At 31.2% G+C, this 72,089-nt stretch overlaps 4 protein-coding genes and 2 pseudogenes across 7 annotated transcripts in view; 3 read left to right on the top strand and 3 right to left on the bottom strand.

The window, feature by feature from the left end:
- LOC114390692 (geranylgeranyl pyrophosphate synthase, chloroplastic-like) overlaps window positions 1-1,447 on the bottom strand; it is a 1,646-nt gene extending 199 nt beyond the window's left edge. The window contains exon 1 of the mRNA XM_028351529.1: window positions 1-1,447. This exon is cut by the window's left edge and continues 199 nt beyond it. Within this exon, the coding sequence (XP_028207330.1) occupies window positions 9-1,112 (1,104 nt within the window). The 5' untranslated portion in view covers window positions 1,113-1,447 and the 3' untranslated portion in view covers window positions 1-8.
- Window positions 1,448-13,504: 12,057 nt separating this feature from the next.
- On the bottom strand, window positions 13,505-13,963 carry LOC114390757 (annotated as a pseudogene).
- Window positions 13,964-28,442: 14,479 nt separating this feature from the next.
- On the top strand, window positions 28,443-36,385 carry LOC114390113 (serine/threonine/tyrosine-protein kinase HT1-like). The gene is made up of 6 exons (XM_028350795.1): window positions 28,443-28,691; window positions 32,556-32,688; window positions 32,992-33,187; window positions 34,888-35,009; window positions 35,127-35,282; window positions 35,953-36,385. The coding sequence occupies exons 1-6, from the start codon at window positions 28,456-28,458 to the stop codon at window positions 36,343-36,345; spliced, it is 1,236 nt and encodes a 411-aa protein (XP_028206596.1). The 5' UTR covers window positions 28,443-28,455; the 3' UTR covers window positions 36,346-36,385.
- Window positions 36,386-40,134: 3,749 nt separating this feature from the next.
- Window positions 40,135-46,541, top strand: LOC114390562 (G-box-binding factor 1-like). 4 transcript variants are annotated; one of them, XM_028351328.1, is made up of 12 exons: window positions 40,135-40,528; window positions 43,101-43,228; window positions 43,312-43,362; window positions 43,469-43,558; window positions 43,648-43,737; window positions 43,910-44,076; window positions 44,182-44,239; window positions 44,452-44,500; window positions 44,584-44,783; window positions 45,604-45,681; window positions 45,866-45,991; window positions 46,124-46,541. In XM_028351328.1, the coding sequence occupies exons 2-12, from the start codon at window positions 43,172-43,174 to the stop codon at window positions 46,172-46,174; spliced, it is 1,017 nt and encodes a 338-aa protein (XP_028207129.1). In that variant the 5' UTR covers window positions 40,135-40,528; window positions 43,101-43,171; the 3' UTR covers window positions 46,175-46,541. The 4 variants fall into 4 exon arrangements, with proteins under 4 accessions (XP_028207129.1, XP_028207132.1, XP_028207131.1 ...); XM_028351331.1 differs by having other exon boundaries at window positions 40,136-40,528; window positions 43,050-43,228; window positions 43,315-43,362; XM_028351330.1 differs by having other exon boundaries at window positions 40,137-40,528; window positions 43,315-43,362.
- Window positions 46,542-62,655: 16,114 nt separating this feature from the next.
- LOC114389060 lies at window positions 62,656-63,566 on the top strand (annotated as a pseudogene).
- A 4,503-nt stretch (window positions 63,567-68,069) lies between these two features.
- On the bottom strand, window positions 68,070-70,241 carry LOC114388978 (scarecrow-like protein 15). The gene has a single exon (XM_028349532.1). It carries the CDS (start codon window positions 70,045-70,047, stop codon window positions 68,425-68,427), a length of 1,623 nt encoding a protein of 540 aa, XP_028205333.1. The 5' UTR covers window positions 70,048-70,241; the 3' UTR covers window positions 68,070-68,424.
- Between the last annotated feature and the right edge of the window lie 1,848 nt (window positions 70,242-72,089).

Here is a 72,089-nt window from a genome sequence, read left to right as displayed (position 1 = left end):
CAAACAATCTAGTTCTGCCTATAAGCAATGTAATTGGCTAAAGCAATCAAAGGAGCAGCCTTAACAGGGTCAAACCCAACAAGCTGATCCTGAGCATCTTTGTTCAACTTCGCAGCAAACACCTTAGATTTCTCAATACCCAAAAGTTTGGGGTAAGTAACCTTATCTGCCACAAGGTCTTTTCCTGCGGTTTTCCCCAATTCCTGAGATGACTTGGTAACATCGAGAATGTCATCAACAACCTGAAAGAGCAGACCAATGTAGCGAGCGAATTTTCTCAATTTCTCGACCTCGTCGTCGGTGCCGCCGCCGAGGATGGCGCCGAGCACCACCGCACCCTCGAGGAGCGCGGCAGTCTTGTGGACGTGGATGAACTCGAGGCGCTCGAGGTCCACGTCGGCCAGGCCCTCGGAGTTGATGTCGACGACCTGGCCGGCGACAAGTCCCTCGGAGCCGATCGACCGCGCAAGCTCGCCGATCGCGCGGACGATCCGCCCCGGGGAGGCGCCCCGGGTGGAGGCGGCGATGTGCTCGAAGGCGAAGGCGAGGAGCGCGTCGCCGGCGAGGACGGCGACGTCCTCGCCGAAGACCTTGTGGTTGGTGGGCTTACCGCGGCGGAGGTCGTCGTTGTCCATGCAGGGGAGGTCATCGTGGATGAGCGACATGGTGTGGATCATCTCGATGGCGCAGGCGGCGGGCATCGCCGTGGCCTCCTCGCCGCCGACGAGCTCGCAGGCCGCCACGCACAAAACCGGCCTCACGCGCTTGCCGCCGGCGAGGAGCGAGTACCGCATCGCCTCGTGGATCTTCTGCGGCTCGCGGAGCGAAACGGCGTCGTCGAGGGCCTTGTTCACCGCGCTCGCTTTGGAAACCATGTAGTTCTTGAAGTCGAAAATCGGTGGCTTCTCTTCCGTCTCCACGGTGTCCTCTTTCGTCAGCACCGCCGAGAGCGTAAATGAGCGTTTGGCAACGGTGAGGGAGGAAATGGGTGACGGTAACTTATTGACGCCGTGAAAGAAATGAGAGGTTGGGGAGGATCTGGATCTTCTTGTGGCGGTTTGGTTCAAAATGAAGCTGGGGCGTGGCCATGTGTTCAAATTCACGGCACTCATGATGATGGTGGGGGGGTTTAGGGCTGTGTTTGGATTGGGTGGGAAAGGTTCTGTTTGGGGGATTATTATTAGGGGTTGATGCGTGAGAAATGAGACATTACCGAGCGTAAGTGGGAAGTGATGATGAGAAATGAGAGTTGTTGATGATGGATAAGCAAATGAGTAGTAGGATAGGATCTTAGTATTTGGGGTTAGATGAGATTCAACTAGCACAGGACACAACACAACGCATCGATTATCACGTTCCCGCACTTTGCTCTCCCATTTGGTGTCGTTTGTACTTTTTATGTTGTGCTGCTTTGTGTCATTCCCTTTGAGTGGCTCGTGTACTACTGTCCGATAACGATAAGATAATTCAATTACATTAATTTTTGGTAACTCACCACCAAAGTTTTTTTTTTTATTTTATCAACAAAATGTTAGTTTTGTCCCAAAGTAATGATTAATTTTTGTTTGTTAAAAATTATGAGATTTATACGAAAATATTTTTTTAACTTGATTTATTTTATATTTAAAGTCAAATTTAAATCCTATGTTACTTAATTAAGAAATACAAATTATGTTATTATTAACTTAAACTTTATATGATTTTAATTTACAGTAAGAATTATGTTTGAGATGCAAAATTAATTTTAAGAAAAATAAAGTATATAGTTTATTTTATTAATTAATTAAAAAAATATTATGTAGGATAATTTTATTGATTTGTATCCTAAACTAATTTAAAAATATGGCTAACATATTCTTGTGACCGGTTAATGTTGTAATGGAAACGTTTTTTCGCGTTTGAAACTGTACCGTCTGGACTGTGGATTGATGTCAACTTGTTGTTGAGGGTCAGCTGTACTCCGACTTTAATACGAGTTAATTACTTCATCAAAGATCAAACTTGATGGCTCGTTCTAAATACAAAAGAAAATCATTCTTGATGGCTCCTTGTTTGAGAGGTAATGTAGAAAGTGATAACTAATTTTAAAAAAATCTAGAAAGTGATCCCTTGCCCTTGGCAATTCAACCGCATGAAGTGTTGTTCTAGATATGATTTTTAAAAGAGATTTTCGTGATTTAATTTTAAAAAAACTTAAATATAAATTAATTCACTTAAGTTTGTATTTTTTTAAATCTTGATCATCATAATTTTTTTGTTTATTTTCAAATTCTATAAATTTATATTTTTCATTTTTAATCTTTTGTCAAAAAATCAATAAAAAAATTATAATGATGATATCATGATTATGTTATCATGTATTATGTTAACAAAAGATGATATCATCATAAATCACATCAACATTATAATGTTACATGAGCAAAAATCATACACCATGGGACACAATGTATAAATTTAATTAAAATTAAAAAATAATTTAATATTAAAATGAAAAATGAAAAAAACAACTTAAGGTGTCAATTTTTTTTGAAAAAAAATACAAATTTATATGGACCAATTTCATATTTAAGCTTTAAAAATATAACTTGTAAGAATATCAATCCAGGTTATGTGTTGATTAGGTTATGCATTGTTTAGACTTTAGTTTAGACCAAGTTTAGTTATAACATGATCTTTTGATCGTTAAAGGGAGGATTTCCCGGTTTACTAATGAAATTAGATTAAGTTTACAATAAATTATTAAAATGAAGTTATTTTATCACTTATGTTATTTGAAAATTACTAATGTAATGTGATTTTTTTTTTAATTCGAATGACATCGCAGCATGTGACATCTCAAGTGAGAATCATTCGTTCATTTGTTTTTGTTACCAACGTCTGTTAAAAAAATTAAAATAAAATAAATAAATAAATAAGAAGAAAATATTAAATCTTAAACTAAACAACAAAATAACAATAACAAATCAATAATGCAATATAACATATAATAAGCACAAAGAAGAATAATTTAAGGGAGAAATTTTTAATTAATTTGGGTTGAAGTGCACAAACATTATCCTTAAAGAGAAAATGTTCTCAATTATATGCAACGAAAGGATCCTCAAACCATTGGGAAATCAATGTACATATCAAAACAAACTTAACAAATAGTAATAAACAAACAAACTGCATTGATCCACTAAAAGCTAAATCTTAGAAAAGATAGGAAATCTAATTTTAAGTAACCGATTCTAAAATAAATAGTTTATTTTATAAAAATAGAATTAATATGAGTAACATATTTTTATAAATTTTAAATTATAAAACAAATATTTACTAACATTCTCCCACATAATTTAAAAATTTTAAAAAAATAATTTGTATAAAAACGTAAAAGAAAGAGTATGTGATATTGTATTTTGATATAAGGAACCTTTCAGATTTGAGTCTAATACCTAGTGTTTATGAACTTCCACCCAAGAAAAATACAGTAACTTAATTGTCTTGAACTACACCTTCTTTAACCAGACTTTAGTACACAATCCCTACAATATTAGTGTTCATCTAGGTTCTAATGAGGCATTGCACATGTATCTTATTTTGTGAGTGTCACTTAGAGATTAACTCATATCTCACAGTGACAGCCCCACCACAACATTCACTAAGTGAATCCTCGTGATTTGTGATCTCATCCCTACAATAATTATCATCGGATTCGTTAAGAGATATTTTTTTAATACTAAAATACACATATATAAATACCTCAACCTTAATATTGTCACAACTTATAATACACCTCGTCATAGAAATGAGAAACAGAACAACTCCGTAAAATTTTATTTTGGTGTACTTTAGTCAACAAGCAATTTCATTGTTATCCATTGAATTTCATTCATGGGATCACTAATCACACATAGACGGTGTCCATTGTTGTAACTAAATAATGGGCTCTAGTCTCATTCCCCTCAACGACTCCTTGTTGGCGTGTCAATCCTTTTGTAAGCGGATCTGCAGTATTGTTTTTTGACCTGACAAAGTCAAGAGAAATGACACTATGAGAAATTAAATTTCTAATAGACTTATGTCTCACTCTTAAATGTCTTCTTTAAAATTTTTGTTAGTAACTTTAGATATAACAACTTGACTATCACAATGCGTTGAAATAGGAGGTATAGACTTATTCAATAATGATAAATCACATAACAAATTTTTAAGAAACTCAGCTTCACTAGTAGCAATATCTAAAACAATAATTTCTGCTTCCATGGTGAAACGTGATATAATAGTTTGTTTAGCAGATTTCCATGATACTGTACCACCAGCTAAAGTAAAGACATAATCACTTGTCGATTTTGTTTCATCAGAATCAGACATACAATTTTTATTAATTTTAAGAGAACTCATTTCATCATTAATAGTTTCTTTCCAAAAAGATGCATCAATTGACCTCATGACCTCACCATAAGTTTTAGGATCATCTTCAAGTAGAAATGAGCAAAATTCAAAACCAAAATCATTAACCTTTTTAGATCTTTTACTTCTCTTAGGTTCAAAAACAATGTCCGTATTAGCATCACTGCAAGATGATAAATTAGAGCAAAAAGTATCACAAACATATTTAGACAATTTATTTTTCAAAGGAAAAATATTTTCAAAGAAAGTGACATCTCTAGATTTCATAATAGTACCATTAGAAATTTTGGATACTTTTGAATTAACAATCAAGAATCTATAAGTAGTACTATACAAAGAATATATAACAAAAACATAATCAACAGTTTTGGTCCAATTTTTCTTTTCTTATTAATAGGGATGTTAACCTTTTCTAGACACCCTCACACTTTAAGATATTTCAAATTTGGTTCTCTTTTTCTCCATAGCTCATAAGGGGTTTTTTCAAAAATTTTATAAGGTACCATATTAAAAATACAACATGCAGAATATAAAGTTTTATCCAAGTGTTCATTTTATTACTTTGTGTGTTGTATTTTCACATGTTTATTTTTTAAAACAAGGAGCTGCATATATAAAGGCAACTAGTCACTAGCGTGTAGCAACAAAATACTGCAATAACATTATGAAACAGAAAATAAAAATCGAACAATCTTTCTACCATTAAATACTTGTAACGTTTACAAAAGAAATTGACCAAGTAAAAGATAACTTCTTAACATATAGGAATGGAAGTAGTGAGATGCTTTTAGTTTTTCACGAAAACTAATTCTAAAAGCATTTAATCTTTAAAAAACATAATTGATAAAGAAAATATATTTTAATTTTAAATTTCAAATTATAAGAAAATATTTTCCAGCAATCACCCACTAATTTAAAATTTAAAGAAATGAAATAATATAATAAAAACATTTTTAATGGAGCATAATACATTGTGTTTTCATCCATTGATTTTTCAGACTTATTAGACAGAGACTCACTTATATCCATGATAGATGTTTTGGTTTGGTAAAACAGAACTGCAGAAAAGACTATGCAAGAAGAAAATAATTTTTCTCTCTAAGACGATTAGAAAGTTAAAATAAAATAAATAAATGAGAAAAAAATACAAAGTCATAAATTAAATAATAACAAAACAACAAACGTAATAACAAATAGTTTTTACAGAGAGGAAGAAAAAGATATATACAAACATATACCTCCTTATGCAACATCTCAAAATAAAATTAGGTAATCATTGAAAATCAACGTGCAAATTAAAATAAACTTAACAATAACAAATAACAAATACATAACAAATTGTATTGATTGACTAAAAGTAAAATCTTAAAAAAGATCGAAAATCTAATTTTAAAAAACAGATTCTAAAACAAACAAATAATTTATTTTATAAAAATAGAATTAATATAAATAACATATCTTTTTTTATAAATTTTAAATTATAAAATAAATATTTACTATCAATGTCCATAGCGAGGGTTGTTGGGGATTCACATTCTGAGGCAGAGCCTATGCTATCTCTGATTCCAATGGATGCACTTTAGAAAGAAAGAGAATTTGTTTTTTGTTTTTTTTTTATTGAAGAACGTTTTTGTTCTTAATAATAATAGTTAAAAAAAATATAAAATTATATAAATGACATTACTTGATCAACCAGTAAACCAATTACTGCTTTAAAAAAGAAGATGACGTGATCCAATAAATAGCGAGTCTAAAAAAAGTGTTTGAGATTGTGACCTTAATATTCCTCTTGACGCATTTTAATTAAGTTATTTCACATATCACTTGACAGACATTCCTCTTGTTTATTAGAATTTCTTTGTCTTTATTAATTGAAATTGAATATTTTTTTTAAAAGAAACTATTAATAACTTAAATTTTTATATAAATTATTTATTATAGAACTAAAATATAATTTATTTGTTAAAAAATTATATATATATATATATATATATATATATATATATATATATATATATATATATATATATATATACACACACACACACAAAATTAGTTTATTATAAATGTTAGTTATATGAAATAAAATTCAACAAAAAAATTCAACATAATAGAATATCTACGGCTTGTATCATCTCTTAGTTGTATGACTATGGTTTTAGCCATTTTTGGATATTATCTTTGGAATTTCCAGACTATAATCTCTAAATCATTGTGCAGGAACCAAATTATGAGGATCCACTGAATAATGAAGCTGCTGCAGTGTTGAGAGATAACCCGAACGAAGTGTGAGTCTAATGTGAAGAGGGCTATGGCTGGAGGGTATGTGGGGCAAATATATGAACATGATGCTTAGTGACAATTATATTCATTTATTAGAAATCTTTCCATTGTATATATGTGTGTGTTTGTGCGTGCTACATGTGAGTGTTGTGTGGGCTCTTTGTACAAATATCAACAATATTTGCAAGCACAATTTTTTCCATAAACCTTATGCAAGTTTCTTCGTAAGCTCAATACCAACTGTACTTGCACAACTCTTTATATCAAAATCAAAATCTGATACATAATTCTAAAGCATAAAAAGGTTTTGCCAAAGATGGAGATGGAGATCATATCAATGGATTCACCAAAGAATGAGATCTGATCAACGAATGTGAGATGCCTACCTGTTATTCTAGAATATTTCAACAACTAGAAGCATAGCAAAAGCGACAACTTTGCGCAACAGTAGGGAGACACTTCTCACAACAGCTAAAGGCTTAAGTTGCTTCGTCAAACGTTGTATGAAGGGTTTGTTTGAAAAGATTTTTGAAAATAAAGGAGAATTTCATATGCCTAAGGTTGGGCAGAAAATAATTCTAAGTGTTGAAGCGTTATAATATGTCAAGTAACTTGAAGACAAAAGCATGTGAAGAAATTACACGTCACTTTGACAGACAATTTCAAGCAATTATCAAAGATATGCACACAAATTGAGATGGGAGGCAACATCTTAGAAAGTTGATCCTAGGCAGTTGTAGACATGTATATATCGTTTATTGACCGCTAGGGAAAAAATTATAAATAGGGAATCAGGGTATCCATTTTTTCTTAGTTGAAACACTACACAAAATTTCTTTAACACCTACACTATGATCAACTATGACTACTGGTTCAACGAGTAACATGTATGTTCTCACCCAATTTGAATACATTGTTTTATATTCTTGCCAATTTTCTGTCTTTCAATTAACTACTTCAATTTATAGTTCCTTGCATTCCAATAACTTTTCATTTACATTATTGCGCCGTCTTTAAATTAATTTGATTTATTTAATTTCATGCATTTCCAATGAAGGTATTCACAAGGTAGGTGCTGACATCAACAATGATGACATACCAAATATCTTTGTCAACTAGTTGACACGGGCTAGAGGGAAGGAGGAATATGGTGAAGACAAGAGAAAGTGCAAAAGTTTTAAGAGAAACAGGAAACTAAGTGAAAACAATAAATAAATAAAAAAGAAAATTTTAAGTTACTTGATATAAAAGAAAATGAAAGAGGAAAAAAAAAGAAGAAATTATCTTTTCACCTTTTTGGTTATACAAAAATTGAAAAATAATAAATAAACAATTATATTCCTTAAAAGAATACAAAATTTATATTATGATATTATCATTATTAATTATTTCATTCTTATTTTTTAGTATATTTTATTAATTATAAAAAACAACAACCTTAGTTTTATCACGTTTTGGCACTGGTACTACTCTACCACATTGTCCATGTTGCCTTTTATGAAAAAAAAAAAAAAACAAGTTCACTGCTCTGCTTTGTTTTCAAATGTGTTGAGAATACAATTTGCATGGGATCCACTATATCTCTCTCTTTTTATCTTGTTTACTTCTTTGTTAACTAGCTTGTCATCTTCTTTTCATGTTTCTTGTCTCCAATTATTTCTTTATTTTTCCAAGGCAAAACATAGATACAATCAAAATTATTCTATTTTTATAATATATTTTTATATTTAATTGATATGTTATTTATCTCCATATATAAAATCACTTATCTTATTTTATGCTTCTTTCTATTTCTTTTCCTATTTCTTTTTTTAGGGTTTCCTATCTCCTTTTATTGAAAAAAATATAAAATATGAGTAAAATAAACATAATTTCTCAAACTTTTTCTCCAATATTTTCCAAACATGAATCTAAAATTATGTTCACTCTTCTCAAGCCATGCACAAAGTAGGCATAGATATAAGCTGTATGAGGTTGGCTTAGCTGCACCATATGAATTTCTTTTAGGGGATCAAACATATAAAAGTGAAGAGAAATTGTATCTGTATAAAAAGAAGATTATACAACGAAGGAAAATAGACAGAAAAAAGAGAGACGTATGAAATAAGAGGGTTAATTTATAATAAAATATATAGAGAGAAAATATAGTTATATATAAAAATAGCCAAGTATATATATATTATTATATATATAAATAATATAACTCAAAAGTGAATACTGTCTCATGGAACAATAAAAGTTATTTAAAAATAGAGTCATTTTTATATCATATTTATGTATAATATATTTTACAACACTTTTTTTTTCTTCATCGCAACAATAATTCACAACACACTTAATCTTTTTTTCTTGTGTTGTACATTATTTTGTCATATAAAGAAATTATATAAATACAAATTCCCAAATATATATTTTTAAAAATATAATATATGGCTAATTGTAACTCATTGTTTATTAAGGTCTATGTCAGCTTGGGGATCCCAACCCCATTGTCCATCAATTTCTACAAAAGAAGGAAATATATCTATATAGTATATGGCTAATCTTCTTTTCGCCATGTTATAATCTCTTTCTTTTTGAATTGTTTATTCGAGGAAGCCTTTTAACACAGGGATGGCTACCACTTATACACAAACACCACAACATTATCCACTATCATATCTTGCAATATTAATCCATTTCTTTCTATTTTTATTTTACTTGTACAAGAAATTGTATAAATAAAAATTCTCATAATTAATTAAAGAAAGAAAAAAAAAACTACAATGCCACTAACTTGCAATTTGAACTCAACTTGGGGGCATTGTTTTTCTTCAACTTCAACACAAACTGATTAGGTGGATACTCCTATCATTTTCCTTGTAAGTATATGGTAGTGTACATGTTGTGTGTTGTCTCTCAAAATACATTTCACTCCTTCAAGTAGAACATCTCACTCATCTTGAGAGAGAGAGAGAGAGAGAGAGTTATACATAATACATATACTCACACCACGAATAATCAACTTTCGAAGACCATATGATGCTCTTCCCTCGGCTATACCCTAGTGCATTTATTGAAGTAACTCCTCAACAAGGTCTCCATCCATATACTTTTGGAAAGTTTTAACATTTTTTAGTGTATATTGATTCAATTCATTTGTATCTTTGATATGAAATTGAAACCCTTCTTTAACGTATTAATTTGTTCATGTCTATGCTATAGGGGAAAATAATTAATAAGCCAAGGCGCAAGCGAAATAGAAAGAATAGAGGAGGAGACCATCACCAAGAAAAGAAAGCTCACTATAGAGCAAATTAGTCTTCTTGAGCAAAGATAAATTTAGAATGCAAATGTCTTGGGGTCTATCTTGTAAAAAATTAATTCTGATGTAATATTAATAGGACTTCTTCGTGTTAAGCTTCATTCAATCTTTAACTTTTTTTTACGATTTTTTCTTCAGATTTTTATATTAATTTTTCTTTGACAACACTTGTCATTTTCTTCTTTTAAATCCTGTTGGTAAAAAATTAAAATGATATTAAAATCCTAATTATTTCATTAAAAATAACAATAAAATAAAAAAATTTAATTATTCTTAATCAAAATTAACTATCAATTAAATTCAAATTTTAACATTATCAATTATTCTAACCTAAATGGAAAAGTTTTTCCGAACAAGTCATTGGCAAATGATTTGACATGAAACACACAAAAAAAGAAAGAAAAAAAAACTATCCGTAGTGTATGTACTATGTACTACTAAAGTCATTGTCTTTCGGCCTTAGATAAAGTCCGTACTATATTTTGTGAGTTGACATTGGACATTCATTGCTTAATGCACACTTCTTAGAATGCACATTACGTGTTCACATACGTTGCATCTTAATGAACCCAAAAAAAGTAAACAAAACAAATTTACCTTTATATTAGGTGTATAAGAAATTAATACTACTAAAAAAATATTTTTAAGAAGCTTTTTTTATAACGATTTTTAACCGTTTTAAAATGTTTTTTTAAATTAAAATAATAAATTATCATATCATGAAAAACAAATAATATTTAAATACGAATTAAAGTGTAGAATAACCTCACTTAGAAAACCAAAATCTTAAATTATAGTATTTTATAAAGTGAATAATAAAAATATTATTAATAAAAAATTATATAGATATAATAAAAATATTAAAAAATTGTACAGAAATTTAGTGAACATCACCACAAGTCATCCATCAATATTAACTACAATTCCCTAATATTTTCTCTGCCCATTAGGCTGTGAATAGTTATCAAGTTTGGTAAATTCAATGTTTATCAAAGTATACATACCTTGGTTCAGCCACACAAACAAGACCACAATGGAAACGGAAGTTTTCCGTTTCTAGCCTGCAGTAAAAAGATGATAAATCGACCATTTAGAGGAAATAGTAATTTAGTATAAGACCAAACACATCTTAAATAGAGAAAACAATATAAAACATGGTAAACATATATTCAAGACATTTCTCTTCATTTGAGCAGGCACCTGCTTCGGCCTTTCAAGCTGCAGCAAGCCAAATCATATTCAACTAAGTGTTCTTTAGAGAAGACAATATACAATACAGTAAACATTCCATTTCTGAGTTCAGTATATATATATATATATATATATATATATATATATATATATATATATATATATATATATATATATATATATATATATATATTAATTATAGTGCCATATTGACAGGTTACTTTCATAAAGTTTTTGATAGTAAAATGCTAAAGATCAACAGTATGAAGAGAGACGAATACATTTTGTTGGCCAATTGCTTGTAATTGTCACACCCCTTTATTTTCCATAAAATGCAAAATATCACTTTTTCTTTTTAAATTTATACGTGTATTTTCATATATGATTCATGCAAATCACACTTTGTAACAAATATCAGATGTGTTTTCAATATTAAATCAGGATTAGTTAGGAAATAATATTGCGAGTCTTCTTTAGTGACTATATATCTTTAACAGAAACTAATTCTATATAGAAAGGATGATGTAAAATATTGAATATAGTATTTGATCGATATATACACCCTTTAAAAAATGTCAACAATTATTGTTTGGAACCGGGACGTTGATTTTCTAATTTGTAAATAGTTCATATAAGTAATGTCCATATAAAGTTGTTCTTTAGTTCAAACTATTAATTATTTCATCCTTATTTTTCATCCAAATAATGAATTGGCTTGGTTTTAGTTAACCATAATATACAATAGACAGTTGTTCATAGACTAAGGATATTTAGAGTATAGTTGGTAAATGATGATTTGATTTAACTGATGATTTGATTTAACGGACGAGCATTTATTTTTCTATTTCTTCTCAATACTTTAGAGCTGTAAATGGGGAACTAATTTGATCATATGTATGTCAAGATCACCTGAAAGCAAGTGAGGTGTAGGTGGAGAGTGATGAACGAGACTAATCTATAGAGAGGAGTTGAGGTGTAGGTGAAGAGTGATGAAGGAGACTAGTCTATAGAGAGGAGTTGGTAAGAAATTGAAATTATCTTATTTTTGTAAAGAATTTCAATTCTTTAGTTCTCTGTTGAATAAATTTTTTTATTAAAATGACTAAATTCAATTTCTCTTTAAATGATTTATCCAAACGTGTAATTTTACTTTGAAATATTTCAATTACTTGATTAAAATGAATTACCCAGTTAAAAGTCATTATCCAAACTCTAAGGATATTGCAGGATCGTCCCTATCCATATATAACATCCTAGGATCAGATCAAAACTGCACATGGAATTAGACCTGCCAACATAAAAGGAAGCGAAGTAGATGAAAATCAAAAGAAGCATGCTTAAGAAAGTAAAGTAACAGTAGTGCCATACACACATGCAAAGTCTTGGAATATGACTATAGTAAGCATATTTCAAAAACCATAGAAGAAATCAAAAGCCTAAAAAGTAACGAAACTTTAAAAAAGAAAACTCAATCAATTCGCTCAATATAATCAATAAGATTACCAATAATGACATTCATTGATCTCCAATGAAGCAAGACTTGTCGTTCATTAATCAATACCAATACAATTTCATTTTAATTGTTCAAAATCTTCCATTGAGCAGGGCAAGCAAACATCCTTGGAGTCATTTCAATATTTTCTATCTATTTTGCAAGTAAAATATAAAAGGAAAAATCATATAATTAAAACATGACACCATCTAAAATATCATGGAAAACACATGACACAACAAGAAACAAGCTATGTAAAGGTTAACTATACCATCATTATAGGGACAAAACAAAATGATAATAGTTAAAGTTAAACCAGAAATACAATCATAATGCCATAAGGGATAAAAAAATGTTGAAGGAACAAACTCATAGAGCCCCCATATTCAAAACTTTAAACATAACATTGTAGCATTTTAATAACGAGGGGAAAATGCAATTTTCATGGCATACAACAAATAAAAAAAAGAAGTGGTGCAGGTACCTAGTTCATGCAAAATAAATAAATAAATGTTGGTTAGAGGAATCAAATGCCCACAATCTTGAAGATGATGAAGCAGAAGAAACATAGGAAAATCAAGAGGTAAAGGTAACCAACGAATACAAAGAATCCGATGGATCCATTGCAGTGTCCCGGATTGTCCTCCGGGTGCTCCTGGCCCATCTTTTTGTAGAGTGAGATTGAGAAATACATGTGAATTTCCTAACTGTACATCCTCACTCAAATATTTGGAAGAAAAAAATCAATAAAAATATAATGAATCCTCTCCTCTCTTGGTTATAGATTTTGTAAAACGATAAACAAATTTACCTCGAAACGAAAGAACGACAAAGGACGGAATCTACTGCCTCAAATCCTTTTGGAGTTTCTGAGAGAACAACTTGCAAGCGTCGATGCTCAAATCCAAGGTCACGGCAAGAATAACGAAAGCTGTAACATCCTCCGTGTAAGTCACATGTTGCATCCTAACCTCCCCTTCTAACTTGCTACACTTCCCTTCACCATCCAGGGTCACTGACATCACAAACCTCGGGGAGTAATGTCAAAGGTAGCATCGATGGTGAATTTTCCACCGTGCAGGGAGCTGATGATGAATGCAATGAGGGTGATGGGGTTGACAGTGTCGGGGAGGATTCAAAATAGTAGTTGACGGTGTTAGAGTTGTTGGGCTCGCACTTAGCTTCAAGGCAACCACATGGCTTCCAGGTGTCGTCTTCATCGGGCGGATTATGAGCCATGCTCCCGAGTTGGAGCGGCTGACTCGCTGTGAACTGGGGGAGGCGATGAACGGCATGGCCATGGAGGCGACGACAATGGAGAGGAAGACGAAGCGCGACTCAGGCTCAACGCAAACTATTAGGTGAAGTGATTGGAACTAGGCTTTGGAGAGGGATAACCAGTCATTGTGGAAGGTGCAAGGGAGTGAGTCGACCAAGGTGAGATCGACAAGTATTGAGTTTGATCTTGTAGAAGAAGGGGAAACTGGACAGGTGCACTTTGCCCTTGTGTTATGTGGGTTTTAGTTTCGAGATTGAATTGTTAAGGTTTAGCACAGGAAAAGTGAATCGATCAGAGGAATGATGACAGAGGAGAGATAACGACGTGAGGGGTCTCGATCGAGGTAGAGGGGGGAAAAGGAAGAAGCCAAGCAATGATGTAGATGGGGGAAGGAAGAACTGAAGCAATGAGGTAGAGGGGGAGTTGGAGAGTGACAAAAATGAGAGAGTGAAGGGATAGATAAACTTAAAAACACTCACTAGTAGAATGAAGGCTTTCAACGTCGGTTCCAAAATACATTCAAAGACAGTTCGAGAATCGTCTTTAAAAGCCACCATCGTGGAAAGTGAATATTCTCAATGATGATTATCCAACCGTCTTAGTTTGGAAGATTTCTAAGACGATTTTTTTGGAATGATTCCTTTTTTTAAAAAAATAAAAATAGAACATTCTAAAATGGTTTTTCCAATAATCTTCTTAGAATATAGATTTTCTAAGATGGTTTTTTCAAAGAATTGTCTTAGAATTTTTTTTTAATTAAAAAAATCAAAAATTCTAAGATGGTTTTACAAAAAATCATCTTAAAAAATAGAGTTTTTAAGATGATTTTTCGAAGAACTGTCTTAGAATTTTTTTTTCAAAAAAAGATAAAAAATAATGAAAATATTATTATAAAAAAATTATATGGATATTATTACAAAATATTATTTTAAAATATAATTAAAAATTGTATAGATATTATTACAAAATATTATTTTAAATTGTTATAATAATTATGTTAAAAATCATACTTAACATGTTTTTTATTTTATTTTTTTAGAATTATCTAATAGTAATAAGAATATATTGTCAATGAGAAAAATATGAAGTGCTTGTATTTAAAATCACTGAACCACAATATAAGTCAAGGTGGATCACACACACATTTTTTCTTTTGTAATAGGAATATCTAAAAACCTTTTGTGGTATTTTGATATAGGAAAAAAATATAAATAAAAAAGAAAAGAAAATAAAAAAAATTGAGTAAAAAGTGAAAAAAAAGGTTATTTGGCAGAAAGAAAATAAAAAGGAGAAAAAAATAAACACAAAGAGAGACAGAGAATTACCTGAATGATTTGGCTAAAATTCTAGGCACCGGATCACTAAGATTGTTGTATGACAAATCACTGAATTATAATCACAAAACAAGAAATATATGTAGGAATACTAAAATTGGAGGCTAAGTTGCATACAACTTTGCAACTACTTACACAATCTGAACGTTGGTTAAGTTGCCTATGCTTGAAGATAGAGTACCAAATAAACTTTGACTTGGAGTGCCCCTGCACCAAGGCAACACAACACAAGTTTCATCCAAAGCTTGAAGCAATTTGCACCACAAACTGGTACACATGCTAAGTGTTCAAAATTCAAACATTTCTTTTCAAATTTAATTAGAAGAATGAAGGTAGAAGTTGATATTTAAACATATGCAATAAACATGTAACCACAAGTGACCTACCTGGAGTCTCTGAATTTTCTTAGCTATATGAGGAAGTGATTGGCATTGCCAGGCCAATAAATGTAATTTTTTCTAGAATTTTAAAAAAAATACTTTACCTGCCAATATTTGGTGCCCATGCAACAACATAAAGCATGTCACCCTTGTCCTCAGGCAGTGCCAATTCTACCACAGGAAGCCATCTTTGATGAGACTAATCAAATTTCCAAACCTGTGGAACAAAAATATGATACTAACTCGATAACAAGGCACAATTGTAGAATTGAGTTACCTTAGAAGAATTAAGCTCTAATGTAATTCAATTGAAGCCTACAAGGAAGTTGGACTCCTAGCTTCCACTTTTTTGTGGATTCCAAGATATGGATGTTGAGAGGCATGAAGCCTTTCCAAACAAAGACACTAACTCGATAACATTTTGAAATTCAGTCTAAAAAGAAAGAGCATAAATAAAAGAATAACATTTTGACCTGAGGACAAAAGCTCAATCTCAATTTCCAAAAGTTGAAAAGCAAATTTATTCATAGTTCTTACTACAACAATTACTTTTTTTATCAGTATACATCAATTAATTTGGTTGTGTTCATTGTTAACTTGTGTGACAAAATTTTATCAAAGTATTTTGTTATTAAGTGTCAAGTTAGCTTTGCACATTTTGCTAAGTGTTTTAGATCATAATACACAAAAATATTTTAAAATGAAAATGGAACTCCAACTAATAAACAAACAAATGAATTATATTAATGAATAAATCTATACACTCAAACAAGACTATAGTCTAAATTATATAATAAAATTGATTAATGAATATTAGAAATATCAAATCTGTTTCAAAAATTTTAGTGGTGGTAACTAGTAACACTTTGGATTAAAGAATACAGATATCAATGGCCATTTTAAAATTTAAGTGGAGGAGAAATTTCAGATGAAGTATGATTCAAGTGTTTGTTAATACCAAAACAAGAATGAGTGAAAAAGTGCTTACAACATTCCACATTTACAAAGAATGCTTAAATTTTCATCACTAAAATTTTGATGTTGATTTTCATTGCTAAGTTTTTAAAATTTTATAGAGAACTCCCTAAATATTCAATCAAGCAACAACAAACTGCATGTATAACTTTTTGCTCATATGCCAACTTTCCATCATATGACTATGACCTTCACTATTTTTATTTGCACAACCACAGATAAACTTGATAAGAGAAGGGCAAGTAGCATACTCCATCAAAACAAAAAAGCAATGTTTGATAAGCAACGACACTCCTAAGTTGTTTGCAATGAGAGCTAGCTTCTGAAATACATTCAATAGTCTGGATGCAATTCAAATCCTTTGAGACATTGCACATCCACGACAACAAGAATAAGAGAAAGGGAGCAGTTACAATTTACAAAGACAATGCATAAGATCTAGAGAATAAGTATCAATGTACAATACATGCACTAGGTCATTAATTCCATTACAAAGAACTTGAGAATGAAAACTAATCTAGGTTGACAATCCTTAATATAAATTTGAGCCCTAATTTTTTAGTGAGATAACATTTCTATTATACCCTCTCTTTATGAAACCCAACTTCACCATTACTTAGCACTTATTTATATATTTTTAAAATTTTCAAATTATTAATTACAGAACTGTTACTTTGTTTTCAAATCATCAATCAATCACTACACTAGTATCAATGTTATACAGAATAGAGATCAAGAACACAAGTAGTATAATCCCTTTGCTCCTTCACCCAGGTATTAGAGAGGCCCAATTTCCTTCTCGTGAATCATAAGTCACAACTGGCTCTAAATAACTGCACATTCCCCTTTTATTATTGAATAAGAAAATGTTTATATATTGTTACCAACATATAATAGCAAGAGCAATTAATAAAAGTAATAACCTGCAAGCAATGAATTTTGCTATGCTCTCACAACTTGAGCACCATCCTTAGTCTGTAAAGTAATTGACAATCACTTTCATGTAGTCATTCAAAAGCACCAACAAACCCTGAAATTGGCAATCTAGGAATAGATAAATAATAATTTCAACTATCTCTTCAGCTTCTATAGTGGAGAAGATAGCCTTTTTACTTCTGCAATGAGAATCAAGAGATATGAGATGACATCATCATACTTTCAAAATATTATCAATGCCTAACAAAGGAGTCAAATAACTTAAAATTCATTCAGGTTATCCTTTAAGTAGAGTCATTGTTGTTAGTTGTTGGCTTGTTGCTTACCTTATCAGACAACAAGCAGTGATGCATTTGATCCAAGCTCTAATGTTTTGAGGTGGTCCTTCAGTGTTAGAATTTGAAACACAAAGATATAGATTGTCACCTAAATTATTAGGCTTAGCACTAGATGAAAATTTAAAGAGAAACCCGTAAATGTCAAGAGCTCTTCTTAAACCCATAGATGAAAATTATTAGGCTCCACTAGAATCTTCGTTTTCTACCACCATTGTTGTGGAATTTCCATTCCTAGAGAGGGAGCTATTCATATTCTTTTCCAACAACAAAATGTGTGAAGAGACCACGAACCATGTCACCATTTCTAGGGGACACTTAATGGAAGTTGTGAACCCACCATTTATTAGAGAGTTTAGGATGGAGGAATATGATGATGGTGATGTGTTCTACATTCCAGAGACCCATTACAAAATGGAATGGATTGATATGTACATTTGAATCTAAAGAAAGCTTAATTAATTAGTATTTTGTAAATGATTTGAATTTTAATTATCTAATGTAAATTGTTTCCTATGGTCTCTTACAAGTTAGTGTGTATATGTCATGATCATATATAACTTGTTGTATTTTGACTAAACTTAATAAATAATAGTATCTTTATTTGCATTGTGTTTTAATTAATGCTATCATTTATATGCCACTTCAAAAAATTAGTTTATTGGAGAAAAATCAGTCTCACCTTCGACATGTAGGAAATTCAAACTTTTTATGATATCTTCATAACATACATACATATATATATATATATATATATATATATATATATATATATATATATATATATATTAAACGTGCCTTCTTTTTTCTTCATAACATACACGTCTCATAGAGCCAAGGGATTATATCAATAATATAGTTATATATAGGGATTTGATCTTCATTAATGCTTGGTGTTTTGTGAAAACCTAGCCTATCCTAATATGATAGGACTTTTCCTTTAGGGAAAAAAATAAATGTATAAAGTCAAAGAAAAAAGTTATTCATTTGATATGTGTGTTACTCATAACATGCCTTCTAGTATTTAACATCAAAATCTCCCTATGTTATGTTTTGTTAACAGTAGGAATTGAAGATAATATTAACATGTTTATAATACTCATGCACTTTACTCAATCAATTAAGCTAAATTCCTTGATTAAAATCTCCTTATGTTGTAATAATAGTTTTAATTATTGTAACATCAAAATATTTTTAAGTTCATAAAATATTAAATATTTCTATTTTTATGTTTTTATTTGAAATGATTGAAAAAAAAATCTTATGGGAATACAAATTTACATTCTAGAATAGACATTCTAAAATACAACGGGAAGTGCAAGGATACAATAATGGGAGTGAAAAAAAAACAATAGCATGCAATTTGGTGCTTAGGCCCCAAAATCTTGTTAGTTTAATTATTTTATTTCCCAACTAGGGGATGTAAGTGGAAAGTTTTTATCTTGTTTTCTCGTCCACATAGGCCAACCACCATTGAATTTTAAATCACCTCCTTCTAGTGAATTATGTACACTTTGAAATCACAATTAGTGAGAAACATTTCCTCCTTCATGGTTGAGTCCTCGCTGCCAACACTTGTATCACGAATAAGTTAGGTCACCCTTAAAAAAATTATTTATTTTGTTAAGTTAGTGACTTCAACAAGTATATAAACAAATTGAGACAAGTTGAGTATGTAAAAAATTCTTAAGGGTTTCCTAGACTATCAATTATAGAAAACCAACCGGATCTTGAAACCTATGATTCTCACAAACAATCAATAAAGAATAATAGATAATGATGTGTACCTTTCTCCATAGGAATTTCTCTCTGGTGCACTTTGATTTCCTTGAAAATGAGAGAAATAGGATTTCACTTCCTTTGGCCTTTCTTTTCTGTCTCTCTCCATTCGTGATGACTATGGGTGAGAAAAGAGCACTTTCTGGTCAAGAAAGGGACATTATTTCACGTTAGTGGGTATTAAGCCCCTTTTATAACCACTACTCCCATCAAGTAGCAGTTAACCTAGAAACTTCTCCTATTAAGCCCAATTACAATTTAGCCATTAATCGTTAATTATTTACTTATTAGTCCCTACATAAGTCACATGCCTCTCACATGAGACATTAATTTTTACATTCTCCCACTTGGCTCATGTGACATTAATAAACATTATGAACTAAATAAATAAATAGATTAACTAACATAATGCGCATTAAAATTGACTAAATTGTTCTATACATTGGGTACATCATAATTTCATGATTAAGAATAGGAACCAATTCGAGTCATGGCGGTTGTACATCATCTAATCAACATAGTCCCTTCCATGTACTACAAATTAGTCTTCTCCTTAATATGACCATTAGTTAGGAGTACATAATTGGTCCAACATAATGTCTTCATTCAAGACAAAACCTGTTAACATTACTCTAACACAAACATGCATGCAAACATAGAGAACAGGTAATCAGAAACATATCATAATTGAGCTCAAAGTGTTAGCAAAATTACATAAGGTAAATTACTCTTAATGATCATCAATAACAATAATGTCCATACTTCCAACATGTTCTATAATGTCTTGGGCAATAATCCCTTATTCAAAGGGTCAACTATCATTAGGTTTGTGCTAATATATTCTATTGACACTCTTTGTTTCTAAACTTCTTCCTTCACGACAAAGTACCTCAATTTCATATGCTTAGCACCCTTAGAGTACTTGTCATTCTTACAAAAAATATTGCTGCGGAGTTATCACAATACATTTTCAGCGGCCTAGCAATACTGTCGACAATTCCAAGCCCTGAAATAAAATTCCGCAACCAATTAGCCTGAATTGTAGGCTCAAAACATACTACAAATTCAGCTATCAGATGCAACAACAACTGATGTATACAAAATTACTTTCATTTGTTTCCGTTCCATATCATTTCTAGGACATTGTGCGAGACTAACTCTGTCTCATTTCTAAATTAGAATAGGCGATGTTAAACACATTTCCATCTTGAATCTCTCTAGCACTTTATTGATATATATACTTTCTTAGATAAGCCTAATAATCCTTGTGATCTATTATGGAATATTTATATCCCTATCGCATAGCTTACCTCACCCATATCTTTCACTTCAAAGTTTCTAGAGAGAAATTTCTTAGTCTCATGAAGAAGACCAAGATCGTTAGCTGCAAGCAAGATATCATCAATATACAGAATTAGAAACATAACCTTACTCCCACTGACCTTCAGATATACACACCGATCAACAATGTTTTCCTTAAATCCAAAGGAAACAATGGTATCATTAAATTTCAAATACCATTGGCGGGAAGCTTGCTTAAGATCGTATATTGATTTCTTTAATTTGCACACCATGTGTTCCTTCCCTTCAACTGAGAATCCCATTGGTTGGTCCATATAAACATTCTCCTCTAAATCTCCATTCAAAAAGGCAGTTTTCACATCCATCTGATATAGCTCCAAGTCATAATGGGCTACTAATGTCATGATAATTCTGAAAGAATCCTTTCGTGAGACTGGTGAAAACGTCTCTTTATAATCAATGTCATCTTTCTGAGTAAATTCCTTAGCAACAAGTCTAGCCTTGTTATGTTCAAGGTTGCCATGAAAGTCACGTTTAGTCTTGAAGACTCACTTACAACCAACTCTCTTACAACCCTTTGGTAATTCTACAAGGTCCTAAACACTATTATGTTCCATGAAATTTATCTCTTCTTTCATGACATTTATCCACTTCTCAGAATTATCACAACTTATAGCTTGTGAAATCGAAACTGGATCATTATCATTAATGCTTAAGTTTGTTTCTGTTTCATGTAAGTATACCACATAGTCATTCGAAATAGCTGGTCTTCTTTCTCTTTGAGACCTCCTTAATGCTACTTCTTGTGGTTCTTCCACAATAGGTTCATTATGTATCATGGATTCATTATTGTGTTGCTCCTCTTCATTAATTTTGTAACAATAACTGAAGGAGCAATCACCTTACTGTTAGAGGTATAAGCTAAAAGGACTTACACTCTAACTTCTTTAATTTCCACTTCTTGTGGAACTGTACTCCCACTTATTTCACCATTTTCAATGAACCTTGCATTTCCAGTTTCGACAATTCTCATACTATGATTAGGACAATAAAACATATACCCCTTTGACTTTTCTGGATAACCAATGAAATATTCACTGATTGTTCTTACATCCAATTTTCTTTCTTGTGGATTGTAAATTATTATTTCTGCTTGGCAACCCCAAACATGCAGGTGCCTTATACTAGGTGTCCTATTTGTCCACAGTTCAAAAAGATGTCTTTAGAACTGCCTTACTAGAAACCCTATTCAACAAATACATGGTAGTTTTCAAGGCATACATCCACAAAGATACGGGTAAGGTCTAATTGATTAACATACTCCTAACCATATCTGTTAAAGTTCTATTACGCCTTTCTGATACACCATTTTGTTGTGGTGTACCGAGAATTGTGTATTGCACACAAATGCACGTTTCTGAACAAGCTTAGCAAATGGACCTGGGTGTTGCCCAGTTTCATCATATCTTCCGTAATACTCACCACCTCTATCATATCTAATAATTTTCACATTTATGTCTAATTGCCCTTTTACTTCATTGTAGTAAATTTCTAAGGCATCCATTGCCTAAGAAATCTCGGGCAGTAAGTAGACATAACCGTAACGTGAATAATCATCAATAATGGTGATAAAGTATCATTCCTTTCCGAAAGAACTAACATCAAAAGGTCCACAAATATTAGTATGCACAATTTCAAGAAGCCGAGTGCTTCTTGTAACTCCTTTCTTTGTATGTTTTGCTTGTTTTCCCTTAATACAACCCACACAAATATTTACATCCTTAAAATCTAGATAAGGAAGAATTTCATTCTTTATCAATCTTTACATCCTTTCTCTAGAAATGTGACCTAAACGTTTATGCCACAAGAAAGCAGATCGTTCATTCACTAAACTATGTTTAGTGCCAACATTATGATGCAGAGTTAAAACAGTTTCAGCATACAAACTGTCTATTTCCAATTTATATAAACCATCACAAGAATATCAGTACCAATGAAATGATTATGCATAAATTGAAACATCCATTACCAAAATTAAAAGAGTATGCAATAACATCAAGTTTAGATAATGAAACTAAATTCCTAGATAAACTAGGTACATAAGGAGTTTCCAGTAAATCTAAACGATGTCCAGTGTTGCGTTTTAAACAATAAGTCTCAACTATTTCCATTGGAACTTTCACTTCATTCCCCATGAAAATGAACTTCTCATTTGGGCTTATGGTTTGGATTGTAAGGAATCTCTGTATAATACTAGATACATGAGTCATACATCCAGAATTAATCCATCATGTATCATGGGAAACTACAGTTAAGTTTGATTCAAAATATACATGAGCATTAAGCTCACCATTCTTTTCGAACCAAGACTTACACTTTAGGCAATCCTTTTGGAAATGTCTTAATTTCACAAAATTGACAATTATTGCCCTTTGATACCTTTCTTCTGGATTTGCAAAGAGTCATCATTGTTCTTTAATGACCCTTTGCCTTTATCATGCTTCTTCATAAATTTCTTTTTTTTTCAAGCTCCTTGATTCCCTTGGTGGCTTACATAATGGACTGAGTGACTTCCTTGATTCTTAAGCCTCGTTTCTTCCTGAACTAACATACTATGTAATTCATGCACATTCCATTTATCTTTCATGGTATTATAATTCATTTAGAATGGGCCAAACTCAGACGGTAATGAGTTTAGAACAAACTAAACAAGAAAGTTCTCATTCACAGCCATTATATTCCCAAGGTCTTAAGTCTTTCTGCAATATTTGTCATCTCAATGACATGTTCATACATAGTGCGTGAACCATCAAACTTCATGGTGGTCAATGTACTCATTAATATCCCAGCAACAGACTTATCAGCTGTTTGAGAACACTCTCCCACTAATCCCATAAACCTTTTAGCACTTTCGATTTTAGGGAGAGTTGTCTTAATACTGTCTGCAACAGTCATTCTCATCAACATTAGGCTGAGTCTGTTAGATCTTTCCCAAGCTTTATAATGAACTTTCTTTGCATTGCTACTAGCATCAATAATAGTAACAAACTTCTCTTCCAACATAGCAAGATCATGATCCAAAACACCGAGGTGAAATTGGACTTGCTCATTTTAGTTAGAGAAGTTAAGCCCATTAAAATTGGCACAGATGATACATAAGAATCCAATGAATTCAAAACATGTATTACATAATAAAATTCACATAAGTGTTTTGAGACATAAAATACATGTCACACATATGATTCATTCAGATAACGGTCAATGTATATTGATGTTCTCCTTTGGGTGATACACCAACACAACATACAAACATAATGATGCTAATAAAATTTTAACATTATTTGGCAATTAAATATGCACCAATTAGTAGTATCTATTTCCTTTGGGCATATAAATAAAACTAATGATACACACAAATCACCTACAATTATATTCATTAACTATAAGAACAACTAATCAACCTTTGGGCGATCCATAAATGCCTTATCACAATGAATTTCAATTACCCATAAACCAATAATCATATAATTTAGCATCCATTATTCTATGAGTAATTGGAATAATTATTAATTTTGGAATTAAATAACCTTACAAATTTGGCCACTTTGGTGACTAACAAATTCAACATACATTTAATTTCAACCAAGTATAATTGAAATAATCATTAATTTGGAATTAAATAACCTTACAAATTTGGCCACTTTGGTGACTAACAAATTCAACATATATTTAATTCCAATCAATTATATATGGCCTGCACATAGTTATTGCTATTAACAATTCATAGTCATTCTATTAATTTCATTCTAGGCCATAAAATAATATTTACATTTATTTGTGTTTTTGCATTCAAATATGTTCAAGCAAATATGTAGCATATACATATATTTACTGCTACCAATAATTGCAAAACATTCACGTTAATTTAATTACGAAACATAAACTTTCAATCCTTTAATCATGTTTAATGATCATTTTCGAGAGAAAAAAAAATTAGGCAAGTGGGATTGGAAATAGCAGAAAGGGGTTTGCAAATAGAAATTCGAAAAGGAATCCTTTTGCCTGCAAACAATGTACATGGCGGCGCTTTTCAAAGAATTGAAATTAAAAGGGAAGCGTACATGTTACCGCGCAGCTTTACAAAACAATAATATTTGCTTTCTCCAATAAATAAAAACATGAATTGGAAGTCTAGCAAAAGTCACTGTGGCTTTCTTCCTCAAAATTTTTATATATCTAGAATTTCATACTTTGCAGCGGAAAATATAATTAACACGAAAGGCACGTTATCAAAACATGTAATTGAAAATACATGTAACATAAATTAAAAATTCCTAAATTTCATAATTAGGGTTTCTGCATAATTGGGAGAAATTAAATCATTCTTGGAGAATCATAAATTTCATAACACATGCTCTGATACCACATGTAAAAAATTCTTAAGGGTTTCCTAGACTATCAATTATAGAAAACCAACCGGATCTTGAAACCTATGATTCTCACAAACAATCAATAAAGAATAATAGATAATGATGTGTACCTTTCTCCATATGAATTTCTCTCTGGTGCACTTTGATTTCCTTGAAAATGAGAGAAATATGATTTCACTTCCTTTGGCCTTTCTTTTCTGTCTCTCTCCGTTCGTGATGGCTATGGGTGAGAAAAGAACACTTTCTGGTCAGGAAGAGGGACTTATTTCACGTTAGTGGGTATTAAACCCCTTATATAACCACTTCTCCCATCAAGTAGCAGTTAACCTAGAAACTTCTCCTATTAAGCCCAATTACAATTTAGCCATTAATCGTTAATTATTTATTTATTAGTCCCTACATAAGTCACATGCCTCTCACATGAGACATTAATTCTTACAGAGTACACAAGGAAATATACAAATTGAGATGAGTTAAGTAGTTAACATTTAGGCTTGGCTTATAAAAAAAAAGGTATGTTACTCTGGTTTGACTCATACCAACTCAAAGTTTAAGTTTGACTTGTTTTTAAAAATAAAGATTAAACTTCACTTGTTTATCTCATTATTACTTAATTATTAATTTTTACTTTTAGAATATTTTTTCTAAATTATTAATCTCTAGTTTTATTAATTTAGTATTTAAGAAATATTTTAGTACTAGATGAAAATCTACAAGGAGAAATATGTGCTCAAAACATGATATGCAGATTTCAAACATATTAGAATATTATTACATTTTCATAATCTAATAAATAAAAATTCATAATTTCTTAACTACTACAAAAATGAAAGTTCTATATTAATTTTAACATTCTCAACAAAGTTTTACATATTTCTGTGATAAATATATAAATAATAAAGGCTAATAAAATATATACCATCAATTTAAATAACTAAGTTATTCACAAACCACTAATGTGAAACATGTAAACTTCACACTCGATTCATTTAAATAATCGAGTTCAATCTCAAAGCTTAAATTTATTTATTTAATTAAACAAATGAACTTATCAAACATTTACCAAGTCAAACTCAAATAACTCAGAAACAACTCAGGTCATTTATATCTCTATTAATAAGATTTAAATGTGCAAACGACTAACGTAACTTGTCTTTTTATTATTACTTGATTTATTTGAACCATTAAAGAAAGATGACACATTTGAGAGGAAACATCTTATATGAGAGTGAGAGGATTAATGATCCTATAATCATACACAAAGAGTTAATATTTAATTTCAAAAAGTCACATGACTTTATAAGGGAAATCACATGATATTAGATTTTGATTGTCCATGTTTTCTCTTATAAGGTATGTCGTCCACACACACAAATATTCATATTCATTTAAAGATGTAGTAGTTAATATTTTTCTATATCTTCTAAATTTCTCATTATATTATGAAAGAACTAACAATATTAATAATTTATGAATTAAATAATAATAAGTGATCGATAAATAGAATGATATGATACCTTACTTTTTTTTGCCCATAAGAATCGAAGATTAGTACTAAAAAATTTACAATAATTCATGCATCATGCTGAACCAATTGAATTAGATCATCTTGATTATAACAAGTTACATTTATATTGCTAAATGGAACCAACAATTAATGTTTTCATTTTAATGCTAATTAAAATTAATAATATACAACATAAATCTTCTTTATAGATGGAAAATCATAAAATTTAGATGAATTGAAAATATTTACATATTTAAATCAAGTTTAATTTCTATGTACTATAAGTGGAAAAAATTACATTATTGACAATTAAAAATCATGTATTACTTTTAAATTACTTATTATAAAAATCAACAAACATATGCATGAGAGTTTATGATTCGGGACAACAATTTAAAATTTCTACAAACTATCAATGCATAAATTATTTATTCATTTAAATATATTAAATATAAAATATCACTCTCAATTTATATAAAAAACATTGTTGTCTTATTGGAACATTAATTTTTATAATAAGAAAATATTTAAAAGTAATATGAATTGATATTTGTTATTTATACCTTTAAATATAAAGTGATTTCATTAAATGCTACTTAAATTTCTCATAAATTTATTTTTGTTTTCATTTTTTATCATAGTATTGGTACGATGTATTCGTCATCAAAAGCTGTGTCTAATCTCCGTCGAAGACCGTGAATGCATACAAGATGTGTATTATTCTCCCAATATTTTATGATCACTCGATTAAGAAACACAAGTTGCTACCACTTATATCAATCACTGTTGGTATTTTAGTCATTAGTATATCATACATAATGTAATGATTAAATATATTCATTTATTTCCACAATATGTTTTTCCTTGTTTTGCGCAAGTTATGTGCCTTTCAAGTGGGTATAAATAATCTTTTAGTTATTTGTGAACTTTTTATTTATTAGATTATAAAAATGTAATAGTATAAATTGTTTGAATTTCGAATATCACATGTTAAGTACATTTTCATATTTGTAGTTTATTATCAAGTATTAAATGTTATTAAATACTAAATTGATCAAATTAAAAAAAATAATTTAGGAATTTTTCTTAAAAGTAAAAATAACTAAATTATGAATGAGTTAAACAAGTCAAGTTAAGTTTTTTAAATAAATGGTTAAACTTCAAGTACTTAGCTAAGCTTTTCTCATATACATCTTTACTTTCAAATATTTAACGTAAATGCTTACTTAGAATTTGAATTCAAAACTACTAGTTGATCCAAACGTTATGTTAAGTGTATATTTCTCCTCATATTTTTTGTGTGCAGTCACTCATAATTATCAAAAAATGAGCAGTTATTTGTATACCTCGTGTATCATATTTGTACAAAGTACTCATTTTTGGAAATAAATTACTCTGATCTGTTTTCCATAATACTTCCAAATGCATTATATGACACTCACGTTGTATTTATTTCCTCATCATATCTCTAAAATCAAAATTGGACTTGTTGTCACTTCTTCTATTCTACAATTTAACATAACTGCAGCTCCACTAATGGAGCAAGAAAATCAATTCTTCTCACTCTCAGACCCTAATCTCATCCTTCGTCTCTCACTATCAATGGGTGGCTCCATAGAGAACACTAGATTTGGGGCAAGTGATGATGATGCTACTAAAGTAGAGGATGATTTTGTCTTTGATATAGATCCTAGCTTGCTAGTGGATTCCCGCAAACTTTTAATTGGCGAACTGATTACAGAACATTCACATTCCATTGTCTACCATGGATGGTGGGTATTTTAATTGCAACTAAATATTTATTATCATTGTTTGGTTTGATTTCTTTGATTTACGTATTTTAAAAAAAGTGTTATGCATTTCATGATCCATTATTTCCTTGAAAATGCTTAGTACAATTAGTTTATTGTAATTTTCATTTGTTGATGATAATATGGTGTCAAGTTCAAACACTTTGATATCAAGCACTTCTTTTTTAGCTTTTATGCTTGTGGATTTCGACTAACTATATGTTATAGTGGATGTCTTTGGGTTTAGCTCAATTTTTTGATATTGTAAATAATGGTATATTAGAAATTTACATTCCATAACTTTGAGACATGCATATGGTAGAATAAGTAACTAATGACATTTGGTAAATTTTCACACAATTATTATTATTGTTATTGTTAAAATATGCATTTTTGTTATAGATTGACATGTGTGAAAGAGTGTTTCAAAAACTAACTCTTTCTAAAATGTATCTCATTTGAGACATGATTCTATTGTATTACTTTTTAAGAAGGAATGTTTTTTTAATATAATTTTAGAAATAATGAAATTACTTGTAAAAAAAGTAAATAATGAAATTAAAGTGCAATTATCCTTTTATATTAGCATAACAATATTACATCATCGAACATATAAACTATTATAGAGAAATTTAAAAAAAATACATAAATAATAGTTTGTATTATTTATTTTTTTCAATTTTCTTTATAGTATTTTTTTCCTAATCCTTTCTATATACATGTCCAATAATAATAAGTATTTTTGAAAGAATTAATATTTGTAAAATCAATCTTGTTATTAAATTAATAAAAAAAACTTAATTTAAGATTCATTAATTTAGTAATGGTTAAGTCGCACTTGAAGTAATAATAAATAAAAATAATATAATACATATATTTAATATTTATTTTATTATATAGATGGAATGTAATTTAAAATTAAAGAGTCACCTTAATTGAGCTTCTTGCATAACATCATTTCCTTATCACAAATATTATTACCTATTTTTTTATTTTCTAAAGAAAATATTAAGGAAAATAAATATATTTAATGTTTTAAAAATGTAACTCTTATTAAAACTTACCATATGAGGCAATAGGAGTTAATATGAAGATGTTGTAAGAAAATTTAGAATTAAAGAAATGCTATATCTTTTTTAAAAAAATTATATTACATTATAATAAAAATACTACATAAAAGATTAAATATTTTTAATGTTGTATAAAATATTCAATACTTGGTATATAAAAGACATATATTTAAAATTCAAAAAATAATATTAGTGAATTTAAAATTATTCTTTTTTATTATTAATTAAAGTTATTCTATTATTAAATTTAAATATATAGAAACTTCAATGGATCACAACTTCTTTTAAACACATCCTTCTATATTTCTAAAATAATATTACAAACACATTCATTATTATTAACATTTCAAATTCTAGTAATATATTTTGTAACATATTTCAAATACTATTATCATTTGAAACATTATACCTTCAATGTGCTATAGTAATACAATATTTTGCAATATTCATTTAAACACAATTTTATTTATGGACTAAAATTTAATAAAAAAAATCATAAAATTTAGTAATTATTACTTTTTATTTAATGAGTTTCAAAGTTTTCAATAAATTTTAAAACGTTAAAATGCATTTAAGGAAAATTATTGTCATAACACTTGTCTTTTAATCATTAATGAAGAAAGAGTGAAGAAAAAACTTTTTGTCTCTACGTTTTCTACACACACATTGAGTTGAAGTTAAAGGAATTATGTGTGTGTGGATGATAGTGACCATGGCTCCTAAAGATATCAATAAGCTTTATTAACCAATGAAGGTGTGCAAAAAAGGAATAAATATAAGGTAAAAATGTCAAGAAAATAAATGATGAGGAGTAACTTTTTTAAAATTAATCCAAGAATAATTTAATTTCTCCTCTATATATATCATCAATGATAATAAATATTTTTGTAAGATAATGCATGTTCTCATGTTATTGTTTAATTCATTTAGTGACATTTATTGATTGTTTATTAGTAACGCACTCCATCAATGTAAATAATTAATTATCAATTATAAATATATAATAACAAGATATGATAGAGTTCAATATTATTTATTATAAAACTCATGAGTTTTGCTACATAATAACTAGTAAGTATGCTTGCATAATCAGTAAGTAAACTCTTATGTACTCATTATGAAGGATTTAATATTTGTTATTTATGTGCATTTAAGGCGGTTTGTCTATATGTAATGATATATGTGTGCAACAAGAAACTTTTTCAAAATTTCATATACATCTATATCTTTTGTGTCTTTGCTTTTAGACTTTTTAACTTTATGTTATTTAATTTGTTTAATTATTCACTTTTTTTTATCATGAATATTTTTATTAGGTTGTAAATTCTTATTATTAGTAATTTACAAGGCTTAAATTAAGTATAAATTCATTGACTTAAACATGTCTCTTTGGCTTGAATTGTGTTCCTTTTAAAATTTATACAAAGTAAAATTCACTAAGTTATCAACAAATTCTATGACTAATATGTAGTAAGAATAAGATGAGATGGATATTTAGTATCCATTATTTTCCCGGGTAAATTTTGACAACAATTGTTTGCTTTTGTGGATAATATGATTTAAAGTACATGTGAAAACATAAATAGTTATTGTGAAATTTTAACTATAATCGATTGTTGTTTGTTACACATTTATGCAAAAACTTTGTAGCAACATCTTGGCTTTCTTTTTCTTCAAATATTTTACATGAGTGTTAAAATGTGTATTTTACATGAGTGTTACAATGTGTATGTTAATTTTTATAATTTCTAATCAATAACTATGTTATACAATTTATAGATATAAACATAAAAAAAATCTAGAATGATAATGAATATTTGAATAAGGAATATACAATTAGCACTCCATTCTACATACATGAATTTATTTAACTTTATTCTAAATTAGAAAATGATGTTGAGAGTCTTATCATTTTTTATTTTCTATTTTTTTAAAGTCAACGACTAAGAAACCAGAGAGCAAGATCCTTTTACTATTATGGATATTTTGTCTTTATAATATTTATCTAGTAAAATAATACTCAAAAGACATGAATCCTCATTATAGTAATTTTTAATTTATGTCTTTTAATATTTAAAATAAAAAGGAACTTTGAAATAGTTATAAAAGTGATGTTTTTTAATATTTAGGATAGAAGGAAGTTTGGAAGAGTTATAAGAATAACTAGATAAAGGTTATTGAGTTAGGATGTATTAAAAATAAGTTGTAATAAGAATTGTTGAAGGATAAAAGCAAGTCAAAACTAATGACTCTTAAACATGTGCACATGAATCTTAAGTGTAACAAAGGAGAGTAAATGAAAAATTTTAGAGGATTATGCTTAAGCTTATGTTAAAAGTTAATAGATGATCTAGCTCTATGGAGAGGTAGATAATCATTATATTTGTTACACATATTCTTTATGACAATGATTCATTCTTACTTGATACTATACGAACAAGAAACCCTTATATTCTTCTATGGAAGTTGCATAACTTTAAGTGTTTGACTTGTTATTATTTTTTAATCCAAATTTATGTTATGGCCAAATAATATATGACAACATGTATGCAAATTTATTTGGGCTAAATAATTATTAAATAAAATGCTACTTTGCTAACCAAATTGATTGGAAAAAAAAACTATAAAAGTGTAAGTGTTTCTTTATATTTACTTGATCATGTTTATATTACATTATAGAATTTAAGTGTACAACAAGAATAATTAACTTGAATTCATATTTGTTTCATAAAATACCAGGTACTTAATTAGTTCTTAATGTTTGCTTGTGGTTTAGGTATGAATTCAATCCTGTATCTATAAAGCTTATGCTTCCAATGCAAACATCACATGCTACTTCTCAATGTAAAGCAAAGTTTCAACGGGAGGTGAACTTGATATCTAGGGTTAAACATAAAAATATTATAAAGGTATTTAAAATGTGTTTTCTTACTCGAATGTTTTCATAAGATGTCTTTTTCTCTACAATTACTTACCCTTGGACTTAATTATTCTTTTATTGGGTTTGAAATAAATTTACCAAGCAATTAGGTAGTTAACTAATTATCAATTATTACAACCTTTAACTACCTTAATTTTCTTAACAACAGTTGGTCAAAATGATAGTGAATGTTAATACTTAACAAATTATAAACATACTTCCCTTGATTTTATATGGTTGGTTAGTGAAATGTATTTTAACATGTATTGTGTTATTTAAACTCATTTTGTAGTTTATTGGTGTCTCTGTGGAACCATCGATGATGATAATTACAGAACTTTTGGAAGGTTGTTCACTTCAAAAATATCTAGAGAGCATTTATCCAAGTACTCTAAGTTTAGAGCAATCAATAAGTTTTGCTATGAATATTTCTCAAGTTATGGAGTATTTGCATGAAAATGGCATTATTCATCGGGATCTAAAGCCTGGTAATCTGTATTTCTTATTTTTAATGATTATGCTGGATAAATATAATAAGTATCCAAATAGAGTACACACTTGAATTTTTTTTATAAAATATTAAATATGTTTTTATCCCTAAACTTTTATTTTCAAATTTCATTTTTAGTCTCTAAACAAAAATGAATTGATCTTGGATCTTATCCTTTTCCTTCATTTACATTTTCTATACATGTCATCAAGTATCATTATTAAGTGATGATGTGATAACCACCTTGACATCCAAGTGAGTTGCAACATCATTAACTAGTGTGACATGTCAATCATCTGTATTTTTTATTATAATTATGATTTCAGTTCCTAATATTTTCACAATTCAATTTTAGTCCCTCAAATAATGTTTTGATTGATCTTAGTCCTTCAACTAATGATCATTTCATTTTTAGTTCCTCTTATCAAGTATCATTGTTAAGCACTGATGTGACTCTCACATGACTTGCCATACGGATTATTAGTTTAGCATAACAATCACATGGTAAAAGGAGATGCAATAAGGTTTATGTTTGCCCCATGTGCATGGTATGACCTACAAAGGAAAAGGGTTCACATGCAAGATTAAAATGAAAATGTTTAACATTGTTTTGAGAAATAGGATTAAGGACTGAGGATTGAAAGGGTTTGAAGATTGAGGGTTATTTGGTTTGGTGCTTAGGGTTTTCACTCATGGATTCAATGGTTTGAGATTTTTCTCATTTTGAATCATTTTTCTTATCTTGAATTGTTGATTTTGTGCTCAGCATCATGGTTCAGTACGTTATTGATTTGTGTGTTACGGATTATTAAGTTTGCTTACTACATCTCTTTTATGTTTTTTTCTTCAAAATTTCAAACTCATTTTCTAATAGTTTTACACCACAAAAAAATTGTAGCATTTTAAAACTACTATAAAATGTCTTGAACTAGCAACATGTCACTATATGATTGCTATGTCAAACAAGTAGTCCACATGAGAAGTCAACTGGCTACCTCATCATTGCTTAATAGTGACAATTATTAGAGGAACTAAAAAAAAAAGAAACAATACTTGAAGACTTGAAGGACTAAAATCACAAAAAAATTAGAAGGGTTAAATGTGAATTTAGTGAAAAAATTAGGGACTAAGATTGATGAAACAATTATGAACTAATTAACAGTGAACTATGTGAAAATAAGGACTACAAACATAATTTACCAATAACAAATTATATGTTACTGTCATGTCATACTAATTGATAATATGACAACTCATGTGATTGTTAGTATGGTTATCATGTCATTACTTAACAATAATATTTGACAATAGAGACCAAAATATTAATGGAGGGGAAGTATAAGGACTAAAACTAGTCATTTTTTAGGGATTAAAAGTAAAATATAAAAAAAGTTTAAGAACCAAAAACATATTTAATCATATTTTACATTTAGTTGTATGTCTTGTCTTCTATGAATTATTTTTTTTTTACAATTTTTGTTAACTTAATGTAGATATGAACCAATTAAAGACATCTCTTAAATTGAGCATTTGTATTTCTTTTTCCTTTACAGGAACCAATTCATTTAAGGGGAACTTGTTAATAATCATTTGTACAGAGACTTAGTACAACACTATTTGAACTTCATATATATTTCTAAATACAGGAGATGCAATCATTAAACTTATAAGTTATCCATTGTTTAATGTATTTTTTAGGTAATTTGTTTCTTCCTAAAGACAACATGCAAGTTCTACTTACAAATTTTGAGACAGCTAGAGAGGTGATATCTAGTGAAATGACTTCTGAGGTTGGTACATATCGATATATGGCTCCTGAGGTACATATAGTGATTTATTAGCCTCTTTATATATGTATTTAGACAAATATACTTGTCCATTTGCTAAAATCTTCCTCATATGTTTTGCATGTCTAATTCTTCCTTTGTTTGCACTAGTTATTCAGTAAAGATCCACTTTCAAAAGGAGCAAAGAAATGTTATGACCATAAGGCAGATGTTTATAGCTTTTCTATGGTTCTATGGGCGTTAATAAAAAATCAAACTCCATTTAAAGGAAGGAGTAACTTGTTAGCAGCATATGCTACTGCAAAAGTAAGTCATACAAATTACTTTCTTAGTTTTATTTTTAATAAATATAATACTATAATTTGCTTTAATAAGTTTTGTAATTATTTCCATCTTCAATTGAGTTTTCCTCCTTTAAACGAAGTTTTTGCCACATGAATTATATACTAAATGATTAATTTGCTAATTCTATTTTTGACATACATTTTTTGCTTTATCACTTATCTATTTCTTACTTTTCAATTTTTTTAAATGTTATGGTATGAGAGAAACATCTCAGATCATATTAAATTTTTTTATATAAGTTTTATATTAATTTTTGTATATTGATTATGTGTACCAAATTAGACCTTCAACAATAATTAATGTCATTAATTTTTTCAAAATAAAAACTAATATCATTTTAAGAGATGATTGTATAAAAAAATGATATTAAATAAAAAATACAATGTTTTACATATTTAACTCATTGAAATGGATATTTATTCCATAAGCATGTTTTTAACATTTTTAAACAATAAAAAAATATGAAATGTCTAACTATGTATATAAAAATTTAGCATGGTATAATCTACCAACCTTAATGGTTTAGATTTTAGTTTTACTAACATATTAATTCCATGTTTAACATTTACATTGTTTGGAGACTAACAAATATTAAAAGCATTGATATGTTTACTCTTGTTGATGATTGTAGAACATGAGACCTAGTGTGGAGGAGTTTCCAGAAAATCTTCTCCCTTTATTGCAATCATGTTGGGAAGAAGACCCAAAGCTACGACCTGAATTCTCAGAGATAACTCAAACCCTTGCAAAACTTCTCCACAATTATCACTCAATAAGGATAACGCCTAAGGAAGAAAATTGTCCAACTACAAGTGTGTCAAAACCTATCATCGATTGTGTTGAAGACAACTCCAAACATGTAGATGAGGTCGAGAGTCAGAATATCAATGTTTGCACAAAGGGACAATCTCAGAGCATAATACAAATCCCTAGTCCAATCTTAGCCCAAAACAAGCCTAAAAAGATTTTTAGGAAGTGCAAGTGTTTATGGTTATGTTTGCGCAAATGCTTTGACATTTGTTGACGTGCCTACATCAAGCAAGGTGTTTGGTAGATTGCTTATATGTCACTATCTAGGTTTTAGAAACTTTTTGCTTGTTATTTTGCAAAAAATATTGATTGATTTGCTACTAAATTAAACAGTGTTATTTCATCCTTGCAAATCTTATAACCTCATTTTTTGTTTTTGGCATGTTTGATATATTTTATAAAGCTTGCATTTGTGTTTCATTATTTATATGTAATAAATCTTCTTTATATATATATATATATATATATATATATATATATATATATATATATATGTAATTAAGTTAAATTCATTAGGTCAATTTTTTTAGATGCATAAAAAATCTATTTACCTAATTCATGACCTATATACCAATGTTATTTATTTATCACTTCATTTAACTCAGTTATTTGAAATGCTAATTGATGCTTTGCAATCTTACTTCCAATTGTTAAACCATGAAATTAATTCATATCTCAACGAGTAGATTTAATTTCCAAAATTTGATTCTTTCTTTCTTGTTCTTTTTGTGGAGAGGCATAAAATAAAATACGTAAGTTTGAGTTGTGATGAATCTCCAACTTATGAAGATTCACTGAATCAACACAGGAAATTAAATACAACCAATAATAAGAAATATTTTGTAAATAATAAAAAAATAGTATAATTTTGTATTGATTGAAATTTTCTAGATAGAAATCATTTATGTAAATATTCAAAAAAGAATTAAAAACAACAAGAAAATAAAGATTTAGCTCCCATCATCCGGTTACAATGTCATCGTTACACGATGAAACACCTCAACAAGGCTCTATCCTTTAGTGAAGAGTGACAAAATCGTTTTTAGTTACAAGTACACCCAATGATGCACTCAAGGCCAACTTGTCGATGGAAATTCCATAGTTAACACTCCCTGCTGGTTGATAGTATTGATGATGACTTGTTTACTATAACTTAAAATAGACATTTTACACCATTTTTAGAAGTTTTTTTTATTATAAGATTTTCATATTTGATTGAATTTTCTCAATTCTTCATAGCTTTTGCATCTTGTGTAAAACTTTCACTAAATAATTTGAGTCTTTTGTAAGTTTAGTGAGAGAGCTAGAGTTTGAAAATTCTATTTTTAATGGATATTCACTTTGGAGCTCAGATAAATAAGATTAAAAATAAATAAAATAAAATTATTATAATATCTTACACTATCCACATATCCCATTTATTTAAAAAAAAAAACAAAAATATAAAATTAATTTCATTTTTTAAAGTTTAAATATCTTTTTAGTTGTTGTAGTTTAACATTTTTTTTCTTTTCATCAATTTAAATATTATTTTTAGTTCTTATAAGTTTTGTTTATTTTGTTTTTCATTTTTAAAAGATTTAGATGACGCTAGTGAAAAATCACTATATAAATTGTTTAAAAGATGCAAAACAAAAAAAATATAATTTATAAGGACTAAAATAAAAAAAATTTCAATGAAAAAAACAAAAAATATTAAATTTTAAAGACTAAAAAATATTTAAATCCTTTCTTAATCATAAAAGCAATACAAGAATGATGTAAAAATGTGTAAAAATAATCAAAATATCATTGGTATATATATATATATATATATATATATATATATATATATATATATATATATTATATTAATTATCCTAAATAATAATATCATGAAAAAATAGTGAACAAGGATACTTAGATTCAAATAGCAATACGAGATTTGAGTAGTTCAAACGATAAGTCATTATATTTGAATTAGGGAAATGAGATTTCAGTGGTTTAACAAAGTTTAAAACTAAAAAATTGTAAGAAAAAAAAGCTCAAAATTTATTATCAGTTTTGTACAATACTCCTCAAGTCCAGTAAGAGGCTAATAATTAGTTTTTTTTATTGAGGCTAATAATCACCTAAAAATGGCAAAACTATTACTTTTGCATTTTTGGATTAAGCATGCGAGTATTAATTACTTAAAAAAAATGAAAAATTGGCTTTCAGCCTTTCACTTCTCATTAACATTTCTGGATTAATTATTTATGTAAAAACGTTTCTTAATTTTGAAGGAGAAAATAGCCTAGGCATATAAAATGTAAAACGATTTTATAATGTTATCTCATAACAATTTGTTATGTATAATAAATTTGTTAATTTTTTAATAATTATTTTAAAAGTTATACTAATTTTGATTAATTGATACGGTAAAATTTTATATATTAACAATACTAGACCATTAAACTCATTTTTAATTAATAATGAATTTTTCAATTGATTTAAGCATAACAAAGCATTTTAAAAAATAGAGTTTACTATTTTTATTTTTTAATTAATATTCTATAAATTAATTTAATTTTATCATCAATTTAATAATTTTCTATAAATAAAATACTTTTTATTTTTAAATTTTTATTTTATCATTTTAATAAGAAATAGACGATTGGTATAAAAAAAGGAAATATACGATTGTATTTTGTATCTCAATTATAAGAAACATAAAATTATATTTAAATATATTAATTATTAATTTTTTTTATATCTTTAATTTATTGTGGGTTTGTTAACGAAAGCATTCGCTTATTTCTCATGCAACCAAATGCATTTATGATCCTATTAATAATATAAGTAATAATTATTAATAAGAAAAATTATCTTTTAAATTATACATAGTGATATTGAATATAATTCCCTCTTAAAGTATTTAATAGTATTGAAGTATTCAATAAATAAGTTAATTTAATTAACTTTCTTAATCTTCATATATTAATTACTTATTTTTTTTTATAAAAGTGAGGAAATGTGATACTATATAAAATGAAGAAAGGTGATACTATCTATTTGCATTTAAAATCACGCAGAACACAAAATACTATTATCTTATACTTTTAATATCAACAATAATTTAAAAAGTTGTCATTAAATATTAGAAAAATAATTATATATTATCTTCAATCTATTATATTCAATTTTTTAATTCTAACAAGAATTTAAATATTTTTTAAGAATAATTTAAAATAATAATATATCAAAATATAAATTATTTACATAAATTTAGAATATAATTTATGTGTTAAAAGCATTTATTTATAAATTTTTTAATTAAATTATAATTTATATATCTAGAATTATTTATTTCCTATAAATTATAAATTTTGATAGCATAAAATAAACATTTAATCCGTATAATTTACAGAACAAAATACTAGTCAGAGAGAAACCGGAGGCAAGGAACCGGACAGAAAGGGGATGTGGCGGGAGAAATGAAACGGTAAATATACATATAGAATTAAAAAGGAATAATAAATAAATCTTTATTTTTTAATATAAATGTATTAGCAAATTATGTCATTGATATATTTTATAAAATATTATTTAATTATAATTTATTAACATATTTATATTAAAAAAATAAGAATATATACACTAACAAATCCAACAAGAATTAGTTAAAGTATACATTCTTATGTTTTTAGTACGAGTGTATTATTAATTTATATTATTGTGTATTTTAAGGTATGATTTAATTATAATTCGTTAACCCACCGATATTAAAAAAAAGATATCTACAGAAAACTCATAAATAAATCTCAATAAAAAATAGTAGTAATAAATAATAAGGTGCATTGAATAAAATAAAAAAATATTAAATAATGTTATCCACAAAAGCACATAGTTGTCAGATGAGTCATCGCGAAACTTGCAATGTCTCAAACCTAATCCAGTGAGACATGGACAGCCAACAGCTGTAACCCTCTTCTTCGCACGTGTCACGCCCGAAGCCCTAAACCCAATCCAACTCACAACCTTCCTCTCTCGTGTTTGGTTTCGTTTCAATTTTCAACACCTCAACAACAAAACTTCCAACTTTCATATTCCAACTCGTTAGTGTCCACGCTGGTAGAGTTTCCAACACAACAACACCAACACCAACACCAGCCACAGAAATAAGTTTGTGGAAAATAAGAAAACAACATTTTACTGTTGTTACCGTTCTACCTTGAGAACAACCTCAAACTCAAACACAACACAATAAGAGTTGTTTCGGTTTTTGCTATAGTAGTAATAGTACAATACAACTACTGCAACCATATCAAACCAAAGAAGCATTGTGTGGAATTATTGACTCAGAAATTTGAAAACCACTTTGTCCCATCCCACTTGGACTTCCACCTCACCCCTTTTTCTCAACGCCATGAAAATAGGTCAGGCTCTCTTTCTTTCTTCTCTCTCTCTCTCTCTCTCTATACTTTTTTTCTTCTTCTTTTGTTTCTGTGAATTGCTAAATACCAATTGCTCCAAGATCCGTGTTTGAAATTTGTGCTTTGCTTAATTAGTATATAGTATTCTCCTATTTATGTATCTCTTACTCTTCCAATTTTCTGCAACGTGATTTCTTGCTCTTTCTGCTTCTAGTACTTCGTTTGGTTTTGTTTCTATTCTTTAATTAGTTTATTCTTTAGTTCTTAAGAGCTAGCTGCTAAACAAAAAAATAAATAGATAAAATCTTTTGGTGAATGATAATATATATGGGTGGAATCTGAATTGTTTTGCTTTTAATTGTTGCTTGCTAAGGGAAGTAACTTTTTTTTGTGTATGTCTGTGTCTGGGGCATTCTCTAAAAGAAAATTATGGTTATTGAAGGACTTGCTTGATGTTATAGCTTATTATGCTTTCTGCGAATTTCACCAATTTTACCAAGATTTATCTTTTGATATATGGGGTTAAAAGTTTGGGTATGGTTTGGTTTGTTTTGTGGATCTAAAAGTGGAAGGAAATTATCATGTAGTGTAAAAATATAACATCATCTCATGGATAAGAACCTAGGCTTAAAGGGGAAATTTTGCCTTTGTTTTGACTAGATTTAGTGAAGATAAATAGATGATTTTCAAAAAATAAATAATTATATAGCTGAGAGGAACATTTCATTATTTCATATATATATATATATATATATATATGTCTTGAACTGTACTGTTTCCATTTCACTCTGTTCTGAAAAGAATAATAGATTGATCCAGAAAAACTAAGAGCATCACGATGATGTCAAGGTAGATAGGTGATAATATAGTATATAATAAAATACTGGTTTTAATTTGTGCCATCTAACAAAGCTGTAGCCAAGAATTACAATTGCATATATTGGATTTGAATTAACCTCATTAAGTGACCTAAAACACCATTGTCACTTGATACATAATAACCTTATATTATAATTCTGGACACAGTAGTCAATAGTCTGCTATAGCAGAGAACCGGAAAGGAGTGGCCCTGAACTGCTGTGAGATTCAGATAGTGGAGTGGTACTCAATAGTAGCCATTGTGGCCGCAATAGTGGATAAAATAGTGGCTTTACGTGTGCTATAGAGGTCCTATCACGATATAAATTTTAAAAACCATTTTTAACCCTGGAATACTGTTGCTCAGGGTTTTCTTGGGTATATATTCCACATGTTACCTCTGTTCTGTCCTTTGTTCCTTCACACTTTGAAACTTTTTTTTTTTCTTCGTGAGTTATGTTCTTCTTCCTTTAGACTTCCTAGATTGCATTCTGCTAATTTCTATCTAATTTGTGTTCTTTTTCTATTAATTTCACAAATATTTTTTTTTTATAATTTTTTTGACTTCATTACTGTGTTCTTATTGCTCCTAGATTGATGGTGATTGTGTGTGTAAACTGACTTATTATTTATCATAAATTTCTTTAATTTAGGGTGTTTTGTTTTGTTTTGATTATTTGTATGTGCAGTATATAGTGTTTATATTTTGTATTATAACATTTAAAAATTAAAATAGAGGTCATTCTGGTATTTCCAGAGTTGGCTGCTATGCATCGCTATCCAGGATTGCTAATATCATGATTCTAGATTCACATAACTGAAATTGCACTTACGAATATACACACATAAATATATAAATATATGCATAACAGATAATGTTGTATCCTTGTGTCTATTGCTTTCTGCTGCATTCAAGGTAATTAATCATAGGCATCTGGATGTCAGACAAAAATTTGAACATGTTTATGTTGTCTTGTCTCTTTTGTGCTTTCTTTCATGTAAACTGGAACAGAAATTGTCAAATGTATTGCATGCAAGGATACAATTTCATTATCTCCCGTCCATTAGTCAAAGTATGATTATGCATTAAGGCCTCAGTATTGCAGGGAATATATTAAAGTCTTCTTTTTATTAAAGTAAAAAATGTGGAACTTTGTTTCTTGAATTTTGAAGTTATGCTTCCTCTATAGAGTTTGTAGTTAAAAAGTCATTATGTAGTATGTACTCAAGAGCATAACTCAACGGCTCAGCTCCTCAAGTATTTTTGAAGATTGCTTGAGCCTAAGATTGAATCCCTGGCCCCTAGGTCGCTAGTTAATGGTTGAGTCCATCCAAGTTATCATCATCTATCATCATCTCAAGTTACAAGAGCATCAATTTCCAAACATAGAAATGGCTGCTTGGGTTTGGTTAGAGGAGAGAACTGGTAAATAGGTGGATGGAAATTAAAAAAAAAAAATCCAAATTTCATCAATTGAAGAGTAGACTGGTCACCCTCTTGATGTAAATTTCTTCCATTTGTAAAAGAAATGCTTAATTACTTGTTTCTTTGGTGAATGAAGCACTCAGAATAATATTTTAAACTCCAATTTTGCAGTAGATTTGGTAGTTGCTGCTATTTAGTCCAATAAGTGTATTGCCTTCTAATTTATATTTTTGTATTCAGTGTGTTTTCTGACATGGGAATCTATTCAACTTGATCTTATGACCTCCACAGATATCAGCAATTGATCAAAGGTCTTTTTGTTTTTGTGGCTCTGAGAGGGGAGTGATTCTAAACTAATATATATGGGGGCTGGGGAAGAGAGCACAGCTAAATCTTCTAAATCATCTTCATCAGCTCAGGTTTTTCCCCTACTATCTCCATGCTCTTTTTTCTTTTCCTTGTCCTTTCTCTTGTGTCTCCTTATCTTCTCAGTTTACTTTAGCAGGATACACCAACAGCACCTGCATATCCTGATTGGTCAAGCTCCATGCAGGTAGTGGAATATATGTTAGATTGGTTCATCAGGCTTTCACTTCTGCTGAAGCTCTTTTGCAGCAGATAAATTATGTGCTTAACTAATGCATTTGCTTCTTATTTAGGCCTATTATGCTCCTGGAGCCACTCCTCCTCCCTTTTTTGCCACAACCGTTGCTTCCCCAACTCCCCATCCCTATTTATGGGGAGGCCAGGTAAATGTAGTAAATCATTTAGGATAATATATGCTATTATACTTTATAGAAGTGAATCGTCTTATTTACAATTTTGTTAATTTTTCCAGCATCCTTTGATGCCGCCATATGGGACTCCAGTCCCATATCCAGCTATATATCCTCCTGGGAGTATCTATGCTCATCCTAGCATGGCAGTGGTAAACCACTTTCTCACTCTTTAATCCCTTGAATGCCTCTATGCCTGAGCAGAAAAGGATCAATTTCTCGTCTGCTTGTAGGCAACTATGTATGTTCACTGCCTTTACCTAGTTGGGCATTTTAACTCACAATCTTTCCTTTTTTTTTTTTTTTTCTTAATCATTATGCTAGACTCCAAGTGCTGTCCAGCAAAATACAGAGATTGAAGGGAAGGGAGCTGAAGGAAAATATCGGGACTCATCCAAAAAATTGAAAGGACCTTCTGCAAATACAGCTTCCAAAGCAGGAGAAAGTGGAAAGGCAGGCTCAGGTTCAGGCAATGATGGCATATCGCAAAGGTTTGGCAAATATCTGGTTAATTTTAGATCTTTTGTTGTTTCTTCCTCAGTTTCTCTTCAATTTGCATTTCTAATATGGATTTCCATTAAAAAATTATTAAACAGTGGTGAAAGTGGTTCAGAGGGTTCATCAAATGCTAGCGATGAGAATACTAACCAACAGGTATGTAACAGATTATCATTAGTACATGTGCTTTAACTCACTTTTCAAAATAATAACATGCTGAAATCTAAACAGGGTCTCTTTTTCCTTTTACAATTATCTGTCTGTTTTTAGATGCTTGCAGCTACAGTCGGAATTGAATTGGTTTAATTAAAAACATCTCAATCTTTTTCTAAACTGTTTTTGGCTTTGGTCTGATGACTTCTCCGTAGGAATCAGCTGCAAATAAGAAGGGAAGCTTTGACCTGATGCTTGTTGATGGTATGCATCACATTCATTCCTGATTATTTTTTTTCCCCCTTCTCAATTGCCGAGATGAGTTGACATTTCCATCAATCTTTCAGGAGCCAATGCACAGAACAATTCTGCTGGTGCTATTTCTCAATCTTCTGTGCCTGGAAAGCCTGTTGTCCCAATGCCAGCAACTAATCTTAACATTGGAATGGACTTGTGGAATGCATCTTCTGGTGGCGCTGAAGCTGCAAAAATGAGACATAATCAATCTGGTGCCCCGGGAGTTGCCCTTGGTGATCAATGGGTACAAGTATGACACCTCTGTTGTTTTTTTAAGAAATTGTTCTGAACACGTTTTGCTTTGTGTGATGATTATTTTACATCCTTATGCGTAATTGCGTATACTAATATATTTTGAAAGAAATGATTTTGTTGATACAGTAGATTTTGTTACCACATATGGACATCCATTATCATATTTCCATCATTGCATTTTATGTTAGCTGCCTATACCTGACCAAGCCTTGGTTGGAAGGGGAATGGAGGGAAACAAGGGCACTTAAATCCATCCCCTCCCATTTTTGCCTCTCCTCCAGTATTAGGAGGATTTGGTAGGAAGGAAAAATGCTTGAAGTTAATAGACTGTATTGACTAAATTATCTTTTGTTTAAATACTTGAGTTTATTGGCATTAGGCTTATTTACACTTATGGTCTCTCTACTATCATCAAAATTCGATTTTGGTATCTCTATTTTTAATGTGAATTTAATCCCCCTATTGTTTTAATTATGCACTTTTGGTTCATCTGTTAATTTGATATAAAAAATTTAATAGATATGCTGACGTGACACTCTCATTTGCTCCCTTGTAGCATGGCTATACTGATATGGCACTCTCCCGTATAGTCATGTCAGCATTTTCCATTAAATATTAGACATCAAGCTGACAAATGGACCAAAATTGTACAATATTTGTGCAAAAAAAAGGGGGACCAAAATCGAATTCTAAAGGAGTCTAAAAGTGTAATTTAGTCTTAAAACTACCGCAAAATTAGTTATTGTTTCTCCCTTCCCCTCCCTCCCTCCTCTCATTTGAACCTAATGTAAAATGGCTATGCTTGATTTTGGTAGGATGAACGTGAGCTGAAAAGACAGAAGAGGAAACAGTCAAACCGAGAGTCAGCCAGGAGGTCAAGATTACGCAAGCAGGTGACTTTCTAATATCTATTTCGTGCACCCTTGTTAGGCAAGAGACCAGAAGTATCCTTAATTGCATCGTATTTGGAGGGTAGAACCTAGAGGATATACTATATGACTATGCATATTCATACTACCATTTTATAATTGACAAGAGAGAGAAAATGATGTGTTTTACATTTCTTGTACCAACCAGGCTGAGTGTGAAGAGTTACAAAAGAGGGTGGAATCGCTGGGAGGTGAGAATCAAACTCTCAGAGAAGAGCTTCAGAGACTTTCTGAAGAATGCGAGAAGCTTACATCCGAAAATAATTCTATCAAGGTAGATTTCTGTTACCATTCTGCCTTCATCAGCATTGGCCTTTATTTCCTTTTGTTGTGAGCAATTTAAAGGTTAACATGTCTCAGCTCATGACCTCAAATTTTATCTTCTGAACATGATTCCTTTAAACAGGAAGAGTTGGAGCGGTTGTGTGGTCCAGAAGCAGTTGCTAACCTGGATTAAACAGCAACACATTTCAGTTCCTCAGTGTAGTGTTTGATGGTAACGGCAAAATTTGATAGATTCTTAATTAAGACGAATCTGCAGCTGGAATTTTCTTATCAATGGCCCGGCCTTCTTAATTGAGAATAGGATATAATGTTTTTTTTTTTCTTTGTCATACTAATTTATATCATTAACCCTCAATTGTAATTGCCCTTGTGATTTTACATGTCATTTGTTTGTAATATTAACCAGTACCGTAGAATAGAAAATGTAGGCTACTTGAGCACTTTTTGTTTAGAACTTAGTATTGCAAGTGATGTTAAGAATCCTGCTTCAACTTTTCAAATCTTCACTAGTTGACTATGGAGTCATTTTTGTTCTACTATGCATGTGCTTGAGCTGATTGATGAAGCAAGGTATAACTCTTTTTACATTCGATTTTATATTTGAACTACGATTTGACACATTCGTAGAAGTTTTGAAAGCTACCCGTTGGTGAGTGGTTTGCATATTTTTGTGAGGATGCATCTTTTAGATTAATATAATCTTGGATTTTTTTCATTATCTTGTGTGGCAAAACTTTTACGATGACAATAACCTTTTTGTTTTCCTCCAAAGACAAAATAGCCTTTTTAAATAAGGAGGATAAAACAAAGTGGCTGATTGTTTATTGTGTTTGAGTTTTAGTGTCATCCAATGGAATCCATTTTAAATTCAATTGTAACACTTATACTACTTCTTCGTTTGTGTATTGGAAAGTACAATTTGAATGTCATTCTAATGAATCCAAAAGCTTTCACCACGGAATTTATTTTGTGCAAAATAAATATAAGTTGTTTATTATTTGAACAACGTGTTGCGTTACGTTACGTGAAACAAAAGATTACTTGGCGATCCTTCATTTTGGTGAAGTAAAAATAGATAAAAGAGTGAAGAAGTAAATGACACTTATCGATGTCACGTGCATTACGTTACGTGAGAGAAATATTATGTTTCAAAACTTCTATTGAAGAAGTAAACTAAAACTTTTTCCTTTTTTATAAATTTCAAAACGAATAAATGACCAACTAGTGAAAGTTTTCTATTGGGTTTAGATATGATCTTTAATCTTTTAAAACATTATGGTTTCATCACAAATTAATATTAAATCTATGTATAATAAATTTGTTGATTTGCAATAATTATTTCAAAAGTAACATGTTATTGAACAATTATTAAAACGGTTATTGAAAAATGAGTGAAATATTAAAAAGGTCCCACAAATTAATGGGAGCAGACAAAATACAAACATTTCATGAGAAATGAGAGTCATGTGGAACACGAGAGGCGGTTGTTCCTGCTGTAGCTTTCAAGGTTAATTTTTCCTACTAGACCAAGTAAAGTCATTTTAAAAAGTGTTTTCTCTAATGTCATAATTTATTTAGAACAACCAAAATAGCTCTTGTACCTTATGTTTTAGTAAACATTCATAGAGATTTGTGTTTACTATGAACAACCGAATTAGAAATTCCAAAAAAATTAATTACTTTATTTTCTTCTTCATTTTCTTTTACCGCGACTACACTATTTATCTGTGTATTCTAGTTGGGGTGGAGGATTTGAGTTGAGTGAATAGTTTGAGTGGTGAAACTTGTAGAATGTGACCATGGAGATGACGGTGACGTTAAGTACGATAAAGAGGTAAGAAGTCTTGAAGTACGAGATAAAAAGTTCTAAACATTTGCCAAAGGAGATGGGTGGGGGCGACTAGAAGAGATAACTTGAAGGTCCTCTTAAATTAAACACCAACAAATAAAGCCCTGCTTAATGAGAAATCTCCCTTAAAAGAAGCTTGAAATGACAAGTAAAAATGATTGGTTGTTTACTTCAACATTTTCTTCTTCCCAATTGAAACGATTGGAAAGATAAAAATCTTAACACTTTTGTTTAAGCTCACTCACACTCCCTAAAAAGAGTGTTTCAATATGAACTTTTGTTAATTAGAAACCTCTCAAAATGGAGGCTTAAATTGGAAAGAGAAATAATGTTAATTATTCATTTCAATACTTTTTACTTTTCAATTGATACGATTCAAACCATTTTCTTTTTTTACACAAATAATACAATTCAAGCAGTAACAAAATAAAACAATATTCAAGCAAAAAATTCCAACATGAAAAGTCCATCATCAATAACCAGAACATAGAGCAAAATTACATCATCCAAATTCAACTAAGAAAAATGAATAAAATTTCAGCATCAAACTTCAACTAAGAACGATATTTAAATGTGAAATTACTAAGTAGGTCCATAAATTAGTTGAGACTTTTCAAATAGATCTCTAAACTATTTTTTTATTTGGGTCCTTCATTTTGCAAATTATTTTTAACTTTTTTTACAATTTCAAACCACCAAGGGACCTACCAATATAGTTTTGGGCCTAAAAAATTTAATTTAGGAACCCATTTCAAAATTCCCAAATGATTTAAGGATCTACTTAACAATTTAACCAATATAAATCAACGAAGTAAAGTTTTAACACCATAGAGCACCTAATACTAACGATAATGACAAAAAAACATCAATGAACATAATCAAAGCAGCTGTTAGAGGACAAATTGAGCCTAATTGAATGGGTTGATCCAAACATCCATAATTAAGGTCGAGTTAGGCCTGAAAAAACCAATTAGACTACCCATAGCGATCTGGATGGACTAGTAAAATGTAAGCCTGACAAAAATTGGACTTGTTTTTTTACCTGTTAAATTATTTGGCAAATGCTATATTCCCTTTCCTTTTTTCCCTAAAGTACACTCCCCTTTTATTTTAATTTCAATTTTTTACTGTCATTATTACTCTCTATAGCCAAAATATCCGTTGTTTAATCATTATTTCAAAAAGTAATTTTCAAAATGTTGCTTTAATTTTTTACTTTTAGAAATTAATTTTTAGAGTGCAAAATCTAGAACAGCCTTCTAGAACTTACTTTCTAGAATACAACAATAATATAGGAAACTACTTTCCGGATTTTTTTTTTTTTAGATTTTGTGTTTTGGAACATACTTTCTGAAATAAAAATATAAAATAGTATTCTAGAGAGTACTTTTTGAAATTGAAAACAAATGACATTTCAAAAAGTCATTGCATCAAATTTAATTTTTAATTCTTTCCTTCATAGCTTTATGTCTTTTAATTATGCATAAATCACAAAAAAAGAGCATAAACATATTGTGTTTGAGAGCTTGAAGGATGAAAAAACCTAATGTTAGAGATAAACAATCTAATGAAAAAGAGGAAGAATGTGCGACAACGTGAGAGAAAGAATAAGGTTTTAAAAAAAGTCATTTAAGTCATAACGAAATTAAAATAGGAAAGGAGAGCATATTTAAAAAAAAGGGAGTGGATATAACATTTAAGTCATATATGTATGATTTTATATTTTAACACATTTAATTTAATTTATTTTTAGTTAGGATCGATTTGGCTCACTAGCTCAACATAGATTCAAAATGGACCAACAAATTTGCAGCTCAAAATAAATTCGACCGGCTCAACCTGGTTCAAGTTTGACATCGAATTAGTTGTCGTTGATTTAAGCAGACATTAAAGAGATTCATTTTTAAAATAAAATACTTTTTAAACCTTTACATTTAGATTTGCATCGTCCTGGTATTGAAACGAATCCTACATGTGTGCTCTAAAACTACATCTTATTGTATATTCAAATTATATTGATAATGGTTACACTAAAACTAGTATTATAGTCTATGCCATGTAGGAGTCAATTTTGAAATATAAATTTTATGATTATAATTAATTACATTAAAATCATAAAAATTTATCCATATCATTTAATTAAAATAAATGACAATCAATATATAAATTATAAGGACAAATATGTATATCATAAAGAAATACATATTAATAGATATTGAAAAGAGATAGAGTTTGAAGAAGATAAATCAACAAAGTACTAAAATCTTTAGAGAAGAAGAGGATAGTACTTTAAGAAGAAAAAAAATATTGAAATGAAAGTGAATATGTGAGAGTGAAGAAAATGGATGTCTAAAAAATAGTTTTACACGTTTGTGTGTGTGAATTTTATACGCTTGTGTGGGTGTGAATTTTACGCGTTTATGTATGTGTTATTCATTAGATTTTAAAAAATAAATAATAATGATTAACAATAATTTTTTTTAAATTATTCCTAAAAATAAGTGATCCCTCCCATATGAGATGAGACTTACTCCATAAGTATTTAGACTTAATCCCAATCATGGCCCTTCATTCTCTTTAATATAACAACTAATAAGAATTTAGAGTCACATGGATTTTCTTTCCTGACTTTATCTCTTCTTTATTTTTCCTCCTTGTACTCCAAAGGAAAAAAGCAGGGGCAATACAGAAGCCTGCAAGTTTCTGCCTTTTCTTCAGACACTAGCAACATGCCTTGCGCTGTCCTCACTTGCTTGCACTTATAGCAATTGAAAGTCCTTTTTGTTTTTTGTGATTTTTCGTACACCCTTCTCTTCAAGGTAAAGAAGGTTCGAAATCTATATAGTGGATGAATGTGATATGGTTATGTTTTTATGTATATTGCAAATGATAGTTTAAGTTTGATACTTGTTTTTTTTTCTAATTGTTGGTGCCTTCGTACTTCCCTAATTTCTTTATGGGAAAGATTTACTCTTGGTGATAGATGGGCAATACTATCGAGATATGGAACTGGATAGGCATGGTAATTACAATGATTTTACAAAAAAAAAAAAAATACAATGATAAAAAAACTAAACAAATTGCAAATACACCTATAGCTGTTGAGATGATTGGGCAGTTTTTGCTAGATAATTTTCAAGGATCCTTTACTTGGCTCACCAAAATCTCTGAGGGATGCCTCGAGCAGAGACACGAACGGGGAAGATAGAAAATGCCCTTTAGTTTCAAAATGAAAATTATGGAAGAAGACATAAAATGGGGACCGGTAAGATGTGTTTAAAACTCATGAAAAATAAGAGAGCCTATGACTAAGAAAGAAGACGGCAAAATTAGGTGTGGTCTACAAATATCGAGGAGCGTGTTATAAACTTAGGCAATGGAAAGAGGATTAGAGGAAGGTAATGCGTGTTTGGGAAGAAAGTGCCAAAGGTTGGACCTTGGAGCTTTGATAAGCAAATACTCATTCTCAATGTGATAGAGGGTGAAAACCCAACAACTATTCCTTTGTTCAACATCCCGTTATGGATTCAAATACACATATTGCTTCTGGGTTTCAAGTCCCAAGGTGTGGGGAAAAGTATAGGAAGCATCTGGGGAAATTCCATTAGTTCAATGACATTAACAACTTAAGTTATTGGCGTCCTTTTATGAGAATTAGAGTGTTGATTGATGTTGGAAGACCACCAAGATCAAGAAAACAGGAGGGGAATCCACAGAAGTTCACATAAAATATGAAAGGTTAGGCCCCTTTTTGTTACTTATGTGATCTAATGGGCCATATGGATGATAGTTGCAGGAAGTTGTTATCTATTGCCAATGATGATGGTGTTCGAAAATGGGGGCGAGAACTAAGGGCTGACCCGAGAAACTCAATCTCGGCCATGGCATCAAGATACCTTTGGCAAGGTGCTCTGACAAGTCTAGACACAATCAATGAGCATGATTCAGTTACTGAAGGCGGAATCCTTGGAAACAAATGCGAAGGGGACAAGGCTTTAAATGCAAATATTTTGGCACAAGAAAAACATGCGGATTTCATGGCTGTAGTTTTTCATAATCCAAAGATGATCATGAAGCCATCATTACAACAATCAACTACAATTATTGCTCTATATCAAAACAAGATTAAAACTCCTTATCATGATGTGATTATGGACGTTGAAAATGAGGTTGAAATAATAGTAGGAGATTAAAAATAAAAAGGAGGCTGGAAGGCAACAATCACCGGCCTATACCCTTATCAACAAACCTTAATCCTAGTCCAAATACCATTCCTCCCCCTAAACCTAATCCTATGTCAAACCACTCCCTCACTTCTTCTTCTTCTAATCCAAACCTTCACCCAAACCCAAACACTACCTATTCAAACCTCTCGACCAACCAAACCCACACAAAGACAACCAACCCTCACCAAAACATTACTTATCCAAACACCATACCAAATCCAAACCACACAATAGCCTTGCCCTATCACCTAAGGTCGTCCCCAATCTTCCACAATTGTCCTAACCTTCTCTGACAAAACTTGAGCAAACTTTTTAAATGGCAAGCCCTGGCAACGAGGCCTGCGAGGGACAATGAGTATCCTCAATTGGAATTGTTGGGACCTGGGTAGCCCGAGTGCAATTCTTATCCTCCGTGACCTAATCTGAGCTTACCACTTGGATATGATTTTCCTCTCTAAAACCTTAGTCAATTCTCGTCGTATAGAAGATATAAAAAAACCTCCTTGGGTTTGAATCTTGTCTTTTTATTGATGTCAATGGTAGGAGAAGAGGTCTGGTCTTTCTTTGGAAACACCCTTTTGATTGCACCTTCACAAATTATTCCTCAAATTTCATAAATGTTGACGTTCACATAAATGACTCTCCCCCTTGGTGTCTAACTGGCTTTTATGACTTCCCTGAAAAAGAAAAAAAGAAGAAACTCATGGAACCTAATTAGAAATCTCTCTCATTCTAGCCCCTCCCTTGGTGCATTATAGGGGATTTCAATTATCTCCTTTTCCAAGATGATAGCAATTGAGACCACCCAAACTATTTCATTCAATGGTTTTGGGATGCTATCACAGATAATGGCCTCCATGACCTTCCTATGGAAGGGTATAAATTTACATGGTCAAGAAGCAAAGGGAAGTCAAATGCCATTAAGGAAAAGCTAGACAAAGCACTTGCCAATCGTGATTGGCTTGATATGTTCCAAAACTTTAAATTTCTCAACACCGTTGCTTCTAAATATGACCATTCACCTATTCATCTTGTTCTTGAATCAAATTGCAGAAATTATTTTTGAAAGTCTTTCTATTTTTGAGAACTCAGGGCTTTTGGAACAAACCCTTAATGTTTTCATTGAAGAAGGGTGGGAAAATGGAACCAATGGTGATCTTATCTATAAGCTAGAGAGTTGTTCATCATACATGTACTCTTGGGGAAGACACGTGAAAGTGGTTTTCAAAGCACATATTGATCAATGTTGTAAAGAAATGGAAACTCTCTGTGAATCATCAACTGATGAAGTTGCACATCAATATGTCATTGCATGAGACTAATTGAACAACCTGATTGCTTAAGAAGAGGCGTATTGGAGACAAAGAGCAAAGGTGTATTTGGCTGAGAGACGTGGACATCAACTTAAATTTTTTTCACTCTTTTTCACAACAACGAAAAAGATGAACAATATGTTGGGTTGGCCAGGAATCTAGAAAGGAGGGTTGAATAGATTCCTTCGAAAACTTTATTGCTTAATTTCTTAATTCAATTAAAATGACCCCTTTTGATTGATCAAAGTTTTCTCAAAAGCTTGTCACAAAAAGGTTATTACAACCAAGAAAGTAATGAAATCAATATCATATGAAAAACACAATTTTATGGCCCTTTAAGATCAATTCCATTACCTAGATTGAAATACAAGACCAAGGGTTAGGGAAAGAGAGAATCACACACAAAATTTATCTTGGTTTAGTCCCCAAGAGAACCTACATTTATTTGTTCTAAGACCCCTTAGAATTTCCACTAATAGAGAATCAAGTACAAATACTATGCATATTCTATTCCTTAATTCTACTATTCCCTTAAACTTTACAAGAGAAAGAACAAGAGTTGAAACCCTATCAACTCACACAAATCATTGGTAACCCTAACCAAGATTAGAAACAAGGAAGAAATCATAATTGGATTGAATACACTTTTATGTGTAGATCAATTGTTGGGAGATTCGAGAAATTCTATTCAGACAGGGAACAAAAGATGATAGAAGGAGAAGATAGATATTTCATAAAATTGATAAGTTTATTGTGAATAAAAAAATTTACAATGAAATAGTATGTCGAACACCCAAACACCTTCAACATTGAGTACTCAATTGGTTTGATAGACCACACCTCAATAAGGGTCTTGAAGTTTATGGCAATGGACGATGAATCATTCATGAGATAACATGTGTTGTTGATTGTCTAAACCCAAAAACTCTTATTCAATCTTAAATTGGATGACATTCATCTAGCCCTTTCCAACAAGGTCATGTTCATTCTTTCAGCTACTCTATTTTGTTGTGGAGTATAACGTACAATATGTTATCTTGTTATGCCTTCATTTCTACATAATTCATTGAACTTAGTAAAATAGAATTCCAAGCCATTGTCAATCCAAAGATACTTTATTGTCTTACTTGTCTGATTCTTCATAAGAATATTCTAATGCTTGAAAAATTTGAAAGCTTTAGATTTCTGCTTCATCATGAATACCCATGTCATCATGGAGTAATCATCAATGATGGAAAGGAAATACCTTGCCCTTCCTAGTGATGGAACTCTCAAAGGCCCCCAACAATCAAAATGGACGTAGTCCAACATGGCCTTTGTTGTGTGCATAACATTTGGGAACTTTGTTTGATGTTGCTTCCCATAGATGCATTGCTCACAAAACTGAAGATGTTCCACCTTGTGATTTAGAAGTAAGTCTCACTTGCTCAGAATATCCAAACCTTTTTCACTCATGTGGCCCAGACACAGATGCCACCAAGAATTATCAGACGAGCCATTGGACGCATGGATTCTAGATTGTGTAACAGTAGAGGCAGAGCCTGTCACAGTGGACCCCTAAAGGATGTAATAATTTCCTTGCTTGGTTCTCTGAATTACCACAAACTTCTCTTTTCCTCTAATTTGCATAACTCCACCTTTAACCCAACAAGAAAAACCTTTCAAATTCATGGCACCCACAGATACAAGATTTTTCTTAAGCTCTGGAATGTGACAAACTTCAATTAAGGTTTTAACAACACCATCATGCATTCTGATTTGTACAAAACCTATACCTACAAATATACATGAAGCATCATTAACCATGAGGACGTTACCACCAAACTTCTCATATGTCACCAACTAATGTCTTTGAGGACACATGATAAGAACAACCCGAGCCCAATACCTACTGTTCAAAATGTTGTTATTGTTGTTCGTCAACAACCAGAACCAAATCACTTTTTTATGAGGAGTCATTCTTAACAAGAGTAGCAACAAATATTTCCTTGCTTTCTTTGGACAATCTCACATCCAATGACCTAATTATTTGTAGTAGTTGCAGATGTCCTTAAGATCATCTTTGCTCTACTTACCATCTTTTCCTTTATTTTTCTTTTGCTCTTTAGCAAAACCAGTCACTGATAATCTAGATGTAGAAGCTTCATCACCATTCCCGGATGTCTTTAGTTGAAGCTCTCTAGAATAAACATTATACTTGACTTCTTCAACAATAGTGGAGTCCTTGCCTACACTAATAAAACTCACAAAATTCTCATAGAAGGGAGGAAGAAAGGCTAACATAATCATTTCTAGATCTTCATTTTCCATCTTAACATCAAGGTTGCCTAGCTCCTTCAAAAAAAAGTTTAGCTTATCAAGATGCTCCTTCAGTGGCATACCTTCCCTCATTCGGAGGCCAAATAGATGTTGTTTCAAAAGAAACTTGTTACAAATTAATATCGTCATAAAGAGTTTCTCTAAATTGAGCCAAAGCCTAATTATAGTCAGTTCTTCAAAAACTTCATAAAGAGTCTCATCAAACAAAGAGAAGATAATTAATGAATGTGTCTTTTCCTCTTGTAACTCAAGCACCGACTTATCAATCTTCGACAGTTGACCAAAGAGAAGAGCCCATATGCCTTGTTCTTTCAACAAGGCTTACATCTTGAGACACCAAAGGTTAAAGTTATTCTTCCCTATGATTTCTCAATCTTGATTGTGTTGACCATCATCTCAAATATAATCTCGAAGACACGACACAAACAAATAACAAACAGAATGATTAATCACTTATGACTTGATCTACCATGAAACAAATGCATAACTTATCTTGAATCAAAGCTCTGATACCAATTTGTTGGAAGGATTTGAGAAATTCTATTCAGATAGGAAAGAGAGATATTGCACAAAATTAGTAAGTTTATTGCAAATAACATAATTTAAAATGAAAGGGTTCAAAATACTCTCGATCTCACTGAACCCAAAATACAAAGCTCCTTATAAAGGAGACAACAAGTAACTATCTAACCAAAAGTAGTTACAACATAACCTATGTTAATGAACCACCATATTAGACATTTCTTTCTATGTGATTGGATACTCCACTAGACTATAGATAATTAGACAACCTATATAGAAGACAAGAGTATTGGACCAGACGACTACTGCCATCCACCCTATCTCTATCATCCATCGTCCAACAATTAACATCAACATCTTGAAGCTCTTATTCAAAGAATGATCAAATCATGATGAACAATGAATGAATCTTGATCAGCTTAAATCTCCACAAGAAGTGCAATAGAAATCCCTCAGTTGACCCTCTTGAAGTAATTTCTCAAAGATAAAAATGTGTCAAGAGTCTCTAATGAAAGAATAAGTGAGGGTATTTATAATTTTAATAGACAAAATATGTTTAATCAATTATCAAACTAGGTAATCGATTAATACATTAAAATCTCTCTTGTTTTGCATTTCTAGAAACGTGGCAATCGATTACAAGAAATGGTAATCAATTATCTTATTTCAAATAGAGAGCTTGTCATGCTTCTTTGCTTTTTGGATTAATTGATTATCAATGTGATAATTGATTATTTCAACCACATAGAGGACTCCTTAAGTTTCCAAACCCATTTAATCGATTGCAATAAATGGTAATTGATTATCTTAAGCTACAAAGCTTGTTTTCTTTTGAAACTGGTACATATAATCAATTACAAAATTGATAATTGATTAATTTGATACTTCTAGCCAAATTTCAAGTAGAAGATGGTTTTTTCCTTGTTCTAACACTTTGTAATGGATTACAAAAATTTGCAATCGTTTATATGGTGTTGAACTTAATGCTTCTAAGAAACTTAGAGATTAATTTAGTTGTCTAACATATTTGAATCATACTAAGTTTGGATATAAGAAAAACTATAACTATATCAAGCATTATGCCTAGTCTAAAAACATACAATACAAATGCCACATCTATTAAAACTTGTTTGGAATTTTAAAATCATGGAACCAAAACCTAAGGGCTAACATTCAAGAGTTCAAACTTGAATTAACATAATATATTTTCTATCTTACTCATGAAGATGTCATAGTTGTGAAAGACCATAATACAATTTGTAATGTTGCAAAGTTTTATTTTGATAACTCATATTTTGGTTCTAATGTTGAGTTGGATGAAGTAATAAATTATGTTCCCCTCTACTTGTCATTTGATGATAAATTTTCCTTGCTTTCTCCTTTTATTTATGAATTCAAAAATGCCCTTTTTTAGATGGATTCCAATAAATCTCCTGGTCCAGATGGCTTGAACCCAACCTTCTACAAAAAAAAAAAAATAGAATCTATGTAGCCTTGATATTTTACAACTACTACATCTTGGCTACAAAGTGGATCATTCCCTCCTTAAATTAACCAAACCTATATTGTCTTTATCCCAAAAATTTCAAACCCTACAACCATGAAGGATTTTAGACCTATTTCTCTTTGTAACGTCCTTTACAAAATTATTTCAAAACCCTAGGCAACCATCTCAAACCTTTATTGCATAAATGTATCTCTAAGGAACAATATGCTTTTGTAGAGGGTCATTCTATCTTGGACAATGTTCTTATTGCTTCTGAAATCATCCACCGCATGAAATGTAAAACTAGAGGCAAAGCTGGTGGGGTGGCTCTAAAAATTAACATCAGTAAGGATTTTGATAGGCTTCAATGGCAATGCTTGTTTAGTTTGATGGGGAAAATGGGTTTTGATGCAAAATGGATTGGTTGGATAAAGATTTGCTTAGAAACTATTAAATATTTAGTCAAGGTTAATGAGGATTTTGTTGGTCAAATTTCTCTAGGGACTTAAATAGGGTGACCCACTATCACCCTATCTTTTTATTCTTTGCACAATGGGAATTTCTTCCATATTGAAACACTTTGAGAGAAAAATGAAAGATTCATGGTATTAAGGTGTGTAGAGGTCCCTTACCCTCTCACACCTATTTTTTGTTGATGATTGTTTTCTGTTTAGTAGGGCAAATGAAGGAGAAATAACCACTCTGATTAATATCCTTGACATATATGGAAGGGCTTCTGGACAACTGATAAGTTTCCATAAATCTGAGGTATTTTTTCGGTTTCAACACTAGAAATGATTTAAGACAATCTATTATGTCATTCATGAGTGTTTCTAATTTCATTGGAACTGGAAAATATCTTGGTCTCCCTTCTATTATTGGTAGAAAAAAGAAAGTTTTTTTTTTGGTTTTTTGAAGGATAGGCTCTAAAAATGCATCAATCACTGGTCCAATAAACATTTGTCAAAAGTAGGAAATGAGGTTCTTCTCAAATCAAGTGTTTAGGCAATCCCATCATACTACATAAGTATTTACTTGCTTCCTACATCTTTGGAGGAAGAAATCCAAAAAATGATGAACTCATTCTAGTGAGGATCTAAAGTTGGTTCAAGGAAAGGAATCAATTGATTGAACTGGGAAGAACGAACAATGAAAAAGGAATTTGGAAGGATGAGATTCAGACATCTTAATGGATTCAATCTTGCCATGCTAGGGAAGCAAGCATGGAAATTTTCCTCAAATTCTAATGCTATAATGACTCAGGTATTCAAAGCTAAATACTTTCCCAATGGAGGATTCTTTGATGTCCCTTAGGGCACAATTCAAGCCATACATGGCGTAGCATCCACGATTCATAGACTTTGGTAAGGAAGGACAAGGGATGGAGGCTTGGCAACAAAAGTTCTATAAACATCTGGACACAACCTTGGATTCAAACCAAAGATAAGTATTATGTTTCAACACAAATTCCTTTTGGCCTTGAACATTTGGTTGTTAGTTCACTTATTGATTTCGAAAGTAACTGTTGGAAAAGTGATATTATTGATCAAATTTTTAATGATGGTGATTCACGAGATATTATGAGAATGCCAATTCTTAACCCATTAGTTCTCATATACAAAGCTTTGAATCTGCAAAGGAGATGATCTTCAACATGTTGCATACTCTACCAACGCATCCGAAAAGCACCTTTCCAACCATAATTTGGTGCATATGGAAAAGGAGAATGACAAGATATGTGAAGCCAAAAATCCACCACCAAATGTCTCTACAAATCTCGCATTGCATTTCCTGCATGAATGGAGATCAGTTCGCCATCATCCATCAAAGCAAGTGGCTAACTCAGACTCACAAAATGTAGTTCTGACATGGAAGAAGCCACAACATGGAATTGTCAAACTCAATATTAATGCATCAATCTTCATAGAACAAGGATTGTTTGGTGCATGCTTGGTGCTTTGTGGGGGAGAAGGGAATTTTTACTGCAACAAAAACCATGAAGGCATAAGGAATAATAAAGCCAAAAGAAGTCAAGGTTTAAGCATTACTCCAAGCAGTTAAATGGCTACCAGACATATAGTTTCAGCACATAACTCTTGAGGTTGATTACAAATCAGTGATGAATTGCCTTAACTCCAATGGTAAAGGCTTTTCATAATTTTATCACATCAAGAACACTTGTGAATCTCTTTTTAAAAGTAATCCAAATTCTAGGGTGAGTTTAGTCAGGAGGCAAGAAAATCAAGTTATTCACTCTCTTGTTAGGGCATCTAGGTTTTATGCTAGCAACCAACTCTTTGAGCGCATTCCCAATTATATTTTCGATATTGTTATGAATGAAATGACATAAGTTTGTTCTTTTAAAAGAATTAATTTATATATAATAATAAGAATTTTAATTGTATGATATGGGACTATGGGTTGGGTCGGGTAAAAAAATAGAATTTGCTACTCAACCTATATATAATCAGGTCTTCATTGGATTAGATTGAGTTCAACCTAAACACTTAAAAAAAAACTCAACCTAATATAATTGGATTAGGTTGGTCATAAATAGACTTGAACTCATGAACACCCCTAACCTCTATAACAATTGCCATAAGTCAATGCTAGCTTAAGGCATAAACTATCTCCATAACCAGAAAATAAATATTCATCGATCACTAAATTTGTAGTTAGGAAAATTTGTGCCATTCTTTATTAACATTTTTTTGGTTTTATTATCATTTTAGTCCTTAAAATTTTTATAATTTTATTTTTAGTCTCTAAATTTTTTAATTTATTTTTAATTCTTCAACTTTTTTATTATCCTTATTTAATTCCTTAACTTTTTTCCGTCTTTACTTTTAGTTCCTTAAAAGGATTAAAAGTAAGGACAAAAAAAGTTTATGGACTTAAAGTAAGGATAAGGATGAAAAAAATTATAGACTAAAAACAGAAATAAAAAATTTAGGAATTAAAAATAAAATTTTATAAAGTTTAAGAATTAAAAAAAATAGTTTACCATTTTTTTTCTCAAGAAAAGATATGATTATATATAAAACAAAGGTATAAGCAATACCCCTACCAAATACAAAGGTTCTCATGAACAAAAATCTCACGGATTACATCAGCAAAAGTAAAATGTAACCTCTAGGGCAGTGCTGTGATGGTATAAGCAATACCCCAACCAAATACAAAAGTTCTCATGAACAATAATCTCACGGAACCGTGTGATTCTTTTTTAACATAATCTAATCATGTATGCCTTTTCTTTTGCTTCCCCCATCCCCCGAAAGAAATATAAAAGGATAATATTTCATCTGGTTCACATATATAAGATTAATAACAACTGAAATTGTAGCTATGAACAATATTTTTTTCGGAGATATAATTAAGGTTGACCCAATGAAGAAAGGTGAAGAGAAAAACGAGGGGGAGAGATTGTACTGTGAATTTAAATTCTCAAGTGATATTTTTAACAAAAATTAATAAATTAATATTTAATGATAAAAATTGTATAATATTCTTTTTAATTCCAACTACGTTTTGAATAAAATGGTCGGTCTACTTCATTAGACTAAGACAAATGTGGCTTATTAATTCAACCATTCATGTATTCTCCATACCTATATGCCACTCTTCATTGACCCAAGGCCACTGATAATATGATAAATATGTCAACCATTTGGGTCAATGACTTCATTGAGGGATTTCATTTTATTTACGTGTGAGTTTAATGTTTTATAATATATAGTTAAGATTGGACTTGATGAAAAAATGTAAGAAAATAGACTCATAATGTTTTGAAATTTTAGGTAAAAATGCAGTACCAGTGTCACATTTATGTTTATGGTTGTTACTTGGCTAATTAATGTAGACACCTTTTTCCAATTCTCCTTGACTTAACACTAACCATATCAATAAAATGCTTTTGATTTGATTTTTGGATAAAGATAAGAGTCATGAATCAAAAACTTTATATATATATATATATATATATATATATATATATATATATATATATATATTTCATACACATTTTTATTATTGGGTTAAACTTATATGTGTATTTTATTAAATTATAAGGATCTCATATTTAATGAGTCATGAAGGACGGATGTTGACAAGAAAGTAAAAATTGAGACTTTAGTGTTGTGTGAAGTCTAAGGCTGATCATTTATATTTATACAAATGATCTTGTCATTGTAATATATGATTGTTTAAACTTGAAAGTTTAACTAGAAACATTCAAAGGCCATGCATTTTGGATATTAAAATTCTCAGTCTAGAGTCTACACAAGCTTTTAACTCATAATATACCAGAATTATAAGATTAACTTAATAGTTAATAGTTGAAGATGAACTTTATAAAATATCCATAGAGGAATTACAACCACCATGTATCCAAATATGACTTTTTTAAAATGCATAGAGTTTGATAATAGTTAATAAAACAAATGAAAAGGTAAAAGTAGAACCGAACAGGACATGAAGAGAAAAATAAGGTTACTGATAATTAAGACATTTGTATTACTTTTTTTATCTGCGTTTATAAGTATTATTTATTAATATAGAATAAATACATAAACAGAATAACTTTTCTAGCATTAACTAATTGGATGAGTGCAACTAAACGTTGTTGGTTGGTTGCGCGCAACTTAAGTAAACTTTACTTACAATAGAAAGTTTAAATCTTCTAAATCTAAAGATTAGTCTCATAATTATATAGAAACATTCGGTTAAAATCTTGCTTTAACCCCACTCCGTTTAATTATTAGGGTACCACGGAAAATAACAATCCAAGAGTTGGCAAAAGTTTAATGGATAGAAAAGGAAGAAAAAAAAAATATATAGACATGATGTAACCTGGACCAAAAAGTCTTACATAAGATAATATCATTGTAATCTTCATTCTTCAGTGATCATAAGTCCTTATAAGAAGGACCATAGGACCCGATATAAGCCAAGTCCATAACACTAAAGTATTGGTTGAAACTTGTAGTCCTTTCCTATTTCAAAGTCCTCTTGTGTTTCTCTCCGTCTTCTTTTCTTCTTCTCTTGGCATAGCTAGGGAAAAGCACTAATGGGTGTCAAAGTTGCCCTCGTTGTGTTCTTCATGTTCTTTGTTCTATGTTCACCCTTCCCAGTGAAGAGGCCACAACATGCACCATGCTAGCACTTAGTCCTCTTCTTCCACGACATCATCTACAACGGAAGCAACGCAGCCAATGCAACGTCCGCAATAGTGGCAGCCCCAGAAGGTGCAAACTTAACCAAATTGGCGAGCCAGTTCCACTTCGGAAACATAGTGGTTTTCGACGACCCCGTCACGCTGGACAACAACCTTCACTCCAACCAAGTCGGTAGGGCACAAGGCTCTTACATTTACGACACCAAGAACACCTTCACTGCGTGGCTTGGATTCACGTTTGTTCTCAACAGCACTGATCATCGTGGAACCATCACCTTGGCTGGAGCCGACCCTACCTTGAAGAAGACTAGGGATGTCTCGGTGATCGGTGGCACCGGAGATTTCTTCATGCACAGAGGAATTGCCACCATTATGACAGATGCTTTTGAAGGTCAAGTTTATTTCCGGCTTCGTGTTGATGTCAAGTTCTACGAGTGTTGGTGACATGAAAAGTTTGTTTACTAAAAATAAATGGTTGTTTTGTCTACAGCCTCGTCTAGTGGTTTGCTTAATGTAATAACATAATTGCTTCTCAGTTTGAGAAAATATTGCACTACCTAAACTTATCTTAATAAAGCAAGGAAAATGCTAAATTGTACGAAAATATATAGATCAACTGTATGAAGGTTGATCAGGATTATCTATTTAAGCTAAAGTTACGGAAATACTTCTTCCATTTTCTTTTATAAGTAAAAAAGAGTTCAATTTTTTTTCTCAAATATAAGCTAAATTTAACTATGTTTGTCTTATTTAATGAGACTAGGTTCAAAAATCATTCATTTAATAGATGATTTGTGCTTAATATAAAGTTTCAATGAAAAAAAAACACATAACTTGTTTACTATAGAGGAAAGGAGACAATCTACGGTGGTTCACGGTGGGTTTTGCGAAGGATCTTGATGGTTCACAATGATATGAAATCTGGTTTTAATTCCGTTAATGGGTCATGATTGTTTCCCAATAGGATTTGCGATGGGTTCGTTGTGCTTCGTGGTGGATTTTATGGTGGTTTGCAATGATCTGATTCTATTCTCATTTATGGGTGACGGTGGTTTTGTTGTGCGCACAATGTGTTTTTGAGTTCATCATCGTGCCTTCCCGTTTGGAAGGATCTTTCGCATCACCTTCGTCACTGCTTTTGTTCGCTCCCAAATCAGCACACCGTGAGAAGACAAAATTGTGTGCAAGATTGAAGAAGCAGCATGGGTTGTTAGGATTTGGGTTTGGACGGTGGGTGACTAGTCTGGTTCGGACTTAATTTCCATATTAGGTTTAGAAAATGGATTGTACTACTAGAAAATAGGCTTTTAACATTAGTTATTATAGATTTTTAACATTAATTATTAATCAATATTGAAATGACCAACGACCAACGTTAAAAATATAAATAATAACATCGATTTTTTTAAAACAAATGTTAAACTAAATTATACAATATCGATTTTTTGAAAAATTAATGTTATTTTTTGTTCAACAATATCAATTTTTAATAAAATCAATGTTGTTAGTAAACCACAACATCAGTTTTTTGAAAAACTAATGTTATTTTTTGGTAAACAACATTGGTTTTTCTAAAATCTGATATTGTGTTTTGGAATTTTTTTTTAATATCCTGTTTGTTTCTTAATGATCAACTGTAATTATACATAGCACAAATTATCATTCAAAGTTATAAAATCTCTAAAAACAAATGTAAGTCATCCTTAAAAAGAAATAAATGAAAACTAAATGTAATAAAATTAGAATATGCAATATATTTTATATAATAATCTGTCTATCCACAAAATGATAAGTTAATAAAAAGACTCATAGCAGAAACATTCCAAGCATCATTTCTTACAAAATATATCACCAAGAGTTATAAACAAAAATTTACACATATTAGTATAGTATAATGTACTTAAATTACAAACAAATCCAAAATAAAACAAAGTTAGATGTTGCATCTGGGAACTCAAAAAGTTCCAGCTTCCAACTTTTGTGATTGTGCAAAAGTCCTCCATCCATAGCCAATTTTTGTAGACTTTCTTCAATGATTATAAATAATCCTTCATTTCGTAATTCCTTCCAAATTCAGATGTGTGAATCTTGCATCTTTCATAAATGAGTATATGATACTCGGTACATCCTGAAATTAACATTAAGTTCATCTTAGATATGTATATGATTTTAAAATTTGACAGACAGGGTTATTTTTGTATTGATTATATATAGTGTTGAGTTACTCACCAAACTGTTGCAAGTTACTTTGTACTCATTCGACAGGACTTTAAAGTGACTGAGTTAAGAATTTGGTGATACAAGTAATGCCATTTAGGATAAACTTTTGGTTGAGAGCTGCTTTTGAAGATGGTCAGGAAAAAAATACTGTGTCCAAAATGGGTCATGATCACTTGATGATTTCCTCTGAGTCCATAGAAATCTCTGAGTTCTGTCCATCCAATCAGTATAATTGGGTTCACCAAATCATGGTTGTATGTAATAGAGTGCATATTGTCATTACTGTCTAGCAGATGCCAAGTATGTTCTTGTATGTAATAGAGTGCATGTTGTCATTATTGATGTGTTATATCTTGTCATGTTTATTTGATAATAGTCCTGAAATTCCTAACTTGATCCTTAATATGAACTATGTTGAACATTTACTTTGATTTTATGTTAATCTTCATCATTGTCTTAGTCATTTCATTTCAATTCTTTTGATCTTCATTCATCGTTTCTAAACTCCATTTACAATATAAAATTTACTATTATTAAATGGTGAAACATAAATAAACATATAAAAAGAATAACATCTCAATAAGCTTAGTATACAATTGTATGAAAAATCTATTCATACACTAATATTAGAACACTAATCTTTTCGTTTTCTTTGGACCATTCATAAAGCTCCATGCCAATTAAAAGTAAATGAGTAGTATAACTATTTTTAGCAAAAAGTAAAATACTAGAATACTAATAATACTTATTTTATGGATTAATTCAAAGATGATGATAAAAGAAAAGGAGTGTGTGGATTGGTATAAAAAATGCTCAATTTTTCAATTTTAAAAACCATAAATTTGCTTAAAGAAGTAGTATCTTTTAAGTACTATACCATGTATGGAAGAAAACCAACAACCCTAAAACATGATCGCATGATTGGTTATGATCTAATTTATACATCTTAATTGATTGAGACCAGCTAATGCAACTAAATTGTAACCATTGGTACAACTAACTACCATAGCTACTAGAGCTTCATATGACCTGTTATGTATTAGGTACATTGTCACTTATGCAAATTTTATAAAACCATCATATATGCAGCATTACAGAAACAAAATTGTGCCACCAAAGAGTTTTACTAAGAATTGTCATTAACCTCATATCATGTACATGAAGTTGCTATCATATGCATAACCCACAAGGCCACAACTATATACAAAAGGATGCACTACCATAGCTTAAAAACACAAGTATATATAATTTAACTTCCACATGCATAACTGCAAATCAAGCAAAAAAAAAAAAAAAACAGCAACACTACCATAACTTACGAACACAAGCTTCATTAGAGAATTGCAAATTCACCTCATGATGGTTTAGTAGCATTTAGCACCATTATCAATTTCAAACAAGATGACCAACCATTATGAACAATGCAATATGTGAATACACTCAGACATGAAGCAATAACATCAAGGTCAACTAGCACATTTTCAAACACGAAGCAAAGGTGGTTCTTAGAGAGCACATTTTCAAGCACTAACTTGGGGAGGAAGTCGCGAGGGAACAAGTCATGAAACCAAATATGACTTCAAGTTGTGAGGTATCGAGAAGATGAAACGATGATGGCCTCACAGCAAAACGCGGGGGAGCACCTTCGCGAGTGATGGTGGTGAGTCAGGGTCGTGAGGGAGAGAACTGTCGCGAGACTGAAGGGTGAGAGTGAGAGTGAGAGCGGGACTGAAGCGTCACGAACAAAGAGCGTGAGAGTCAAAGTGAGCGCGAGAAGCGCGAAAAAATATTATAAATAGGATAACACAACGTTGATTTTTTCTAAAACAAAAGCCGATGTTGACAAAATCACATTATGATTATGCTACCGCGTTTTTATTTACATAATTTTTTTTATATAAAATCAATGTTAGTCTAACAATGTTAAAAGTATATTTTCTAGTAGTGCTACTTTTATTTAAAAATTATGTTTCTTTATGTAAAATGTTTACTATCTTAATTTGTTTTGCATTGACGTATAACTAAAATTACTTTTATTTCTTTTTACGCTTTAAACTAATTTATTATATTGAAAATATTTCGGTTAAACACAAAAAAACTACTCGTATTTATGTAATTAAAAATAATTAAAACAATATAATGTAAGATAAAGTCTAGTGTAACACGTTACAAAGATTTGTCACTGGGATTCCTCTTGTAACTCAAGAGCTTATCAAGGATTTTAGTTCTACCGACAAATTAGGGCAGGTTTTCTTTGAAGTAACCACCTCTAGCTTGTTGACATTTTATAGCTTGATCAGGAGGTTTAATTTACTTTAAAGAAATCCTTTTGCATGTCTCTTGGCGTTTAACTACTTATTCACTTGCTGACTGGGTATTTCTTTTTCTTTCTTTAAAATCTCAAACTCTTCTGCTAATTCTGATAACTTATTTTTCAAACCTTGGGATTTCCAAAAGCATCACCCAGCCCGGTCGAATACAAGTTTAATTTGATTTTGCTATCAACGCCACGGAAAATGAATTTCAAAAAGCAAAAAATTAAAAAAAAAAAAAGGGATAATTCTTGAAGTGATGCTGCTCACATAATCAGAAGACATAGGCTACTGTATATCAGTTTATCACAAATCGTTGGTGCTTGTTTTTCTTCCTTTTGCATTCCGTAGATGCTCGATCGAGTTAACAGCAGTATGTGCCAAAGAATGTTCTTATCCAGAAACATAAACAAAACATCTTCATGTGATCATGTCACGTCGAACAACCGTTGCAGTTTGCTTTTCAGAACATATATATCACATACCGTTAATAAGAAAACGAGAAACAATTAATCCAAGAACTGCAGAAAAAACTTATAATTAATCAAGTGGATATTAAAAACTGTTATTCTACACTGAATATGCCTATCATCGTATACATGTGGTGCTATTGATCTCTGACTTCCACAGCAAAATATTCCACACCATAAGCCATAAAGATAGAACTATTCATTTCTCAAATACTTTAGTTTTGATTGAAAAGCCAGATGTATATATCCAGCATTACATGGTAACTCAGCTCTTCTCAAACAAATTAAATACAGACACCCCCACAATTTATATATCCACATTACATGATAAAACAAAAAAACTCTGGAAGAAATACAAGTTTTCATGTACTTTCCAGTTTTTTTCTTTTTGTAATTTTCCATAATAATAACTAAATTAAAGCTAAACTACATTCTTTGTCAAAGTGAACTGAGATATAATAAAGTTCACATAAGCAGGTTATGGTGTCATTAGAGGAAATTACTTCTCTTGGCTTTTGTTCTTTTCTGTATGCTAACACCGCCATGCTGACGTGGCAACCATGACTCGTTCGTGCCAGCAGAGCACCAACTCAGCATGTCGTTTGTCCACGTGGAAGCCTCTGATTTGCACCTTCGCAAGCAAACACTCGGCCTGATAATCCGCGAACTGGCTCAACTGCACCGGCCTCATTGCGGCGTCGTAAAACGCCTCCCTCCACGGCGGCGTCCTCCGCCGGGCGCCTTCCACCGCGGCGAAGATCTTTGGCCGCAGCAGCATCATCTCGATCCTCCTCACCCACTCGCCGCCTCCCCCCGCCGCCACCGACGCGTCCAGCGACTCCAGCATCATGGAATAAAACTCTAGACTGCTCACCACCCCGCGTCGGAACGACGCCGCCGCCGCCGCCTCCGTCCACCCCTCGCCATCGACGAAAACCACCACTCCGGGCGACACCCTCCTCACGTCGGCGAGGAACGCGCCGACGCTGCCTCCGTTGCTTCCGAGGCGGCTGAAAATCGCCGGTGACAGCAACACGGCGATCTTCTCGCCGTCGACGAACCTCACGGCCTTGAACGACACCGTCTCGAAGGTCCGAAGCGGCACGAAGTCCACCTGCGCGCTGATCCCTAGATCCTGCGCGAACTGGTTGAGATTCTCGCGGACGAGGCGGCTCTCGACGGCGTACTCCTCCGGCACGACGGCGGTGATGCGGAGGAGCGGCGAGGCTCCGGCGCCGGCCTTCTCGGCAATCTCTTTCATGAGAGAAGCGTACTGGATCCCTAGGCCGATCTCGAAATCGATGACGTGGACAAATGAAGATCCATTTAAGGTTTCAAGTAGGGCTTGGTTGGTTGTGAAAACGGAGAACATTGGGATCGGTGAAATTCCCGAAAAGGCTTTGTACGTTTTAATTGTCTGAACAATCTCAGCCATGGAGGAGAGGCGGTTCGAACTGGTCCGGTTCGAACCGGCGAGAATGGACTGGAGCGCGTCTTTGAAGTGAAACGCGGCTCGGTGGAGCGGCTTGCCCATGGGAGAGCGAAGGAGCCGGTTGTTGAGCCGCTCCAGTATGGCTTGAGCCAGCTGGAAGTGGCTGCTGTCGAAGCAATCGGCGGCACGGATAAGCTCTTCGATGAAGTCCCAATTGTTGTTGTTAACGTTGTTGTTGTTGTTGTGGTGGTGGTTATGGCTTAGGTCGTAAAAGGAATGTTCTAAAGTGTTGGTGGGGTAATTGTAGGGTAGGTTTTGGTTGTAGATTTCTGAGAGAGAGGTGAAATCTTGGGGGTGATCAAAGGGTGGGTCTTGAGAAGAAGGTGGGAAATCAGGGATGCATGATGGATTGATGTTGGTCTTCAAAAGGGGTGTGGGAGAGTCTTCGGGTAGGGCTAAGTCCTTCATGATGGACTCCCACCAATCCGAATTAGGCAAGACATGATCATCCAGGTCTAGGTTTAGGTTGTTGTTGTTGTTGTTGTGTTGTGGTTCTGGCTTGGGAACAGTGAGTTTTTTTTCGGGGCTCGGGCTCCGGCAGAGGTCAAGGACCGAGGTGGGTTCGTAGGTGAAGGTTGTAGTAGGGTTGTTGTTTGTGTGGAGGACGAGGTTTGAGGTAGGGGAATGGTTGTTGTTGGGTTGTGGGGATGAGGGAACTCTCATCGCTAGGAATGTAAAAGCTGTGGTGTGGAAGGATGCCTTTGTTTGTGGCTTTCTTTCCGAATAGAGTTGTTTGTTCTGTTCTTGTTCGCTACTTTAATTTCCTTGGGGAAAGTGGATGAGGAGAGTGAGAGGGGAGCTTTTGGTTGCTTTGATCGTCGCCTTTTTATCTTTGCGTGTGTGCATGTAAAGAGACCCTGGTGGGTTACACTTAATATATCTCTATCGGAGTTGATCACAAAAATAAAACAATTAAATTAAAGTTTGAGCTTTAGTATATATATCAACGAACCACACATTTATTTTAGCTAAAACTTTAATATATCATTTTTTAAAAAAAAAAATATTTGTTAATTTTTACTTTTGGTCTTATTTTCTATTAGATGAGTTTTGATCTCTATCTGTATAGCCGTGTTTATCATGTATGGATATGGATTATTGATAACATATATGAATGGTGTCATGCATGTTCTATGCTCACCATGCATGCACGACATCAAACACGCGCGGAGAGAGAAAAACCTTTTATCGTGTTGTGAAGCTTCTACGTGAAGATGCCCTAAACTTGCTTGCCTTTTGATTTTGCTTTTCTTGCCGGAGGAGATAAAGGGAGATGACATGTTTAACCTAAACAGTAAACAATTACTATATAATTCACAACAAAAACTTTCTCACTTTATAATAGTTACTGTATATTTGTTTGAGATGAAAGAAAAACAACTAAAGGCAAGTTTAAGCTATACATTTCGAAAAGATATATATGTCTTTTGATTATGAAACTCTTAAAGAGTCAAATAGCGGCATTATTAAAGCTCCAAGTTAAGCCGTTCTTTCTTGAAATTGGACCCACAAAAGTTCTCAATGGACCCCCCTAGACAAGTACTAGCACCACCCATCTTTATATATACCCCTGGAAAGAAGTTAAGGGAAAGGTTCATCATTAACTACTTTGCATGGGAGGGTTTAGTCGCTTTTTATCTTTCGATGCATGGAAAAATTCGCCATTGCCCGCAACGTACAATAACTGTAAATAAAATGTTAACTAGACAAGTTAAAAAAAAATCTTTAATTTAAAAAATTAAAATTATATTTGATTTAATGAAATCAGTTTTATATTATTTCACTAATAAATTAAAATATTCTATCACTTTCTACAGAATCAATACAAGAGTTTAAAATAAATAAGTGAGAATTATTATTAACTGGCATTCGAATACAATTTTTTTTAAAAGTATATATACTCGTACATAATTAGCCTTTAAATGAAGAAAATCAAATTATTCACAAAAAAAAATAAATGAAAATCAAATTGAGTCTTAGTGAAAAAAACTTCCGATGTCAAATGTGAAAATGGTTCAAGTTGGGCAAACAGTGCTCTTAAACGAATCGAGGTACTTTTGACTTGCACATTTTTATTAAAGTTGAGCAGTAAAAATTGTTGGGGATCAGTATCATCATCAAGTTTAACCAGCGAGCATGTAAGATTTGCATGCTCATCGTCGACTAAATTGTCCGTACAAAGATAGAAAGTACTTTAGCTTTATTCTTTTGCGGAAATAGATGCATGAATCATGTGGCAGGTTTTCATATCCCTGTTGAATTACTATTACTAAAGCTTTACTTGTTTATGGACTTGTTCGACATTCTAATTTAACGATCCTTTTCGTCTAGATCTAAAGCTTAATAAGTTGCATCTTTTGCGTGGAATTTCATAATAGTATTTAATCTTATTATTAGAGCACCCAGTGTCCCATAAATTACATTCCACTCGTACACGAAAAATAAAACTAAATTTCGACTTATAAAATGAGGGTTTTCTTAATATATGAAGTAATAAGCTTAATGCAGCTACATATATAACACATGGAATTTCACCAATATAAAAATAAATAATTTTGCTATATAATTATGTATGTAACTAGATAAATTAGTCAATTCGAGATTTGCATATCAAACGAAAACTAATTTTTAATGGCTGAGTTTTCATATGATTTGGATCTGTAATGATGGGCCGAAATTTTGTTGTAAGACAGTTGAATTGTGTT

This window comes from Glycine soja, chromosome 16, assembly GCF_004193775.1.
Source record: "Glycine soja cultivar W05 chromosome 16, ASM419377v2, whole genome shotgun sequence".
Classification (NCBI taxonomy): domain Eukaryota; kingdom Viridiplantae; phylum Streptophyta; class Magnoliopsida; order Fabales; family Fabaceae; genus Glycine; species Glycine soja.
This window is presented reverse-complemented; position numbering and strand designations above follow the sequence as displayed.

Excerpts from the sequence above, each read along its gene's own strand:
- LOC114390562 (XM_028351328.1), top strand. The coding sequence starts at position 43,172 with ATGGGGGCTGGGGAAGAGAGCACAGCTAAATCTTCTAAATCATCTTCA. Across the intron at positions 43,559-43,647 it reads CCTATTTATGGGGAGGCCAG|CATCCTTTGATGCCGCCATA; the intron begins GTAAATGTAGTA and ends TAATTTTTCCAG. Across the intron at positions 44,784-45,603 it reads TTGGTGATCAATGGGTACAA|GATGAACGTGAGCTGAAAAG; the intron begins GTATGACACCTC and ends TGATTTTGGTAG.
- LOC114390113 (XM_028350795.1), top strand. The coding sequence starts at position 28,456 with ATGGAGCAAGAAAATCAATTCTTCTCACTCTCAGACCCTAATCTCATC. Across the intron at positions 33,188-34,887 it reads TCATCGGGATCTAAAGCCTG|GTAATTTGTTTCTTCCTAAA; the intron begins GTAATCTGTATT and ends TGTATTTTTTAG. Across the intron at positions 35,283-35,952 it reads CAGCATATGCTACTGCAAAA|AACATGAGACCTAGTGTGGA; the intron begins GTAAGTCATACA and ends TGATGATTGTAG.
- LOC114388978 (XM_028349532.1), bottom strand. The coding sequence starts at position 70,047 with ATGAGAGTTCCCTCATCCCCACAACCCAACAACAACCATTCCCCTACC.